The sequence below is a fragment of the Girardinichthys multiradiatus genome, chromosome 20 (genome assembly GCF_021462225.1).
Source record: "Girardinichthys multiradiatus isolate DD_20200921_A chromosome 20, DD_fGirMul_XY1, whole genome shotgun sequence".
Taxonomy (NCBI): Eukaryota; Metazoa; Chordata; class Actinopteri; order Cyprinodontiformes; family Goodeidae; genus Girardinichthys; species Girardinichthys multiradiatus.
Window position 1 is genome coordinate 41,352,644 of NC_061812.1, and position 51,154 is coordinate 41,403,797.

General features: G+C 41.6%; 5 protein-coding genes across 7 annotated transcripts; 3 read left to right on the forward strand and 2 right to left on the reverse strand.

Annotated features, from left to right (window-relative positions):
• Positions 1-369: 369 nt before the first annotated feature.
• Positions 370-2,132, reverse strand: mafbb (v-maf avian musculoaponeurotic fibrosarcoma oncogene homolog Bb). The gene has a single exon (XM_047346550.1). The coding sequence runs from the start codon at positions 1,806-1,808 to the stop codon at positions 870-872; it is 939 nt and encodes a 312-aa protein (XP_047202506.1). The 5' UTR covers positions 1,809-2,132; the 3' UTR covers positions 370-869.
• Positions 2,133-10,495: 8,363 nt separating this feature from the next.
• si:dkeyp-97e7.9 (DEP domain-containing mTOR-interacting protein) lies at positions 10,496-20,784 on the forward strand. Its single transcript, XM_047347085.1, has 8 exons — positions 10,496-10,673; positions 12,289-12,412; positions 18,482-18,660; positions 18,841-19,044; positions 19,144-19,278; positions 20,056-20,126; positions 20,304-20,408; positions 20,509-20,784. Exons 1-8 carry the CDS (start codon positions 10,496-10,498, stop codon positions 20,632-20,634), a joined length of 1,122 nt encoding a protein of 373 aa, XP_047203041.1. The 3' UTR covers positions 20,635-20,784.
• A 90-nt stretch (positions 20,785-20,874) lies between these two features.
• Positions 20,875-27,048, forward strand: adnpa (activity-dependent neuroprotector homeobox a). Of its 3 annotated transcripts, none has more exons than XM_047348042.1 (5): positions 20,875-21,255; positions 21,692-21,804; positions 22,867-22,959; positions 23,044-25,690; positions 25,778-27,048. In XM_047348042.1, exons 2-5 carry the CDS (start codon positions 21,697-21,699, stop codon positions 26,449-26,451), a joined length of 3,522 nt encoding a protein of 1,173 aa, XP_047203998.1. In that variant the 5' UTR covers positions 20,875-21,255; positions 21,692-21,696; the 3' UTR covers positions 26,452-27,048. The 3 variants fall into 3 exon arrangements, with proteins under 3 accessions (XP_047203998.1, XP_047203999.1, XP_047203997.1); XM_047348043.1 differs by having other exon boundaries at positions 23,044-25,555; XM_047348041.1 differs by having other exon boundaries at positions 20,876-21,255; positions 23,044-27,048.
• A 2,084-nt stretch (positions 27,049-29,132) lies between these two features.
• Positions 29,133-33,053, forward strand: LOC124856329 (bcl-2-like protein 1). The gene is made up of 3 exons (XM_047346668.1): positions 29,133-29,284; positions 30,517-31,158; positions 32,405-33,053. Exons 2-3 carry the CDS (start codon positions 30,640-30,642, stop codon positions 32,543-32,545), a joined length of 660 nt encoding a protein of 219 aa, XP_047202624.1. The 5' UTR covers positions 29,133-29,284; positions 30,517-30,639; the 3' UTR covers positions 32,546-33,053.
• Positions 33,054-42,524: 9,471 nt separating this feature from the next.
• Positions 42,525-46,992, reverse strand: gata1a (GATA binding protein 1a). The gene is made up of 6 exons (XM_047348032.1): positions 46,857-46,992; positions 45,377-45,612; positions 44,799-45,302; positions 43,479-43,624; positions 43,262-43,387; positions 42,525-43,177 (listed from the first exon to the last, which is right to left on the reverse strand). The coding sequence occupies exons 2-6, from the start codon at positions 45,588-45,590 to the stop codon at positions 42,890-42,892; spliced, it is 1,278 nt and encodes a 425-aa protein (XP_047203988.1). The 5' UTR covers positions 45,591-45,612; positions 46,857-46,992; the 3' UTR covers positions 42,525-42,889.
• Positions 46,993-51,154: the final 4,162 nt, after the last annotated feature.

The following is a 51,154-nucleotide window of genomic DNA, read 5'->3' on the forward strand; positions in this document are numbered from 1 at the left end:
GTTCTCATCATTTTAGGTCCATAAATGCATCGGTCAGCAGCTTTTCTGTCATATACTTTAGTTTGAGTTGAATAGAACTCAGATAAAGGTTAGGGACACCTGACTTTGATGCATAAACAAACAGTTTTGTCATTCCTTCAATTTTTCATTGGTTTCAAAACTACCTCTATCAAATAGTATTGGCAAGTCACACCTCAAATAAAAACAGGAAATTGGTATCGGCCAGAAAAAAACCCAATCAGTGCATCTCTATGACAATCTAATTTGACAAGATGACAGAAACGAAGAGGAATGTGGATGTAGAAATGTGGAAATATTACACAGTAGCAACTGTATATTGCAGAAAAATAATTTGTCTGCCGATGAGACTCAATTTTAAACTGTCAGATTAGGTTTATTGATCCAAATAAATGAAAAAAAAACAAAAAAAACCACATATTAGATGAAAAACTACATATATATTTGTATAATTATATCGTCTGAAGAAGGGCTGATACTGTCCAGCAGAATCCAGTTCACAAAGAGTATGAATTTAAAGCATAATTCATTTTTTTTTTCAAAAAGCATAAACACAAACTATGATTTGAGCCACAAAAGAAAAGCAGAGAAGAAAATCACCTCAATAAAAATTAAACAATAACTAAATGATTACATGGATGCTAATAAAAGCAAATCTGATTTCAAGTATTTCCTTTCAGACACAATAAAGATAAGCTATGGCAGTATAAAATAAAAACATCTCATACATGACCAGCATGCATCACTGCAGTCCCCCATTCTCGTTGCATCTTTTTGTTTTTTTATTGTTATTTCAGTCATTGCTTTAATGTTGGGGAAGACTTCAATGGCTCCGTGGAAAAAGCACTAACTCACATTAAATACTCTGGTGAGGAAGGGTTGTCACTGGTGGACCCAGTTTCGTGGTAGCAGTTCGCACCGGACAGTTTCTCGCATTTAAGTTTGTATGCATCCCTTTCCCGGACCAGCCTGCTCAGTTCGTGCTTCAGCGTCTCCACCTGAGTCACCAGGCTCGTCTTTTCGTGCTCCAGGATGTGCTTCTGCTGGACGCGCTTGAAGCGGCACGACTGCGCGTAGCCCCTGTTCTTCAAGGTTCGGCGCTTCTGCTTCAGACGCATCACCTCCTCTTTGCTTAGGCCCCTGAGCAGCCGGTTGAGCTCCCTGACGGACATGGAGACCAGCTGCTCGTCCGAGAAGTGCGTCTCCGCGTTCGATCGCCTGTCGTGGCGGCTGTGCTGCGGCTGCTGGAGGTGCGCACCGAGAACCTGCTGGGCCTCCGGCGACTGGGGGGATTCGCTCCCCATTTCGTCTTTAAGATAGGGGTCTTGGCAGTGGCTGCTGGGGATGCCCTGCATGTCGGGATGACCCGGAAGACCCGGGTAGTGTTGAACGGGATCGCTGAGGTGCCCGTAACCTTCGTAGTCAGGCTGGAAGGACTGCTGGTGGTGGCCGTGGGGCGCAGACGGGTGTCCCTGCGTCGTGACCCCTATTAGGGCCTCCATCGCGTCCTCGGGCGTCAGGCCGAAAGCTTGAGGATACATCTGATGAGGGTATCCCCCGTTGTTGTTTGGTATCCAGAACTGATCGCTCCCAGGGTTGTTTCTCTGCTCGTTCAGGTTGACGTTTGGCGATGAGGGGATCGAGTTGCAAGGTGTGCTGCCGGGGGTGGAGGAGACCGAGTCCGGTCTCTGCAGCTGGCCGCACGTCCCAATGAAGGAGCGATCCAAGCTCTGCATGGTCTCTTTCTTGACGCCGAACTTCATAAAGTCAAAGTCGTTGGTGAAATCCATGGGGTGTTTCTGCAGCCCCAAGTGAGAATGTGAAAGGGCAAGCTGGCCTCGTCACAGAGCTCCAAATGCCCACATATACTTCATACAGTCAGAGCAAAAGGACTCACTTGCAAAAGAAAAAGGGAAAGTACTTCCAAACTCTGAATTCAAGTAAAAAAGAATTTTAAAAAGCCACTGATTTGCAATATATATATATATATATATATATCTTCCCCAGCTTTCGAAACTCACAGTGCTGAGGGTCTTCACCGCACTGCTCACTCGGATGAAGGAACCAAAATCTTAGAGCAGTAATGACTCCTAAACACGGACGCACCTCTGTGTGCTCAGGAGGAGTGCACTTTCTTCATAAAGCTGAACTGACATGAAGTCACGCCTTCCAGACTACACCTCCACGCTGCTCTCCAATGAAAACACGCTGAACAGGCTGATTTGCATAACATTTATTCTGTGTCTCCCCCTCTAAAAGCTCCAGGGTTAAAGCTCAATAAAAACAGATACCAGTATGTAAATTGTTTTTTAATAGACTACCTATTTTTCGTTTAATTTGCTCCTGTCAGTTCTATTTTGGGGGCATCCCTAATAATTTCCATCATAATAAGCTCGTTAAATTTAATTAAATCTGATCAAATTACTGTTTGATATTAATCTATGATATTCATTTCTATTAATGTTTTGGCCATTTATTAATCATAATAGAATAATTTCATTGAGAGACAGAAAGGGGGCAGCCCGTCAGATTATTTAAAACTACAACGGTTCATGTCCTCGATTTGTGCTTTTGTGAATACTGACATCTTGTGGACAAAAGTTCACACTGCAAGAGCAAGCTTAGGCGTTTAGCTACCTTAAAAGAGGGATGTGCTGAGATTACCTTTTACAATTTTACCCCTGTCTGGTTGTTGTTTCAACAAAAAAACAGTACTATTTTTAGATTAAGTAAAATAAAAAAATCATATGGCGATCAAAATACAGAGTAAATAAATACTGATAATATTATCTACTGCACATGTGCCTTCTTTAGAAACTCTTTCATCAGATTAGTTGTAATTATTACTTTTGCTGCTTTAAATTCCTTTTATTTTTTAAAACACATTTGCTCCAAAATAAAATACCAATATTTTAGCATTTTAGCACTCTTTAGTCTGGGAGTAGAGCACACATTCAGAGCTTTGCAAAAGTGAGGCACATCTCGAATAATTGTCATGCTAAGACCACAAACTTCAACGTATTTTATGTTATATAGCAAAACAGAGTGATGCATAGTTGTGGGTTGGAAGGAAATGGAAACATGTTTTTACTTTTTTTTTTTTACATATGAACACCTGAAAATCAGCCTCTCTGAGCCAACACATTGAAGAACCGGCTGTTGCTGAAGATACAGCTGTGATTCCTTTAGGGTGTGTTTTTATTAGCTTTCCATATTTAGATACTGAAATATCTGCTCATTATTGTTTGCAAGATAATTTAAGCTTAGCCAGGTCAGATACAGAGATACCAGATACCAGCTGTTTTCAGATTTTGCCTCAAATTCCAAATTTATTTCTGGTCCAGACTTTGACTGGGCCATTAAAACACATACATATGCTTTCATCTCAATCATTACACTGTAGCTCTGGCTGCATGTTTGGACCTATTGTCCTGCTGAAGATCCTGCCACTGTGACGTTTCACAGTGGGCATGATGTGTTCAGGGTAATGTATAGCGTTAGTTTAAAGTTACACAGATTTTTGCATATAGACCAAATAGTTCCATTTTGGTCTCATCTGACCAGATCAACTTCTTCTACATGTTGGTTGTGCCTTTTGTGTAGCTTGAGGCAAACTGCAAATAGGACTTTATACAGATTTATTCATGCCATAAAGGCAAGAGTTTCTATGTGCTAGAGTAATAGCTGTCTTGTTGTCAAATAATTACATTTAAGCTGTGGATCTCTGCAGCTCCTCAAGAGTTATCAAAGAGGTCTTGGCTGCTTCTCTGATTTAAGGTCACCTTGTTTAGCCTGTCAGTTTAGGTGGAAGGTCAACTCTTGGTTGGTTGGCGGTTGAGCCATAGTCTTTTCATTTTCAGATAATGGATTGAACAAAGCTCTGTGAGATGTTGAAAACTTGGGATATTGTTTAACAAACTACCACTGCTCTTAACGTCTCCACAACCTTCTCCCTAACCTCTCTGCTATGTTCCTTGGTCTTCATGGTGCTGTTTGTTCACTAATGTTCTCTAACAAATCTCTGAGGCCTTCACAGAAAGCTTGTATTTATCCTGAGATTACATTACATGGAGGAGGGCTCTAGTTGCTAATAACACACAATATCTATTCATTAATTATGTGACTTCTAAAAGCAATTTGTTGTACCAGATTCCAAGTAATGTTTTATAGTAAAAAGGGTTTAAGACAGATAAAACACTTTTATTTGCTAAAAAAGAATAGAAAACCGTGTTCCATCCACTTCACAATTACACACAGCTTTGTGTTGGCACATAAAGGTTTGTGGTTGTTTTTGACAACATAAAAGTTAAATGAGGTAGAAATACTTTTTCAATTCAAAATATGAAGGCATTGTAAAAAAAAATCCTAACCACTTCAGTAAAGTACAATAACAAAAATCCTACACAGTCCCAAATGAAACAAAAACCTGACTAATTACACATGAGTGCCAACAGGTATTGCTACTGCACAGGATATCATAGGGTCATGCAGCGGGCCCCGAGGTGACCCTCTCAGTCACCGCTTACTACCAGACAAAATCACACTGACTAAAGACTCAAGCCAAAACCAATAGAACTTGCTGTAAACGAATGGCCAGGCATTGTTTTAGCTGATCTGATTTTCTGGGAATTGAGGAAAAAGAGGAGACAGTAAGACTAAGTGTTGATTTCTCAGGGACACATACCAGGATCTGTGCCAGCAGACCAGAGTGATTGTGTAAATTATGGGAAAGATAGGACTATACAAGACTAAAAAGAGTGCATAACTAATACATGCTGTGCATGAAAAACATAAACCCTCGGGAAATGTTTTTAAGCACATAAAGCAACCATCCATTGCAAAACATTCAACCATTTTTTACATTTTGTCACATTAGATCCACAAACCTTAGTGGACTTTATTGAGATTTTATATGAAAGGGCAGTACAATGTGATATCCCCAATAAAATCTAGTACAGTAAATAAACCTCCATGTGCACAATTTACTGTATCTTCAGTATTAATAGAGCATTTCTGTGAAGATCGCAGAGTATGGAAAAAACTGTAAACCTACCAAGACATGGCCTCAAAGAACTGGCCAGGCAAAGACAGCTTTAATCTGAGAAGCAACCAAGTGGCCCAAGGTAACTCTGGAGGGGCTGCAGAGATAAACAGCTCAGGTGAAAGAATTTGTTGGCAAGACAACTAATAGTCATGGACTCCACAAATCTGGGTTCTCATTTATAAATGTGGTGGACGCACAAAACAGGGCCTGAAACTGGCGTACTTTCCACGCAAAGTTTGTGATTTATAAAAAACAAACGGGACAAATGCGGTCCCTCACACAAACTCTGACCCATGCATACACTCGTTTTGGAGACAGGAGAAACTGGCGACGCAGATGCTGAGGTAGGGAATTGATGCCACACTGCATCATGATTCCTCTCAGAAATTTCATTTCACTTCATATAAAACTCTTATCATGGATCAACTTTATTATAAGTATTCAAAAGCACAGTGTTACATATGCTTGCGCTGGTGAGCCATATCTATGCATAAGAACATTTCAAATAAATAAAAATGGCCTATAAGCCAACTTAAATCTGAAATCAAAGTCTGCACAACGTTTTATCAAAGTTTTCTCAGCATCATATTCCTCTCCCTGATGATCACCAGGGTGATGTGTAGCACAGATTAACACAAAAATTGGGACAAGGTGTGAGGCAATAACAGTGGAATAAACATTTAAATACGATGGAGACACTCACAACCCCTTCTTTTATTTGACACGACACTACTATGGCTACCAAACATTATATTTTTTTCAATTCTTCACCTCTTCACCAATTCTGTTTCTTTGCTCATTCTTCATGGTTGCCACTGTTAACCATGAAATAACATTGGTAAGCTGGCTCATTTAAATGCACATTGACATTCATGAGGTGCTTTGCATTGACCATTTATGGTTGAGTGTGGGCGTGTTAAGGGCAGAGCATGATGCAGAACCTTGTACGCAAACACTGAGGTGCAGCTGTGATTTATAAAGGGGAAATTGCTTGCTGGTGTGCATGTGCATGGTTTTATAAGTCTGGATTTTCTGTGGCGTATGCCATTTTAAGCTTTTGGGCGTACGCACACTTCTAGTATAGATTCCACCCAATATTTTATAAACGAAACCACTGGTCTTTATGGAAACTCACTGCTGAAAGAAAGCTATAAGAAGTTCTGTTTGCCACAAGTAAAGTATGGGACATTGAAAACATGGGGAAGATGGTACTCTGGTCAGATGACACCAAAATGTAATGTTTTGGCCTACATGCAAAACGCCATGTGTAGCTGAAAACTGCCACTGCACATAACCCTGAATAAAGCATGTCCTTGAACCATGATTGTAGAAACATACTAGTGTGGGGATGTTTTTCTTCAGCATGAACAGGGAAGCTGGTCAGAGTTGAGCTAAATACTGAACAATCCTAGAAAAAAACCTGTAAGCGGGCGCAAAACACTTTAAAATACTGAAATTTGATTCCCACACAGATGTACAAAAGAAACTGGCAGCCACTGAAGAAAAAAAAATTTAATCAGAAATTTTTTTTTTTCACATTTGTGCACGTGTGAGTCAAACAAGTCAAACTTGAAATTTGACTTAGGTTCCCCCTTGCTCTTAAACATTCTGAATATGAATATGAAATTAAAAAAAGTATTAAAGTAAAGTCATATTCAATAAAGTAGAATATACAATCTAAGGTTCTTTAGTCAACCAGCCTTTAAGCAGGTACTAAATATACTTTCCATGAAATCCAAATTTCTGTATAAGTTATGTTTTTTTTCGGTCTGATATAATATTCTAATTTTAAATGTTGTTTTCATTGGCTTTAAACAGAAAATCATCATAATTAAAACAAAGGCTCAAAAACATCAGTCTGTAACTGATTTATTATTGATTATGACTGTATGTACACCTGGCAACCTGTCCAGGGTGTACCTCAGCTTTTGCCCAAGGATCACTGGAGGCCGGCATCAGCTCCCCCGTAACCCTGCAAGGACAAGCGGGTGTTCCAGCAGGACAACGATCCCAAATATAAAGCCAGGGCTACAATGGAATGATTTAAAACAAAATATATTAATGTGTTGGAATGGCCCAGTCAAAGTCCAGACCTAAACCCAATCGAGAATCTGTGGCAAGATCTGAAATTTGCTGTTCACAAATGCTCTCCATCTAATCTGACTGAGTTTGAGCTGATTTGCAAAGAAGAATGGACAAAAATTTCAGTCACTAGATGTGCAAAACTGGTAGAGACATACCCTAAAAGACTTGCAGCTGTAATTGCAGCAAAAGGTGGTTCCAAAAAGTATTGACTCAGGGGGGCTGAATACTTTTGCGCAATGCTCTTTTCAGTTTTATATTTGTAAAAAATATTTTAAATCATGTATAATTTTCTTTCCACTTCACAATTGTATACCACTATGTGTTGGTCTTTCACATAAAATTCCAATAAAATATATTTGTGGTTGCAATGTGACAACATGTTAAAAATTTCAAGGGGGATGAATACTATTACAAGCCACTGCATACAGGGTCATTACAAAAGAAAAAGACATGGATGAATTAGTGCAAACATGCATAGTGTCCATCAGGACGCTAACTGTTAAGTGTTCAGCAGAGTGACTGCCTGGGGGAAGAAACAGTCTTATTTTGCAAACAACACACAGGCATGTCCATCTTATAGTCCATGTGGATAGGTGTGTGCGCATGCGTCACAGTGGTGGGGGACCCCGGAATGTTTGATGAAGGAAAATGGGGACTCTCGGTAACAGGGGTCAGGAACTAATGGTTGAGATCAAAGCATATTCACACTAGAATGGCCTAGTCAAAGTCCAGACTTAAATTTAATTGAGATGTGTGGCAATTCTTGAACACTTCTCTTCACAAACAATTCCCATCCAATCCGACTGAGCTCTTTCTATTTTTACTCTATTAACTAAGTAGGCGGCTTTTGCTGGAATATATTTAAACTGCATTTTATTCAGGGGTAAAAAGGCCGGAATATAAATGAACGACACACAAATGTACCACTTTGTGTTGGTCTATTAAATAATTCTCAATAAAACACACTAAAGTTTGCAGATGTAATGTGACAAACGGGAAAATGTTAATGGGGTATGAACACTTTCACAAGCCTCAGTACAGGTCCTTCTCAAAATATTAGCATATTGTGATAAAGTTCATTAGTTTCCATAATGTCATGATGAAAATTTAACATTCATATATTTTAGATTCATTGCACACTAACTGAAATATTTCAGGTCTTTTATTGTCTTATTACGGATGATTTTGGCATACAGCTCATGAAAACCCAAAATTCCTATCTCACAAAATTAGCATATCATTAAAAGGGTCTCTAAACGAGCTATGAACCTAATCACCTGCAAAAGATTCCTGAGGCCTTTAAAACTCCCAGCCTGGTTCATCACTCAAAACCCCAATCAGGGGTAAGACTGCCGACCTGACTGCTGTCCAGAAGGCCACTATTGACACCCTCAAGCAAGAGGGTAAGACACAGAAATAAATTTCTGAACAAATAGGCTGTTCCCAGAGTGCTGTATCAAGGCACCTCAGTGGGAAGTCTGTGGGAAGGAAAAAGTGTGGCAGAAAACGCTGCACAACGAGAAGAGGTGACCGGACCCTGAGGAAGATTGTGGAGAAGGGCCGATTCCAGACCTTGGGGGACCTGCGGAAGCAGTGGACTGAGTCTGAAGTAGAAACATCCAGAGCCACCGTGCACAGGCGTGTGCAGGAAATGGGCTACAGGTGCTGCATTCCCCAGACCTGGGCTACAGAGAAGCAGCACTGGACTGTTGCTCAGTGGTCCAAAGTACTTTTTTCGAATGAAAGCAAATTCTACATGTCATTCGGAAATCAAGGTGCCAGAGTCTGGAGGAAGACTGGGGAGAAGGAAATGCCAAAATGCCAGAAGTCCAGTGCCAAGTACCCACAGTCAGTGATGGTCTGGGGTGCCGTGTCAGCTGCTGGTGTTGGTCCACTGTGTTTTATCAAGGGCAGGGTCAATGCAGCTAGCTATCAGGAGATTTTGGAGCAGTTCATGCTTCCATCTGCTGAAAAGCTTTATGGAGATGAAGATTTCATTTTTCAGCACGACCTGGCACCTGCTCACAGTGCCAAAACCACTGGTAAATGGTTTACTGACCATGGTATCACTGTGCTCAATTGGCCTGCCAACTCTCTTGACCTGAATCCCATAGAGAATCTGTGGGATATTGTGAAGAGAACGTTGAGAGACTCAAGACCCAACACTCTGGATGAGCTAAAGGCCGCTATCGAAGCATCCTGGGCCTCCATAAGACCTCAGCAGTGCCACAGGCTGATTGCCTCCATGCCACGCCGCATTGAAGCAGTCATTTCTGCAAAAGGATTCCCGACCAAGTATTGAGTGCATAACTGTACATGATTATTTGAAGGTTGATGTTTTTTGGTCTGATGAAATATGCTAATTTTGTGAGATAGGAATTTTGGGTTTTCATGAGCTGTATGCCAAAATCATCCGTATTAAGACAATAAAAGACCTGAAATATTTCAGTTAGTGTGCAATGAATCTAAAATATATGAATGTTAAATTTTCATCATGACATTATGGAAAATAATGAACTTTATCACAATATGCTAATATTTTGAGAAGACCTGTATATTTATGCGTCATGGCATCAAGGCGATACCAACAGGCTTTACCTTATCTGCATCTGCAGACATCTACAAGTAATAGCTCACAGCTCATTTCATGAGGTAGCTGCTTTATGGATGATGAAGCCTGAAGGACAAACTCAGGGGGGTGAACACCTTCATTTTCCAAGGACCACATTATAACCCTTTTTGGTCATCCTGTACAAGTAATTATTGCTGGCGGAAGGTTTTTCAGGTTTGTTTGGTTGCCCCACAACCATAAGACAACCTTTAAAATGTAGCTAGTTTAAATTCAGTGCATACCAGCATGTCTTTTAGCAAACAAGACCAACAATAGCCAGACATTTTCTTTTTTTTCTAAATACTTTTTCAATCATTTCTAAGTGATTCAACATGCTACATAGAAACAAGCTATAGAGAAAATATGAGAATCTCTTCTTCAATAAAGCAACAGATAGAGGATCAGTTTTCCACCTAAACAACATGTATTTGCCTTTCTGTCTAACTGTATACAAAACATCTATCCCTCAGGGCAATGCTCTGTTTCTTGAGCTATTTTGTAAACATAGTCTATAATAAAAAGGTGAGCTTAATTTACCGCTCAGTCCAGAGATAACAAACATGGAGAGAACAAGCAGCATAAGAAGAAAGGCCATGGCGAGGCAACATAAGACTGAAGTCATGATTGCAGGAGAACAGCTCAGGTAAAAGATGGTGGGTGGTTGAGGGAGGGAGGCTTGTAGGTATATGGCCCAGATAAAGTTCAAAGATCATCACCAACTTAACTTGACTTTAAGGATGAGACTTCACGATGGAAAACTAATCAAGGATCGACGGCACCACCTGCGCACATATCCAAACTGCTTTGTGGCACAGGAGCTAATCGACTGGCTGGTGAGCCACAAGGAGGCTTTGGATCGAGCTACAGCAGTTTGTCTCATGCAGCACCTCATGGACCACGACATTGTTCATCATGGTGAGAGGGGTGCACATACTTGCTGCCTTGTTAGGCACATTTGTTTAAACTGATGTTAACCCAAATCGTGGATCAGCTAATCACATGGCAGCAACTTATTGCATTTGGGCATCTAGGTTTACCGAAGACGAGCATCAGAATGGGTTAGAGAGGGTATTTACATAACTGTGAACATGGCATGGTTGTTGGTGCCAGATGGGTTAGTCTGATCTGTTTGGATTTCTACATACACTCAACTCCTGGATTTACTGGTAAGGGTGTATAAAGATGAAAACATCCAGTTAGCAGCAGATGTGTGGACAAAAATGCCTTGTTTATGACAAAGGTTAGAGGAGAATGGACAGGCTGGTTTGAGATGATAGAAAGACATCAGTATCTCAAATAAGCACTTGTTATAATCAAGGTCTACAGAATACCATGTCTGAATGCACGACACATTGAACGCTAAAGCAGATGGGATACAGAAGCAGAAGATCAGGTTGGGTGCTACCCCTAAATTTCATAGGCTCAGCAAAACTGGACAATAACAGAGTGGAAGGATGTCACCTGGTCCAACGAGTCTTGATTTCAGATGTGACATTCAGATTTAGGGTCAGAATTTGACATAAACAGCATGAAAGCATGGGTTCATCATGCCTTGTATCAATGGTTGAAGATGCTGCTGGTAATGGTATGGGGGATAGTTCCTTGGCACAATCTGAACCTCTTAGTATCCAATAAGCACTGTTCACATGCAACACTCTACCTTGGCATTGTTGTTAAATATGTCCATCCCTTTACAGTTAAGCCAAAAATTGTTCAAAGTCATGGCAGATTTAGATTTAAAATTATTTGTATTTAAAAATGAAGGTAGTTTCTGATAGAAATAAGATCAGCCTCTCTCAGAAGAGAATAAAACAATTTAAAAGGAGGATCAGTAAACAAAATCACTTTTATTTAGATTGTATTTAAAAAGTTTGGAAATCCTTTTCAATAATCTATAGAAAAATCTTTATTGGCATCCAAGCAAGAAGACCACTCTTATAATTGCTGACCAGCTTTTTGAATGTTTCCATTGGTATCATGATTATTTATCTTTGGTGGTGACCCCTTAAGGTTGGGAGGCCTCCTTGCCATCACCCTAATCTTTAGCTCCTTCCACAAATCTTCTATCAGATTCAAGTCGAGATTCTGGCTAGGCCACTACAAAACGTTAATATTTCTTCCACTCAGAAGAAAAAGCTTAGCAAAAATAAAAGATTAATTTAAACCTTAAACCTTCCAGGGGTTGTACATTTATTTAGGTTTAACTGTAGGAGCATGGTGTACCCATCTTCCAGCTATTCTTGACAGTACGTTCACTGTACTCCACGGGTCTCCACATTCACCAGATCTCAATCCAATAGAGTGCCTTTGGGATGCGATAAAGTGGGAGATTCCCATCATGAATGTGCAGCCGACAGATCTGCAGCAACTGCATAATGCTATCATGTCAGTATGGACCAAAATCTCTAAGGCTGTTCCTGACACCTTGTTAAGTCTGTATCACACTAATCTTAGACCTTGGGTGTGAATAGAGTGGGCGTTCTTGTAGCTCTCTCTGTGCATGGTAAAAAGTGTTCTGCTTTCACTTTAGTCTGTGATAAGAGCCCTGAATTCAAGGACGACAAGCTGTTGTATCGTTTTCGCAAGGATGACGGCACGTTTCCCTTCAACACAGAGGTGAAAATCTTCATGAGAGGACAGCAGCTATATGAAAAGTAAGAACTCAGTACAAAAAGACTCTTTACTGAAAATCGTTTGGTCATGTGAAAGTGAGGACTACAGTTTCCAACAACAATACAATGTTTTGCACAAATTTTAAATATCCATTATAATCTTTTTTTAAATTATATGCTTTTGAATTTGAATAATCTTGTTTTGAAAGAGGTGGCAAAGGAGCATGTTTACCACTGTGTTTCATCACCTCTTTTCCAAATATTTTCTGTTGATGTTTCTACAGTAAAAAAGACGTGCTTCTGAATGCTACTTTCAGGGGATACTCTTTCTTTTTACAGTGGGGTGCTTATTTAGCAAGACTGCAAAAGATTGCGCCACAATTCTAAACTCAAATTTAGAATTTAAACTCCATAGAAACTAAGCTCAGAAAGTAAGGACATTTGAGTTAGGTCATTTTTTCTTTGTTGTAAAGATGGCTCAGGTAGAAAAATAAAATTCCACTGTTGAAAAGTCTGTTAATTGCCTTTAAATGATGCCATATTTATAAAAAACTAAAAGCTTTTGTGGGTTGAGCAGCAGAGTTGAGTCTATAAACAGCTTACTGAATCTCCCAATGCCAAACGGCTTCTGATGGAAGCATTGTGATAGTTTGGGACGGCATTTACCTCACTGGAAACCAAGTCTTGTCAACTTCAGAGTCGACCTCAGTGCAGATAGATTTTGAGAAGAGATTCTGCAACCAATCAAAATCGCTTATCTCCACTCTTAGGGACCAAACGAACTCCTCCAAGAGGTCAATCCTCACACTGAAAGACGGGTCGATTCGAGACTACCTCTAAAATTAGGAAGGGGAGAGAAGATGTCCTGACAATCCCACTGAGCACTTGGGTGCTCTGTTCGTGCCAGAGTGACTAACACAACCATATTGGCTGACTTTTAACAATTGCTGATTGAGGAACAGGCTGCCGCCTCACAACAATGTGTGACCAAATTGGTGACAAGGATTGGGAGGGGGTGCCACACTGTTCCGGTGGTATTTGGTTCTCCCTCTCACTACCAAGGCCCCTGTTTGTTAAATAAATAAATAGTCAAAATGTCATTATGTCAGTACCAGAATTATCTGGTTGGCATTGGTGAGGATGACTATGGCAAATATTTAATGGGTGCAAACCATGTAAAACGCTTGTTGCTCAACCAACAAAGACATTTTTCTTAGAGTTGTGGCATCATTAAAGGGAAAACAAGCAGCATTTTCAAGATTTGTGTTAAAGCAACATGGCTACAACACAGAAATAGTGGACAAAATTCCATATTTTTGTGCAATGTTTACAATGAAAATCAAGGCTCTGCAGTCTATTCGCACCCTTCACATTATGGCCATCCCTTGTAAAGATCTGTAAAAAGATGTGTTCAAATTATGCATCTCTAGCTGCAGTAGCATAATTGCACACTAAACATTTTAGGAAAATACAGCATTTATTTTAAGTACAGTACAGACCAAAAGTTTGGACACACCTTCTCATTCAAAGAGTTGTCTTTATTTTCATGACTATGAATATTGTAGCTTCACACTGAAAGCATCAAAACTATAAATTAACACATGTGGAATTATATACTGAACAAAACAGTGTGAAACAACTGAAAATATGCCTTATATTCTAGGTTCTTCAAAGTAGCCACCTTTTGCTTTGATTACTGCTCCGAACTCTTGGCATTCTGTTGATGAGCTTCAAGAGGTAGTCACCTGAAATGGTTTTCACTTCACAGGTGTGCCCTGTTAGGTTTAATAAGTGAGATTTCAAGCCTTATAAATGGGGTTGGAACCATCAGTTGTGTTGTGCAGGAGGTGGATACAGTACACTGCTGAGAGTCATACTGAATAGACTGTTAGAATTTGTATTATGGCAAGAAAAAAGCAGCTAAGTAAAGAAAAACGAGTGGCCATCATTACTTTCAGAAATGAAGGTCAGTCAGTCCGAACAATTGGGAAAAGTTTGAAAGTGTCCCCAAGTGCAGTCACAAAAACCATCAAGCGCTACAAAGAAACTGGCTCACATGAGGACTGCCCCAGGAGTCACCTCTGCTGCGGACGATAAGTTCATCCGAGTCACCAGCCTCAGAAATCGCAGGTTAACAGCAGGTCAGATTAGAGAATGGGTCAATGCCACACAGAGTTCTAGCAGCAGACACATCTCTAGAACCACTGTTAAGAGGAGACTGTGTGAATCAGGCCTTCATGGTAAAATAGCTGCTAGGAAACCAATGCTGAGGACAGGCAAAAACCATAAGACACTTGTTTGGGCTAAAGAACACAAGGAATGAACATTAGACCAGTGGAAATCTGTGCTTTGGTCTGATGAGTCCAAGTTTGAGATCTTTGGTTCCAACCACCGTGTCTTTGTGCGGCGCAGAAGAGGTGAACGGATAGACTCTACGTGCCTGGTTCCCACCGTGAAGCATGGAGGAGGAGGTGCGATGGTGTGGAGGTGCTTTGCTGGTGACACTGTTGGGGATTTATTAAAAATTGAAGGCATGCTCAACCAGCATGGCTCCCGCAGCATCTTGCAGCGGCATGCTATTCCATCCAGTTTGCGTTTAGTTGGACCATCATTTATTTTTCAACAGGACAATGACCCCAAACACACCTCCAGGCTTTCTAAGGGCTATTTGACCAAGAAGGAGAGTGATGGGTTGCTGCGCCAGATGACCTGGCCTCCACAGTCACCGGACCTGAACCCAATCGAGATACTTTGGGGTGAGCTGGACCGCAGAGTGAAGGCAAAAGGGCCAACAAGTGCTAAGCATCTCTGGGAACTCCTTCAAGACTGTTGGAAAACCATTTCAGGTGACTACCTCTTGAAGCGTATCAACAGAATGCCAAGAGTGTGCTGAGCAGTAATCAAAGGAAAAGGTGGCTACTTTGAATGAGAAAGTGTGTTCAAACTTTTGGTCTGTACTGTATATTTATTGACTTGTACCCGTACTCGTCGTCTTCCGCTTTATCCAGGACCAGGTTGCGGGGGCAGCAGACTCAGCAGAGACACCCAGATGTCCCACTCCCTAGACATCTCCTCCAGCTCCTCCGGGGGAAGCCCAAGGCGTTCCCAGGCCAGCCGAGAGACATCCCTCGTCCCTCCTACCAGTGGGACGTGCCTGGAACACCTCCCGAGGAAGGCATACAGGAGGCATCCGGTATAGATGCCCGAGCCACCTCAACTGGCTCCTCTTGATGTGGAGGAGCAGTGGCTCTACTCTGAGTCCCTCCCGGATGGCTGAGCTCCTCACCCTATCTCTAAGGGAGTGCCCGGCCACCTTACAGAAGAAGCTCATTTCAGCTGCTTGTATCCGGGATCTTGTTCTTTCAGTCATGACCCAACGTTCATGGCCATAGATGAGGGTAGGAACATAGACCGACCGGTAAATCGAGAACTTCGCTTTTCGGCTCAGCTCTCTCTTCACCACAACGGACCGGCACAGCACACCCATTACTGTGGCAGCCGCACCAATCCGTCTGTCGATCTCCCGCTCCATTCTTCCCTCACTCCTGAACGAGACCCCGAGATACCTGAACTCCTCCACTTGAGGCAGGAACTCCCCTCCTACCTGAAGAGGACAAGCCACCTTTTTCCGGTCGAGATCCATGGCCTTGGATTTGGAGGAGCTGATCCTCATCTCAGCCGCTTCACACTCGGCTGCGAACCGCCCCAGTGCATGCTGCAGGTCTTGGCTAGAGGGGGCCAGCAGGACCACGTCATCTGCAAAAAGAAGAGATGAAATTCACTGGTCCCCAAACCAGACCCCCTCCGGCCCTTGGCTGCGCCTAGAAATCCTGTCCATAGAAGTTATGAACAGGACCGGTGACAAAGGGCAGCCCTGCCGGAGTCCAACGTGCACCGGGAACAGATCCGACTTAGTGCCGGCAATGCAGACCAAACTCCTCCTCCACTTGTACAGAGACTGGATGGCCTCTAATAAAGGGCCCCCGATTCCATACTCCTGAAGCACCCCCCACAGGGCACCACAAGGGACACAGTCGAATGCCTTCTTCAGGTCCACAAAACACATGTGGGCCGGTTGGGCAAACTCCCATGAACTCTCGAGTATCCTGTAGATGGTATAGAGCTGGTCAAGGTTCCACGGCCTGGACGCAAACCACACTGCTCCTCCTTAAGCCGAGGTTCGACTATTGGCCGTACTCTCCTCTCCAGTTCCCTGGCGTAGGTCTTACCAGGGAAGCTGAGGAGTGTGATCCCCCTGTAGTTGGAACACACCCTCCGGTCACCCTTCTTATGAAAGGGGACCACCACCCCAGTCTGCCAGTCCAGAGGCACTGTCCCTGACCGCCACGCAATGTTGAAGAGGCGTGTCAACCATGACAGCCCCACAACATCCAGAGATTTGAGGTACTCAGGGCGGATCTCATCCAACCCCGAAGCCCTGCCACCGCGGAGCTTTTTAACCACCTCGGTGACTTCAGCGTGGGTGATGAAAGAGTCTATCCCCGAGTACCCAGCCTCTGTTTCCACCAGGGAATGCATGATGGCAGGATTGAGGAGATCCGCAAAGTACTCCTTAAACCGCCCAATAATGTCCCCAGTCGAGGTCAGCAGCTCCCCACCCCTACTGTAAACAGTGTTGGTGAAGCACTGCTGCCTCCTCCTGAGGCACCGGACGGTTTGCCAGAATCGCTTTGAGGCCAACTGGCAGTCTTTCTCCATGGCTTCACCGAACACCTCCCAGGCCTGAGTTTTTGCCTCTGCCACAGCCCGGGCCGCGGCACACTTGGCCTCACGCTACCCGTCAGCCGTCAGAGTCCCACAAGCCAACCACGGCCGATAGGACTACTTCTTCAGCTTGACAGCGTCCCTTACTGCCGGTGTCCACCACGGGTTTCCTCGATTGCAGACACCGCAGACCTTATGGCCGCAGCTAAGGGCAGCAGCATAGACAATAGATATAGAGAACATGGTCCAGTCAGACGCCATGTCTCCAACATCCCTCGGAATCTGGTCAAAGCTCTCCCGGAGGTGGGAGTTGAATACATCCCTGGCTGAGGGCTCTGCCAGACGTTCCCAGCTGACCCTCACTGTGCGCTTGGGGCTGCCAAGTCTGTCCGGCTTTCTCCTCCTCCAGCGGATCCAACTCACCACCAGGTGGTGATCAGTGGACAGCTCAGCCCCTCTCTTCACCCAAGTGTCCACAACATGCGGCCGAAGGTCTGACAATACGACAACAAAGTCGATCATCGACCTCCTGCCTAGTGTGTCCTGGTGCCAAGTGCACTGATGAACACCCTCATGCTTGAACATGGTGTTCATTATGGACAATATGTGACTAGCACAGAAGTCCAATAATGAAACACCACTCGGGTTCAGATCGGGGAGGCCATTCCTCCCAATCACGCCTCTCCAGGTGTCACTGTCGTTTCCCACATGGGCGTTGAAGTCCCCCAGCAGAATGATGGAGTCCCCGGAAGGGGGAACTTTCCAGCAACCCCGACAGAGACGCAAAGAAGGCTGGGTACTCCATATTTATTGAGTGAAAGTTAAAAAAAATCTTGTATCTGCAAAACTCATTTGGAAGAACTAAAGTGCCATAATTAATATGATGTTCCTTTTTGTAAGATGAGCGTGGAACAGAAGCCCATTTCTAACATGCATTCCACAAAGTGGGAAAGACAAGAGAACGTGCTAGTAAAGTAAGTCCGGAAACAACCACAACCTCCTCTAAGCCTATTCTTTTCAACGGCCAGAATGATAATTAAACGTCTAAAACAACTGGAAGGCGACAAACAAGAATAGATAAGGGATCAAATTTATCTTTCCACCACAAACAGAGAGAAGGGCGGTTATGGAGGTAAAAAAAAATCTCCAAGGCTCAATATTAGAGACCTGCAGCAAATTTTTTATGTAATATTATGCTACTGTCATAAAAGTTTCATTGTACTTTATGGCTTTCAACACATCTTTAGCATGGAGGGAAGAATAATTGTTGATTATTACACAAATGATTAAGGTTGTGTTATGTATGTCCCTTTGAGTGTTTTTAAAACAATTTCTAAAACATGTTTTAAGAAATCTGCTTCATGATTTTAATTACTCGTTTTTCAGTCTCATAGCAGACAAAAACTCAATCCTGCAGTTGAGAGAGGAGCATGGGGTTTCATATCAGCGCTCGTTTCCAGGCTACCAGCTGATCGACTGGCTCCTTCAGAATGGAGAGGTAGAAAGCAGACGTCAGGGAGTGGACTTGTGTTGGGCGTTGCAGGAGCATGGCATCATTCAACATGGTGAGGCATAGCTCATGTGCATTTTGATAAACGGTAGGCAGTGGCTGCCAGCGGTGAGTGTCCATGAGGGACTTTTGCAATCAAAAGCAAATACACGCAATATCCCTCAGCAAACAATTCAATTTGTTCTTAAAACACGTTCCAATGTTATTTAATGCTGCATTTCATTTCAACCACTAGTGACAAAGAAGCATGACTTCTTCGACAGTGGGCTCCTCTATCTGTTTTGCATCAATTTCCGGCGCCGCCGGCGCCTTTCTGAACTGTTACATGAAAGGGAGCAGGACATTGATGGGACATCCACCCAAGAGGAAAACAATGTCGACAGTCCATTTTTTCTACGCAAAGACTCAATTCAGGAACATAACAGCTCTTTTCATTCTGGTAAAAATCACATTTTCAAGTTTTTTTGTTGTTGTCATTGTTGCAAAAATACACATTAATATGAATGCTGATTTCTAAATACAAATTTTTGTGCAACAGGGCCAAGTAAAGACGTGAAGAAGATTACAGGTAGTCGGCGTTCCAGCTTGAATTCGCTTCAACTTAATTGTGGTGGATATCAAACTCTTGTTCAGCTCTCTTCAAACTCGATCGTGAGATCCAATCCTAAATCAGGCAAGTAGAACAATGGCATCCAATGCCAAGATATATTAAACGGCAAATATAATAGTGCCTGAAAGCCCTAAAATCTTGAAAATATTAAAGATTTTCAAGGCAGATGAGAATTATAAATACAAATTTTAAAATTCACTTTTGATGGCACTAAGGATCCTGAAATGAAGGAAAAGTGGATGAGATTAATTAAAGTGTATGATGTTCCTCTCACCCATCAAAAATAGTCACTTTGTTCAAAACCCTGAGTGATGATCACATGACACAGTTCATGCCACAGCCAGGAAGGATAGTTCTAGCAGTGAGTCAGCAGCCAGACCATCAAAGCAGGTGTTGTCTTATGGTTTTGTTTCTACGGTACAAAAATGTTTTGTTTAACCATGGTTTTTACTTTTTATGATTCCTTTGTCAATACAACTTGACTGCTGACATCTGTAGATTACATCATGAAATTAAATCAATCGATGTTCTCCACAAATGGCCCTTTTGTATGTTCATCCATGATAATAAAATCCAGCAGGAACACAATTTTTCTCAGTGTCAATTAACATCACATTGTTTGTAGACATTTCTCCTTGACTTCCTCTTGCTCAATAGACAAATCTCCGCACAAATTTTCATTTCATGAACCCACATGCAAGCTTCAGACATGCTATCACTCCTTTCCTCTGGGGCGGCCATGTAAAAGTCGGAAATAATAATGATATATTCCATTTAAAATGTTATTTCTATAGTAGATTGCTTATACAGGCATCTAAGCATTTTTTTCTGGTTCTACAGTTTTAAAAAGACATGTCACATATGAAGAGTTACTGGCCCCTGGAGCACCTTTCATCAAGAAAGTTCTGACGGTGAGTGGTTGTATGTGAGGGACCATATACTGTTTACATATCACACACGTTTGTCACACACAAGTCAGAAAAACAATCGTGGAAATTACACATTTCTTTAAAGATTATAATTCAGTGTTAACTGTAAGTTGCAATTCCCCCAACTCTAAGATGTACTTTATTTGACCATGATCACAGGTGATTGGGGATGCACTGGGCTGGGGTATTGTTGTCAGGGGCAAAGCTCCCTGTTATGTGCAAGCTGTGGATCCTGGGAGCCCTGCAGCAGCTGCTGGAGTTAAGGTGAACCAAAAACAAAGAAAAAAAACTCATGACCCTGTAAAACAGTAAAATAAAGTGTTTGGACAGAAATGAGATCCATTAATGTGACCACTCTCTGTAGATACGGCAGTTTGTGTGCCGGGTGAATGGAAGGTGTGTTCTTCACCTGGACTACAAGACAGTGACCAGACTGGTGATGACTGGACCTCGTGTTGTTGTACTGGAAGTTATGGAGCAACTGGAATGAAAACAATGACTGAACAACAGCAATAAATATAATAATAACAATAATAATAATGCTTTTCTGATATTTCACAAAAGCAAAGTTAGTGTACTCTTTTGTGTTGCATGTAAACTATAAATCTGTTAATAAAAATCTTTGGGAACATCGCAACCGTCTTACACCTTGAAAATAAAACCATATTACACACCGTCCAGTTTCTTGACAAAACCAAAACGCAACTTCCGTCTTTTCCTGGCCGCCATTTTGGATTTAATGTTAAGCACTTAAAGTACATAACGGAGCTAACAGGCTAGACTCGGGACTGAAGCGAGTTAAAGAAATAGCGAGGGGGGGGTTTGGACCTAGATGTCGTCATTGTAGTGTGCTATATTTATATCAAAGCCGTATCATATTTTGTGAGTTTTCTAACGAGCTTGTTGATACGCAGCTGATGTGAGAGCTAACTAATTAGCTAGCGTTTAGCCAGTTAGCGGTATAGAAGCTAATAGCATTAGCATCCCGGCGTTAGAAAAGAGAGAGGACATCGCCAGTCATTTCGTCCCGGTCATATTGTTTACTTAACTTTGTTACCAATTTATGTCGGTAAGACAAACTGTATAAATAATCCAAGAGAAGCATCCTGTGGTAAGTCAAACGCTTAATTTGATATCACAATATTAAAAACAACGGCAAATGACCCTAGCTTTTAAATCTGGACCATGTTGGGAGAGCGGCCAGTAGTGGTCGGAACAAAGCTAACGCCATTTATCGGATTTTAGGGTATAGAGCACCCTAAAGTCTTATCTGATCAGACAAACGCTTACGCTGGGTGGGTGGGGCTGTCAGTTTTATTCACAACACAAGCTATCTGCAGCATTGTTATTGCATTGAAAATACATTCATTTAACATGTGTTCTGAAAGTACTTCAGTGGTCGCGCCACCCCTGGTCAAGCCAGCCTCTTTCATTCGTTACACTGATTACTGCTACTCGTTAAAAAGTTTTGAAACCCAGCTTTTTTTCTGATTTGTCTGAAATCAAAGCCTGCTTCAAGCAATCAAAGTGTTTCTCTTTTCTGCCAGGAGCCATGTACCAGCTCCCTGTGAATAATCTTACAAGGATCAGGAAAGCCAGAAAACAAGTGAAGAGAAACCTTGAGGATATAGGACTCGAGCTCTGCAAGGAGGTAGCAGAGGTGAGTGTTTTGTTTTTGTTTGGTAATCTGGCAGTTGTAGACCTTTTCTGTAAGGAGTATCAGAACACTGAGTGTACGTCAGTTCAGCTGCTCACATCAAGTGGTGGGAATGTTTATGCATTTTAATAAACACTGGAGGTGTGGTTAGCCTAGCTAACATCTAAAGCACAAGAACAATTAGTTTGGAAGCTCACCACAATATTTAATTCTACCTTTACTATACATCATCTCTTGACAATGCTCTCCATTTCATGTCTATCTCAATATATCAGAATATCATTGAAAACTTTCAGTAATTATTTTGAAAGACAAAAATTTGCATAGTATATTGCTTAATTACAGAGTGATGTATTTCAGACACAATAATTTTTATGATTGCAGCTTACGAAAACCAATATTCTTGGTCCTTTTGATTATTATTGTCAATGTTATATATTGATGATAAAGGATTTTTAATACAGAAATGTTATATCTTGTGCAATCGCATGGAAACTGCTGCCTTTTTAATAGTTTTTAATTAGACATTTAATCACATCATCAACATGAGGGTGAGCCAAAGAAGATCATTGCTAAAGAAGCTGGCTGCCAGAGTGCTGTATCCAAGTATATTAAAGGAAAGTTGAGTGGAAGGAAAAACTATGATAGGGAAGAAGTGCACGGGGACAACCTTAGCGCTGAAGATTTTGAAGACAACCACATTCAAATGTTTAAGGGAAATTCATTAACTGTGAAGTGTGGCCCTAGTTGTGCTTCATGAGTCACCACACAGATTTATTCTAGACGTGGCCTGCTATCACCAAACTTTGAGCTTAATCTACTTTGCAGCGAAATGCTTTTTGGCATTATGTTTGACTGTTCAGAGAAAACAGGGCCTCCCAGTCATAGTGCATAACTGAACAATTTGGTATCAACACTCATCATTGTCCAGTCTGTCTCTTAAACTACATATAAATGTACCTCTATGCATGCTTATTAAAACTATCAAACAGTCAGACTTCCTATAAGGTAGTGTTATGTGCTAATTTTTCCTGTAAATATTTATTGTATTTTTATCTTTCACAGGAGTTTAAAGAGTTTTGCCCAGATGAACAAACTGTAAAGGACACTCATGGCCGTGACATCTTCACATGGGATCCATCTAACTCTAAAACACAGGTAAATCCTCTTTGAGCTTGGACTCTTTTGAATAAATCATCTAATATTCTAAGACCACTGTTTCCCTCCTGGGTCTCTTTGTAGGGTTACCGATCGAAGCCATTTTGCTGTACAGAGTGCCGATTTTCTTCCAAATACTACTCTGGCTACAAAAATCACTTCCGCAGTGTGCACCGGAAAATACTGGATAGTCAACTTCTACTCAACTGTCCATACTGTTCTTTCAGTGCAAATAGAAGGACCCTGGAGACACATGTCAAAATATTCCACATACCCCATTCATTCCAGCTGAACTATGGGAATCCACATGCTTCTGTTTTGAAAAACAGCGCCGTACAGGGAAACAGAGTGGAGAAACCAATGTACTTCTGCAAGAAGTGCAAATTCCGAGACACACTCTACAATGTTGTCAGAAGACATATTTACAGAGAACATTTTCAGCATATTGTTTCACCATATCATGGCAGGGTTTCTGCATCTGTTAAAAATGGTGCTTGTTCTGTCAATGGCAACAACATTTTCTGCAAACAGTGTCCATTTTCCACTCGGAGCTATGAGGCTTTAGTGCAGCATGTTGTAGAGTACCATGAACGTATTGGTTCACAAGTTACAACCATGATTGGACATGCTAATGTTATGATGTCAAAGCCTCAGCCAACCATGAATGAGAAAGCTGCTCTGATCATTAAGAGGAGTAAGACTCCAAGACCCGAGCCAGCAACGCAGCCAGTAATTGGCTACCTGAAGCCTACTGTGAAGAGTCAGCGCAGTGTCCCAGCCAATCCGAAGCGTGTCACAGTTAATGCAAACGGTGCTGTAGCTCAAAACAATCAAACTAGTGTAAACACAGCCCAAACACAGAAATGGAAGATATGCACGGTTTGTAATGAACTCTTTCCAGAAAACCTGTACAGTGCTCATTTTGAGTGTGCCCACAAGGCAAAAAAGGTTTGGGCACTGGCCAAATACATCATGAAAATCCACAATTTCACCAGTAAGTGTTTGCTTTGCAACCGCTATCTGCCCAGCAACACATTACTTAACCACATGCTGATTCATGGCTTAACCTGTCCTCAGTGCCACTCTGCTTTCCACAGTGTTGAAAAAATCATGGAGCACACAGCCAAGACCCACCCAGATGAGTTTGTTGGACCCAGTGGTGCATCACCTCTAACTTTTGATCTCACCATTAAACAAAGCAAACCCACCAACATTCAGCTTGCTGTCCTCACGTTTAACATGAAGGAGTCACCCAATGGTCAGGATCAATCTGCACCTGCGCTACAGTATGGTAATCTGCCTGAAAAACTACAACCGGTTAGAATTATGGAAAAGCAAAGTGAACCAAGAAGTTTAGTCTCACTGATCCAGAACAGCGATGTTGGAAAAACTGTTTGCCCGCTGTGTTTCTCCATCCTCAAAGGTCCCCTCTCAGATGCTTTGGTCATGCATCTGAGACAGCGACATCAAGTGATCCAAACCATGCATCCTGTCGAAAATAAGATGACATACAAGTGTATTCATTGTTTAGGGGTGTACACTAGTAATATGGTAGCTTCCACAATCACCCTGCACCTTGTGCAATGCAGAGCAGTTGGTAGGAATCAGTCAAGTCAAGGCTTCAAATCTACCTTGACTCTCAACTCGGCAGGTGCTGGTATTCTCAAGAGGCAGTTGCCAACGCAGTCCCCATCAAATCCCAAGAAAATCAAAATGAGCAAGAAAACAGGTCCCTTCCGTGGAAGCTCTACTCCATTTCACAACCTGGTTCTGGATCCTTCGGGCTGTGAGCATAAGACGCACGAGGCCAGGAAAGACTTCCTCACGGCATACTTCAACCGACGACCATACCCAACTTCCCAAGAAGTGGAGAAGCTGGCTGCAAGTCTGTGGCTGTGGAAATCTGAAGTTGCTAGTCACTTTGCATTGAAGCGGAAGCTGTGTTTGAAGAGTTGTGAAACCAAGAAGCTTTTAGTCCGAGTTGGCCTTGACATGAACGCTGTTAGCAAACTGAAACATTACCTGATTTTTGATAAGGGGAGGTTGGTTGGCACCTCCACTGTTAGGTCTACAGGCTTAAAGTCACATGCTCCATACACAAAACCAAAACCGCGTCCTCACCAACCAAACCACACAGTGGAGCACAGTGGTTTGCGCATAGAGATCATTTCAATAGACTCAGACAATGAAGAAGAAATGGAGAACCCTGTTCAGATGGAAGAATTTGACATTAACCAAGACGAGCATGAAAAGGTTAACACAAACCATGAAGATAATGTTGAATCCAAGTGCCTGGAGAACCTGACTGAAGAGAGAGAACATGTGGAAATGGACGATCCTTTGAGAGAGAAGAGCATGAGTCAAAATGGAAAAGAAGTGGACCTGATTCAAGAAGAGACTGTCTTATCAAAAAATGAAAATGTTGACCCAGGCCAAGAAGAGGTGGTCTTATTGGAGAATGAAAATGTTGAAATAAACCAAGAAGAGGAAGTCTTGTTGGAGAATACAAGTGTTGACCTAAACCAAGAGAAGGTCTTGTTGGAGAATGAAAATGTTGACCTAAACCAAGAACAGGAGGTCTTGTTGGAGAATGAAAATGTTGACCTAAACCAAGGAGAGGAGGTCTTGTTGGAGAATGAAAATGTTGACCTAAACCAAGAAAAGAAGGTATTGTTGGAGAATGAAAATGTTGACCTAAACCAAGGAGAGGAGGTCTTGTTGGAGAATGAAAATGTTGACCTAAACCAAGAAAAGAAGGTATTGTTGGAGAATGAAAATGTTGACCTAAACCAGGATGTGGTCCTGTTGGAGAATGAAAATGTTGACCTAAACCAAGAACAGGAGGTCTTGTTGGAGAATGAAAATGTTGACCTAAACCAAGAACAGGAGGTCTTGTTGGAGAATGAAAATGTTGACCTAAACCAAGAACAGGAGGTCTTGTTGGAGAATGAAAATGTTGACCTAAACCAAGAAGAGAAGGTCTTGTTGGAGAATGAAAATGTTGACCTAAACCAAGAACAGGAGGTCTTGTTGGAGAATGAAAATGTTGACCTAAACCAAGGAGAGGAGGTCTTGTTGGAGAATGAAAATGTTGACCTAAACCAAGAACAGGAGGTCTTGTTGGAGAATGAAAATGTTGACCTAAACCAAGGAGAGGAGGTCTTGTTGGAGAATGAAAATGATTACCTAAACCAAGAAGAGGAGGTCTTGTTGGAGAATGAAAATGTTGACCTAAACCAAGGAGAGGAGGTCTTGTTGGAGAATGAAAATGATTACCTAAACCAAGAAGAGGAGGTCTTGTTGGAGAATGAAAATGTTGACCTAAACCAAGGAGAGGAGGTCTTGTTGGAGAATGAAAATGTTGACCTAAACCAAGAAGAGAAGGTCTTGTTGGAGAATGAAAATGTTGATCTAAACCGAGAAGAGGAGGTCTTGTTGGAGAATGAAAATGTTGACCCAAACCAAGGAGAGAAGGTCTTGTCGAAGAATTAGTGGTTGATGTACAACTAGAAGAAAATGTGGAATCCAAACCCCCACTGAACCTGACAGAAGGGGAAAAACATGACATTGACTAGCCTTCCATTGATACCAGCTTTATTAAATATGGAAAAGAAAATGCTGGCATGACTTCATGTTTCCTTTTTGTTCTGGTTGAAAAACATTGGGGTGTAATAAGTAAACCAGTCGTACCTCCAAAATGGTCACAACTTGAACGGCTGTTTTTTAGCACTTGGCATGGGACACAAAAAGTCATCGGTTCTCAACCTGTTACTCTGAACTGGTGGTGCAGAAAAGAAAAAACTGTTACCCTAACCCGCATTATATAATTGCCAATGCTCATATATATTTATATATATATATATACACACAGACTGTTCTTTTGCCTACATTGTGGTTCTGTTTCAAACAACTTTTTTTATTTTCCCTAGCTGCCATGACATATTAAAATGGTTTTTCCAGTTTCCCTACTTTTATTTCACTTTTGTATTAGTTGTTTCAGTGTATCCCCTTCATGGTCTTCAGATTTAGACCATTTAAGATGCATTTAAAGTTTATGTACCTGTTTGAATAAAAATCTTAATTGAAAAACTTTGGTGGGATTTTAGTCTGTGCCTTTTCACAAGAATGTGTATTTCAAAACATTTAGTCAAACTTAATAGAGGGTTAAAGATTACATATAAATCAAATAGCCCTCATTTTAAGGTTTTATTCCTGGCTTATTCTAAATAAGTTAGGTAAATGTGTCAGTTTTAGCTACTAAGGCGTTTTCCAAGCTTACATTCAAGTATGTCAATTATACATATAGAGGGTGTTAAACAAATATACAGGTCCTTCTCAAAATATTAGCATATTGTGATAAAGTTCATTATTTTCCATAATGTCATGATGAAAATTTAACATTCATATATTTTAGATTCATTGCACACTAACTGAAATATTTCAGGTCTTTTATTGTCTTAATACGGATGATTTTGGCATACAGCTCATGAAAACCCAAAATTCCTATCTCACAAAATTAACATATCATTAAAAGGGTCTCTAAACGAGCTATGAACCTAATCATCTGAATCAATGAGTTAACTCTAAACACCTGCAAAAGATTCCTGAGGCCTTTAAAACTCCCAGCCTGGTTCATCACTCAAAACCCCAATCATGGGTAAGACTGCCGACCTGACTGCTGTCCAGAAGGCCACTATTGACACCCTCAAGCAAGAGGGTAAGACACAAAAAGAAATTTCTGAACGAATAGGCTGTTCCCAGAGTGCTGTATCAAGGCACCTCAGTGGGAAGTCTGTGGGAAGGAAAAAGTGTGGCAGAAAACGCTGCACAACGAGAAGAGGTGACCGGACCCTGAGGAAGATTTTGGAGAAGGGCCGATTCCAGACCTTGGGGGACCTGCGGAAGCAGTGGACTGAGTCTGGAGTAGAAACATCCAGAGCCACCGTGCACAGGCGTGTGCAGGAAATGGGCTACAGGTGCCGCATTCCCCAGACCTGGGCTACAGAGAAGCAGCACTGGACTGTTGCTCAGTGGTCCAAAGTACTTTTTTCGGATGAAAGCAAATTCTGCATGTCATTCGGAAATCAAGGTGCCAGAGTCTGGAGGAAGACTGGGGAGAAGGAAATGCCAAAATGCCAGAAGTCCAGTGTCAAGTACCCACAGTCAGTGATGGTCTGGGGTGCCGTGTCAGCTGCTGGTGTTGGTCCACTGTGTTTTATCAAGGGCAGGGTCAATGCAGCTAGCTATCAGCAGATTTTGGAGCACTTCATGCTTCCATCTGCTGAAAAGCTTTATGGAGATGAAGATTTCGTTTTTCAGCACGACCTGGCACCTGCTCACAGTGCCAAAACCACTGGTAAATGGTTTACTGACCATGGTATCACTGTGCTCAATTGGCCTGCCAACTCTCCTGACCTGAACCCCATAGAGAATCTGTGGGATATTGTGAAGAGAACGTTGAGAGACTCAAGACCCAACACTCTGGATGAGCTAAAGGCCGCTATTGAAGCATCCTGGGCCTCCATAAGACCTCAGCAGTGCCACAGGCTGATTGCCTCCATGCCACGCCGCATTGAAGCAGTCATTTCTGCCAAAGGATTCCCGACCAAGTATTGAGTGCATAACTGTACATGATTATTTGAAGGTTGACGTTTTTTGTATTAAAAACACTTTTCTTTTATTGGTCGGATGAAATATGCTAATTTTGTGAGATAGGAATTTGGGGTTTTCATGAGCTGTATGCCAAAATCATCTGTATTAAGACAATAAAAGACCTGAAATATTTCAGTTAGTGTGCAATGAATCTAAAATATATGAATGTTAAATTTTCATCATGACATTATGGAAAATAAGGAACTTTATCACAATATGCTAATATTTTGAGAAGGACCTGTAGGTCCCTCTAGAATGGCATAATTACAATTTTAACGTAGTTAACAGTAACTACCATTTCCTGAGTCTTTCATAGGTACGTTCTCCAACTTAGACCGATTTTAAAATTTCAACAGAAGATATAAGTTCAAAAACTATTAGAAGCAGAACTGTAGCAAAGCCTGTTTATGATTATGAATATGCAAGCTGTACTAATATTTAATATGACTGATCAAATCTGTAAATTTCCGGAGTGTTTCGATTGCTGATTGGTGCAGGAGCAGGAAGAGGAGGGACATTTAACGGGATCGACGACATAATTGGCCAGCAGCCCGCGGGCGTCACTGAACGGGCCCCTGTCAGTTGCAGAAATGTTTATGTTGTGGTTGCAGTTCCATCCACTTTTACCCCCTAATCTGCGTTCTTAACTGCAATAAATAACCTTTTGGGAGCTGTAAGTATAATTTACAAGATACCATTAGCTGTTAAAAGCAAGTAGTATGTACTTTCTACTGTTTTGTTTGTTCTTTTTTAGACCGTTTCATGTAGGCAGTTTAGCAGCTAGTTAGCATGTAAGGCTAACCCAGTTATTTCCAAACTACGTGACTTGTTGATTGAGCTGTCAGATGGCTCGTTTAAACGGAGAGCGCCACTGAGATATGTTGATAATTCGTATTGATGAAGTGTTATTAGCGGTGATCGTACTGATTATGCTGTTTAGTGGCTAAATCTAGATTCCGTTAATATTATTTCAGATTATCTGTACTACTGCAATATAGATCTTCAAGAGGTTGCAGCGCCAGTGGACACGTATGATGATCAGACTGAAAATAATGCAATCTGCAAGAATTATACAAGCTATTTTAATGAACAGCCCTGTGACAAACTGCCTTGCAAAAGTACTCTTGAACTTTTCTCACATTTTTGTCATGTTCTGCAAATGTCAATTTGTTTTATAAGGATTTTATGTTACACACCAACATAAAGTAGTGCATAATTGTGAGGTGGAAGAAGACTAAAGAAATGTTTTCATTTTTTTGGCACACCCCCAAAAAAAACAAAAATCAATACATTGTGTGTATATGTACGGTATTAGTTTTTTACCACACATAGACTATTGCATGTAGGCTACGCACCTCATTTTTGGTCTCATCTGACCAGAGCACCTTTTTCCACATGCTTTCTGTGTCCACAACATAACTTGTAACCAGACTTATAACTTGCAAACCAGACTTATTATGACTTTCGTTCAACAATGTGTTTATTCATCCCAGCCTGTTGTTAAGGCTAGATTTGTGAAGTGCTTGACTAATCGTTATCCTGCTTATAGACTCTCCCACCTGCTCCGTGAATCTCTGCAGCTCCTCCAGAATTACCTTTGGGTCTCTTGGCAGGTTCTCCTATTAAAGCTGTTCTTGTCAGGCCTTTCAGTTTAGATGAATGTCCATGTGTTGGTGTACTTACAGCTGTGCCATATTCTTTCCGTTCTAAGACCAAGTAAAGGGGCAACATGTATCATTTCCTTCCACCTCACAATAACGCCGCACTACTTTATGTTTATTTGGCGCATAAAAGTTGAGTAAAATACATTTCAGTTTGTTGCTGTAACATAACAAAAAGACTCTTTATTAATATTTGCCTAAGAACGGCACGTCACTATATCATCACTGTCATCTGTGCTTCCAGGTTGTTTCTGGCTGCAGGATAAATTACAGAAGCTCCAATGTGACTCCTGGCAGACTGGGAGAAATGAAAACATCATGGCATCTAATTAGGTTGACTCTATATTGGAGGTTAAGTGTGTAAATAATGTCATACAGTAACAGAGAACTGGTGAAGTTCTACATAAGCTACAAATTGTCCCAGACAAACTGTCCAAACTCTCTGCTGAGGTCCGAGGTTGCTGGTGACAGGACCGAGGGAGAGAAGAACACCTCGGCTTCAAGCAATGGCCCACTGGTAAACAGTAGGGCCGGCCCCCTAAGGAAGCCTTGGGCCCCTCGTGGCAGCATAGAGGCTGTAAAATCAGCTCTGAAGAACTCAGCAGATGAGTTTGAACGTCTCTTCACCCAAAGTTTTAGTCACCTCTCCTTGCAGCTAGACATCACCCCTGACACAGCCTACCACAGCTTTAAGGCCGTGTTGGACGAGTTGTTCAAGGATGGGGTCAACTGGGGACGTGTGGTGGGGCTATTTGCCTTTGGCGGTGTTCTGTGTGTGGACTGTGTCCAGAGGAATATGAGCGAGCTGGTCTCCCGCATTGCAGACTGGATGACCATTTACCTAGATGAGCAGCTCGATCCCTGGATCCACAGCCAGGGAGGATGGGTAAGTCTGCTGGGGATTAGCTGAACATTATCATATGGGGAAAAAGTCATGTGGCAGCCTTCTCTTGTTATACAGCCTGCAGTGTCATGAAAAGTATTTTTCCCTTGCAGATTTCTTTAGTTTTTTTTTGCTTGCTTGTCTCACTTAAACATTTCAGATCAGTAAGAAAAACTTTAATGTCACACAAAGATGACCCGAGTTAATACAAAAAGCTGTTTTTTCAATGATGATTTCATTTATGAACTAACCAATCCAAACCAACCTGGCTTCAAAAAAGAAGTGTACTCTAAGCTGGTTATTAACTGGTTGTGACAACCCATGGCGGCACCAACTGGCGACAAGTTTTGCAATAATTGTTAATCAGTCCTTTTACATCATTGTGGAGGAATTTTGGCCTAATTTCTTTTGTGGATTGATTTTAATTCAGCCACATTGGGGGATTTTCCTCCATAAGTGTCCTCTTTAAGTTCATGCCATAGCATCTCAGTCAGATTTAAGTCCAGACTTTGACTAGACCACTTATTGTCCTTTTGCATAACTCAAGTGCGCTTGTGCTTAAAGTCATGAACAGATGGCTAGACATTCTTCAGGATTTTCTGGTAGAAAGCAGAATTCATGGGCAGCAAGGTGTTCAGATCCTGAAGCAGCAAAGCAGCCCCGGACAATCACAGAGTTTCAAGTTCCACTTTTGTCTCGTCAGTCCACAGAATATTTTTCTAAATGTCTTGGGGATCAGAAGGATGGGTTTTGCCAAATGTGAGATGGGCCTTTTGTGCTCCTTTTGGTTGGCATTGGTTGTAGCCTCGAAACTCCCCTATAGATGCCATTTTTGCCAGGTCTCCTTATTGTTGAATCATGAACCCCGTCTTTTTCCTGTAGAAAGTGAGGCTTACATTGCCTCAGATGTTCTGGGTTCTGACCTGATGCGTGGATTTTAAAGGCTATGCAGCAATCGCCACTTGTGTGTGGTTCTGAAAATTTTAACTTAGCTTTGTAAGAAATGTGCTTAATCATAGTTAATTCATGATTTAGTAAGGGAGGAATTATTTATACTTTAAAATTGGCCAAGCTTGTTTTTTTCCCTTAAGAAATAAAATCATCATTTGAAAGCTGCTTGTTTTGATATTAAAAATTGCTTGCTGATCCAAAACAATAAGTGTCGAAAAAGCAAAACCGGCACTGTATATTCGAGCAAAGTGAAAACAAAAAGTTCTTATTCTCTGTCTACTTTGTGTTTGTTTCACAGGACTGCTTTGCTAAGCTTTATGGACAAGACGCTGCTGCAGAGGGGCGGAGATTTCAGGAGACGTTGGACAAATGGCTGCTAGTTGGTGCGGCTCTGCTAACCGGAGTACTGCTCGCCGTGCTCGTTGCTAAGAAACGATGAACAATCTGCATGTCCGTCATCATGGCACATCATGTGTATTGCTATGCCAACGCAAGTAAAACAAAGTAGTTATTGTTTACATTAAGAAAATATAAAGCCCGGTCCGCTTGTGCACTGAATGTGGTTAGGCTACACAGTCGAGCAAATTGTAGGAGTATCCACAACTAATGTAGCTTGGTGAGCTGTAATACGTCTCACTCTGCTTCTCTGGTTTCTTTTAACATGCAGCAGTGCATTTTAGTTGTAAAAGGCTCTTACTGTTCAGACTTGAAGTGCTTTAAATGAACATAAGCTATAAATGAGACTGAGAAACATTCAGCTGGTTTGGTGAATTCGCTTTTTCTTGCCTTCTGTGCATTATCCAAGGACCAACTCTTATGTCTAACAAACTGAAAGCTGACAGAGAATATAAGTTCTATATTTTTTTTCACTGTGTAACATTGGAGTCCTTTTGTTGCCTGTACTGGAGTTTTAGGCATGCTTCAAAAATAAAAATATTTATGTTTTTCTTGTGGCTTTATTTTCTTTTGTTGGTTAAATTGCCTAAAGCATAATATGCTAAACACACTCGGCTATACACTAGTTCAGGGGTCTTCGATGTTTTTCTGTCTGGAACCTCCAAACTGATGGAGAGGGGGAGCAAGGACCCCCTACTAATCATACATACCAACGTACGTATATACAGTACAGACCGAAAGTTTGGACACACCTCATTCAAAGAGTTTTCTTTATTTTTATGACTATGAATATTGTAGCTTCACACTGAAGGCATCAAAACTATGAATTAACACATGTGGACTTATATACTGAACAGAAAAGTGTGGAACAACTGAAAATATGTCTTATATTCTAGGTTCTTCAAAGTAGCCACCTTTTGCTTTCATTACTGCTCCGCACACTCTTGGCATGCTGTTGATACGCTTCAAGAGGTAGTCACCTGAAATGGTTTTCCAGCAGTCTTGAAGGAGTTCCCAGAGATGCTTAGCACTTGTTGGCCCTTTTACTTTCACTCTGCGGTCCAGCTCACCCCAAACCATCTCGACTGGGTTCAGGTCCGGTGACTGTGGAGGCCAGGTCATCTGGCGCAGCACCCCATCACTCTCCTTCTTGGTCAAATAGCCCTTACACAGCCTGGAGGTGTGTTTGGGGTCATTGTCCTGTTGAAAAATAAATGATGGTCCAACTAAACGCAAACCGGATGGAATAGCATGCCGCTGCAAGATCCTGTGGTAGCCATGCTGGTTCAGTATGCCTTCAATTTTGAATAAATCCCCAACAGTGTCACCAGCAAAGCACCCCCACACCATCACACCTCCTCCTCCATGCTTCATAGTGGGAACCAGGCATGTAGAGTCCATCCATTCACCTCTTCTGCGCCGCACAAAGACACGGTGGTTGGAAACAAAGATCTCAAACTTGGACTCATCAGACCAAAGCACAGATTTCCACTGGTCTAATGTCCATCCTTGTGTTCTTTAGTCCAAACAAGTCTCTTCTGCTTGTTGCCTGTCCTCAGCAGTGGTTTCCTAGCAGCTATTTTACCATGAAGGCCTGATTCACACAGTCTCCTCTTAACAGTTGTTCTAGAGATGTGTCTGCTGCTAGAACTCTGTGTGGCATTGACCTGTTCTCTCATCTGAGCTGCTGTTAACCTGCGATTTCTGAGGCTGGTGACTCGGATGAACTTATCGTCCGCAGCAGAGGTGACTCTTGGTCTTCCTTTCCTGGGGCGGTCCTCATGTGAGCCAGTTTCTTTGTAGCGCTTGATGGTTTTTGCGACTGCACTTGGGGACACTTTCAAACTTTTCCCAATTGTTCGGACTGACTGACCTTCATTTCTTAAAGTAATGATGGCCACTCGTTTTTCTTTACTTAGCTGCTTTTTTCTTGCCATAATACAAATTCCAACAGTCTATTCAGTAGGACTATCAGCTGTGTACTGTATCCACCTCCTGCACAACACAACTGATGGTTCCAACCCCATTTATAAGGCTTGAAATTCCACTTATTAAACCTGACAGGGCACACCTGTGAAGTGAAAACCATTTCAGGTGACTACCTCTTGAAGCTCATCAACAGAATGCCAAGAGTGTGTGGAGCAGTAATCAAAGCAAAAGGTGGCTACTTTGAAGAACCTAGAATATAAGACATATTTTCAGTTGTTCCACACTTTTCTGTTCAGTATACAATTCCACGTGTTAATTCATAGTTTTGATGCCTTCAGTGTGAAGCTACAATATTCATAGTCATGAAAATAAAGACAACCCTTTGAATGAGAAGGTGTGTCCACACTTTTGGTCTGTACTCTACATATATGCATCTATTTCTCAATTTAATTCAACATGCAGGATTAATCTTAATGTGTATTTAAAGACATAACTGAAATTTAAAAAAGTATTTAAAAAGCAGTCTTGACCAAAAATCACACGACGCCCTTGCAGTACCCCCACAGTTGTAACTCTGCAGTAATTTACAGTAATTTAAATATGGAAAAAGTTATACAGTTATATGGTCGGAAACAGTATTAGGAGACACAGAAAGGTTTTTTTGTGCTCACAATATTTGTTGTTGAACCCAAGATTATGTTTGTGTTTACTTCATTTTTTATTAACACAGACCACACCAAACCAGTTCAGGTTTTATCTTAGTAATGTTTGTGTTCCTTATTTCAGTCAAACATTGTGGCACAGAGGATACCGGGCAATACAAGCAATACATCTGGTAATATTTAGTTTTTTCCGCTTAAAAAACTTGAATTGTGTGAAGCTGTACAGCATTCTTCTGTTTCAACATTCTCCCCATGTTCCTAGTTGGAAACTGATCAGGACTGTGCATTGTACCAAGAGCCATTGGTAACTGGAGAACCTGCATTGATCCAAAACTAAGGTTGGAGAATTTGTTGGTGAGACAGGTATCACATGTTCACTTCACAAATCTGGGCGTTATGGACAAGTGGCATGAAAAAAACCAGTGCTGACTGAAAGCCAGAAGAAGTTTTGTTGAATGGGACTGAAACTGAACTTCTGGTCATACGTGCAAAACATGTTGCAGACAACTAACACAGCCCATCATTCTGAACACATCACTAAAACACGGCAGTATCATGCTGTGGGATTGCTTTTCTTCTGCAGGGACCGCACAGCTGGTCAGAGATGATTGGATCATGAATATTGTTGAATACAGAGTAACCCTTTGAAGAAAACCTGTTGAGGCGGCACAGACTTCAGACATTTCAGTATAAAGACATTAAATGAACAGGCGGAGGCATAATGGAAGAGTTTTGATAAAAGCATATTCATGTTAGAATGGCCCAGTCAAAGTCCAGGCCCAAATCCATGTCATACTCAGTGGTAAGAACTCAAAATTATTACCTCCCAAATCTTGCTAAAGTTGAGCGACTTTGTTTCAGCATAAATTTCAGTGTTTAGAGGTTTGATTGCAGCAGAGGAAATGCACACTATGCTTTTCAGATTTGTATCTGTACATTTTGAAAATCATGTGTAATTTTCCTTCCACATCCTTTTTATATGCTAGTTTGTGTTGGTCTATAGCAGGGGTTCCCAAAGTGGGGTCGGGAGCCCCCCCGTGGGGCCCCTAGACACCAAGTGGGAGGTCAAGAGATAATTTTCAGATTCATCATCATGTGACTGCTGAGGGGTGTTGAGGGCTAAAAAGGACAAATTAAATAGTTTATTATGAAATAAATAAAAATTAATGAACCATTAAAAAAGAAAATATACCCTGAAATGTCCCATTACACAATTAAATAATATATGATGAAATTAAATAATTCAGTGTAATTAAAAAACAATAAATTCATTTTAAAATACATTGACATTTAAAATACATATTTCACTCTTTATTTTATAAACAAATCTAGTGTTTAAAAATTAAATGTATTTTTAGTGGGTGGCCAGTCTCTAGTAGTTATTTTGCGGTTTTTTACTTTCAATGCAAATAGGGAAAAAAAATTCAAGTGAAATAAAAGCAAAGTAGTAGTGTTGTACATGAGCCACCAGGGGGAGCCTGTGCACCACGTCTTTTGAGCGCGATATTCTCTACCTACTGTCCCACTGGTGTTTATCGCCTTCTTTCACTGTAGCCGAACCAGTTATTGTTTTTACATCCAGTTCTGTTGTTATTTATTAAAAATATTTTGTATTGACAAAAACAGCCTTAGAGTCTCTGAAAACATATTTTCATGTTTAGCCCACTTATTATTCAACACAACTTATAACTGAATACCTCATGTTGTCACAGCTAGAATAAAGGTGGCCTTGTAGGCACTCCCAGTATGCACTGGGAATGAAAGCATAGAGCACAGCAGCAGCAGGGGAAAGAAGTTTTGCCACCAACGGATGGTTCTGTGAGAGAACTGGAGCAGGCCTGTGGTTGCTAATCTATCCCTGTCATTTGCTGCCATTTCCCCAGAGCAGGGCCGACAGCTGCTGCAGATAAACAGCAGATAGAGACAGTTGAGGAAAGGATATAAATTATGGATCCCCCACCCCCTCCAGTTGTTCCTTGAGCTATTTTTTTTTTTTACATATTACTTCTATATTTCCTGTAAAGGTAAACCTTGCAGATTCTATGTCTCAGGGTAGTTTAGAGGAAACATTAAATACCCGCAATAATCACTCTAGATTCACATAAAAAGTTTTCTCTAACTTTCCTGTGTCCTCTGGGAATAAACATTATTGTGTGTGCAATAGTTGACAGAAATCTGCCTGCTCTAAATAATCCTGCAAAATGGGTAGTTTTTATAATCAGCCTGTTTGGCCAAGAGTGTGCTCTGTGTGTGTGGGTGGGTGGGTGGTTGGCGCTGCCAGATGTTCACAGATCTGTAATCAACAAGATGAAACCAAATGCATAAATGAAAGTATTATTTCTCCTTGTCATCTGCAGTGAAGCATGGATGGATCAGCTCTGACACGCCTGTTTGTGATGAGAGCGAACAATTATAGACGTGACTGAAGCGAAGCGTTCCCGGCGCCCACACAGATTATGAAACCTGACAGGATCCAGTGATACCAGATGTGATAGTTTTAAACATCGATCTCTGACAGCAGTACCCTTTTCACTGATGATTCCCATCATGTGTGTGTTTGTCTTTGTCACCTAAAGCAGCCCAGAGAGGCCCTCGCTGACTAACTGACAGGGAGGATGAGAGTGGCGGAGCCAGTAGCAGGTGGATGTTCCCGGGTCTGTGGCCTCAGTGATAACTTATCAGTCATCTTGCAGTCCTTACTGAGCAACCCCAGCCCTGCAGCTCAGCATAAAAAATACATCGCATGTGCTTGCTTCAGTGCCGTGCTTTTTACATGCTACTTTAAAGGAGTTTGGTCAATTCCATGCATTTAAAGGATGCAGGATTCCGTCTGTTTTGTGGCACAGTAAAACTATTTTCTTGTTTTTCCGCCACAGAAGTCAGTCAGAAACTTTGCCTCAATACCCTAATCTAATCTTCAGAGACATGACCACAAGTGTGATCAACACAAAACCACTTTCTCTGGTTTATTGAGCAGGATTCCTCTACAGAAACAATCACAGAAAACTAAATGTCTATTTTTGTAAATCACTGTTAAATTTATAGGTTTTTGTGATGTAAAAAAATGAGACTATGATTAATCATTTCCAAGGTTTTTCCACATATATACATTAACTTGTATTCTGTACATTCAAGTGAAAAACAAACCAATCTTTTAGGAGAACGAAAAAGATGCAACAACCCATTTGAATAACTGACAGGCTTAAACTGAAACTTTGTCAAAGCACCAAATTTTGTCTTGCTAATATTTGACTTCTCCCTGTAAACGTTCTCTAAATTTATCAGATTGTAAGCGCATCACTTGTCGACAGCTTTCTGGAAGTGACATCACCAAATATATGCAAAATTTAGCTTGCGACTTTGGCTAGGCCATTCCAAAACTTTATTTAAAATTTAATTACTTAGTAAGTTTGGACTCACAGTGAGGCTGACATTTAAAATCCGTCTTCATCATTAGCTTTCTAGCAGATAGCTGAGGGCCTCATCGGACTCGTCCGTGAAACTCCTTAAGTTTGCAGACGACACCACTGTCATTGGACTGATCCAGGACGGTGATGAGTCTGCATACAGACAGCAGGTGGATCGGCTGGTACACTGGTGCGGTCAGAACTACCTTGAACTGAACCCACTCAAGACTGTGGAAATGGTGGTGGACTTTCGGAGAACACCACCCCCATACACCCCCTCACCATCCTCAACAACACCGTGTCGGCTGTGGACCACTTCAGGTTCTTAGGAACCACCATCTCTGAGGACCTGAGATGGTCTTCACACATAGACACTGTTCGAAAGAAGGCCCAGCAGAGACTGTACTTCCTGAGGCAACTCAAGAAGTTCAACCTTCCACAGGAGCTGCTGGTCATCTTCTACACTGCCATCATTCAATCTGTCCTGTCTTCATCAATCTCAGTGTGGTTTGCCTCATCCACAAAACAGGACAGGTCCAGACTGCAACGAATAATCAGGACTGCAGAGAGAATAATCAGGGCTGACCTTCCCTCCATCCAGGACTTATACAGGTCAAGGGTCAGGAAAAGAGCTGCTAAAATCTCGGCAGACCCCACATACCCTGCACATAAACTGTTCAGAACTTTACCTTCAGGCCGCCGCTACAGAGCACTGTTCACTAAAACCAGCCGCCACAGAGACAGTTTCTTCCCCCAGTCTGTTTCTCTGTTGAACATTCAATAGAGTACAGAACAACAGCATACAGATGTTGCAAATGCACCTTTTTAGTATGTATGTGTATATTGTACATTGTAAATATGTATATTCTGTAATACAAAAACAAAACTAAAGAGCCAAGTGTACCGGAGTCAAATTCCTTGTTTGTATGTACGAACTTGGCAATAAAGCTGATTCTGATTCTGATTAAACTGTCATTCACCTTCAGAAAAATCTCAGTTTCGTCTAAAGAAAAGAAAACTCAGACCATAATGCTACCACCAACGTCTTTCACTATGGATATGTTCTTTTTGTGCTGAGTAGTAGGGTTTTTGTGCCAAATACACCTTTCATAACTTTGTAGCCAGAAAAGGTCCGGTTTGGCTTCATCACACATTTCTTTTGGAGAAAATAATTCGGTGTTGCAACCCTACGACTTAGTTCAGACATAGGGCAGACTTGAGTCAGACTTAGGGCATACAGCAGGATGATGTAAAACAGTGTTAGAAATTGTTGCAGCTCCTCCAGTGTTACTCTTGGCCTCTTGGTTGCCTACCTGACTTGTTTTTATTGTTGCTACGGTGTGTGTGTGTGTGTGTGTGTGTGTGTGTGTGTGTGTGTGTGTGTTTGTGTTTGTTTTTGTTGCACGGTGAGGTCCATTTTCTGAAAAAATACTACATTGTAAGGACCCACGTCTCCTTGTGGGGGCCAAAGGCTGGTCCCCTTGGGGGAAATGCTGTTGTTGTTAGGGGTTAGTTTTGGGACTAAGTTGTGAATCAAGTTTAGGTTAGGTTTAGGGTAAGGGTCTGGATTGTTCCAAATAATTCAAAGAAGGATGAATGAAGGTCAATGCAAAGTCCCCATAATGATAATAAACCCAAGCTGTGTGTTTCTGTTACCTATTTAGCAATATTTCTGGCATATTTACTAACCTTTTAAAGACCGATAGGCCTTATGGGGCCTAAAGTCTGGCCCTAATGTGGCGGACCCCATTTTAACATTAGGGGTTAGGTTTAGATGTATGGTATGAATTAGGTTTAAGTTAAGATCATGGTTAGGAATATACTGGCAATGCTTAGAGTTAGGGGGAGTGTTAGGGATATTACTAAAATAATTGGGAGTCAATACATAATATGGGTAGAGATACAATATTATGTGTGTGTGTTTATGTGTGTGTGTGTCCTGTGGACTTTATGCTCTCCTGGTCGATACTAGAGTTAATTCTGATTTTTTGTAATCTCTCTGCAAACTGTGACTTTAGCTGAAGGGTGCAAGTGAACAAATGTCAGGAAAGTCTTTCTAGAGGAGCTGAGTGTTATTTCTGGTTAATCAAATTCAGTGGCCAAGAAGACTGAAGTCCAACTTCACTGTCCTTTATTTAAACTTTCTTAAACAAATTCTCACATGCTACTATTTGTAGCTAATGATAAATCATAGTTTACTGATGTTTTAAAGTAAAACAATTTAGGTTCTTTTAGATGGTGTTTTTATCCATCCATCCATCCACATTAGGAGAAATAAGGTTTAACTGTGTCATTTAATTTAATTAAAAACACAGTTGCTCTGTGAAGGCCTCAGGCAACTAGCATCATGAAGACCAAGGAACACTGTAGACAGGTCAAGGTGAAGTTGTGGAGAAGTTTAAAGCAGAATTAGGTTCTAAAACAAAATCCCAAGCTTCGAACATCTCTCTAAGCTCTGTTTATCCATCATCTGAAAAGCGAAAGACTTCAAATCTGCAGAACAGCGCAATAAGAGCATTGGTCAAAGAAGTGGCCAAGAGGCCCATGGAAACTCTGGAGGAGCTGCAGAGAGCCACCACTCAGATAATCTGTTGATAGGACAGCGTTTAGTAATGCACTCGATGATCTGGTCTTTACGCAAGAGCGGCAAGAAGAAAGCCATTGTGGAAAGGATTTGCAATTTGCCACAAGGAAACAAAGCAAGTATGTGGATAAAGATGCTCTGGTCAGATCAGAACAAAGTTCAGCTTTTTGGCCTACATGTGAAATGTCATGGCAGAAGCCTAACACCCATCAACTCCATCCCCACAGAAAAACACTGTGGTGGTAGCATACTGCTGTGGGGATTCTTTTCTTCGGCAGGGACAGGGAAGCTGGCCAAAGTTGATGAGTTGTCAGAGGCTGAAAACACTTCATACTGGTTCACCTTCCAGCAGGACAACAACCCTATATTTGGATGGCCCAGTCAAAGTTCAGACCTAAATTCAGTTGAGAATTTAGATTTGTATTTTGTGAAAAGAGAAATGAAAAAACACCTATTATGCTGGTCTATGAGAAAATCCTACTTCTAATAATATAGATGCAGGTTTGTGACAGTGCCAAAATGTAAAAGGTTCAATGGGTATGAATAGTTTTTTTTAATGCACTGCAAATAACTTGAGTCAAATTGATTTAAAAAAAAAATCCCCCAAACATATTTCCAGTGTGTCAGAGCTCAGACTGCACCGACTACAGCAGAGGTTTGTAAAGCTGAGGAAGGCCTCCCCAGGGGAGAGGCTCCTAACAGTTTCACAGGAGGCTTGGTGAACAAGGATGATTTAATATTAGTTAATAAAACAATCCTAAAAAAGGTTTGCAGTGCAGTTGAAAAGTTCACATATATTAGCTGAAGACAGACATGAATCTAGACGTTAAATCTAACCTGGATTTTGCAAGCAACAATATGTGCTTAAGTCTGCTTACCTGCTAAGTGTGAGAGTTAAATAACAGAATGATGAAGAGGTATTAAACTGAAAATCCCTGGACTGCAACATGGATACAGTGTGACTCATCAAAACCCTGCTAATTTTTCCAAATACATTCATTGCTCAGCTTTTTCAGCTCTGTGACGTCACTAAGAATAATATCACTTCTGATTTCTGAAGTGTCTGATAGTTGCATTCAAGCATGCAAAAATCCCCAGGGACCAGTTACTGTAAATAAATACATCACATTCATTAGGCGCGCAGTGTGTTTGTGTTGGTGAGACAGATGCTCAGTTGTTCGTCAACTGGTGATACTGGCCGAAGCATCAAACCAGGTGTAAGTGTTGCACTTTAGTTGAGTGTTTGTCACTTCTGCGGAAAGGGGGATTTGCATAGCGGCTATGTACAATTACACTGTCAAAGTGGATCAGTGGCTGCACAAAGGCACCACTATGCCAGCTCAGAGGAGTACAATACCAGCACACAGGAGGCAACACTTTGGCCAGGCCTCAGAGCTGGAAATTCAAATGAATTAAAACAAAACCCCTCATCAGTCAAGCATCAGTCAAGCATTTTATTCTTCTCTCTCTACTTTCAGTGTAGTTAGATTGTCTATGCAAATACATAACAGAGACCCATGAACATTAAAACTAATGCGTAACTTCACATTACAGAGAGTAACAATCCCTAAGCAGATACCTGCACCAAATAAGATGCTTGTTTGTATTTACAACGGAGCGGATCTCTTATCAGCGAGTTTACATTTGCAGCAACCTGAGTGGATTTTTATCTGACATCATGCAAAAATATATCAATAAAATGTGATAGAATACAGTGAAAATAAACAAATCTTCATTGACAAGACATCCTCTATGTACAAATCCATGCAAATGACAAATGATAAAGCACACTAGCTCCTACTGAGTCACACTAGAGTGGGCACCATGCCCGAGTTGAGGTGGTGTGGGTAGGGTAAGCCGCCAGACGGGTGCAGGGGGGTCGGGGTTGGGATGAGGTGCGGTGTGTGGCTGTAGGTTAGAAGAGTCCCGGGGCCGAAGGAAAAGGACCCGACATTGTCATCCAGGGGAGGTTGCTGGGCCATTTCGGAGTACGGCTCGAGCAGGACAGCCTTTTTGCTCTTCTTGTTCTTGTTGGAGGCTTTTCTGTTGCGAGTCTGGATGCCTTCCTTCTTCATGGTGAGCGGTCGGTTGACCTAGGAAAATACGAAAGGATTTATAACACAAAGTGCCAGATTCTCCCGCTGGTGGTAACTGTTCTGTTCTCATGTGGGCCTCACATTGTGCAGTTTGAAGTAGAGTCCACAGGCGTTACACACAGGCTCTCCGTTGGCATTGCGCCTCCACAGCGTTGTTGTGCTGGTGTGACAGTTAGCACAAAGGGTACCTGCACGCTTACTCACGATCTGAAACACAGGAAAGGAAACGATCAAGGTTTCTTCACCAGTTGATATATTTAACATATCAGGAAAGGAGCCGGCTGACTGTGAGTCACACCAGTCTCTTCTTGGGTCGGATCAAGGGTCGGTTCTGGCCGTTCATCTTGTGGTACAGTCCACAGGCGTTACACAGGTAGTGGCCTGTACCGTCCCGGCGCCACAGAGGCGTCGCAGTGGCTCCGCAGTTTACACACTCCCGGGCCTCTGTTCAAATGAAAGGAAAAGGTTATGATTGGAGGTTTTTAAATATGTATAAAAATCTTCAAAGATACTGAAATTATGAACAGTACGTTAATTAACGTTGAACTTTAATTTGGTCCGCCTTATAATCTTGGTACATTCCAGCCATGACAGATTGTCTTACTGCAACTGCTTTGATGAATCATTTGAAAATGACAACAACATTCAAACCTTGAAATGCTGCTTCATTGATTCATTTAACTTTTCATTTTTTTTGTCTGCCAGTATAAACTGGTTTGTCATACTGTAAATATCACGTGTTTCTAAAAGGGTAGTAAAAACAGCTTCAAGACTAAAACCTTCCATCCTACTGTTTAAAGTCCTTTTATTGAGATGCTGAAGGTGTCAGAATGATCTGAGTTTATTCACACATCACCCTCCCACACTCCTCCACCTGTTTCTTGGACGAGTCCCTCCATGTTAATCTGTGTCTCATTCCTATCCTCTCAACCCCCAGTCGGTAACAACAGAGGGTCTCTCAGACCGAGTCTGGTCCTGCTGGAGGTTTCTTCCTGTTAAAAGGGCATTGCTCCTCTCGACACACTTGCTCAGGAAAATGAATTGCTGTAAAGCCAATGACTTGATGCAATCACCTCGGCATCATTATGGAGCTAACTTTTTTATCAAATGAAATAGTAAATTAACTATCCTAACAACAATCTAATTTGAATGTTTATAAGTGAAGTTCAACCTTTCTGTGTGACCGGATTGGATTGATTTGATTATATATTTCCCTATAACTGGATATGAATTGGATCTGTTTGTTTTTCAAGGGCCTTGAAATGACATTTGCACTATATGGGTAGACTGAATTAGAATGTTGCTGTGCATTGTCAGTCAGCTGGCTGACAGGAGGCTCCTGCACTGTTTCTATACTAACAATTTTTTTTGGCTGTTTAGAAAATATCTCCAGTTGCAAAATATCCCAGATTTTTGGATTTTTACTTAAATCTGTGTTTTAAAATCATAACATTATTATAATTGTAATAATCTATATGTTAGATGGTTTTTGTAGCAGCAATAGAAATAGTTGTTGCCTTTCTGGCATTTTGTTTTAAATGTTGATGCACATATCATAGAACTGTGGTATTTGTACACAAAGTTTTAGATTCCCATACCAACCCATGCAAAATCTCACCTGGAGTGGTTGCCCTTATCTTGTTGCGAAGCTTTGGAGAGTAGGACGGGCTCATCCATGCTCCGCTGCTGGAGTAGAGGGCTGCGGAGCTGTACTCCTGCGGTACGCTCATGTACGAGCTGTAGGGGTTCAGCATGTGTGGGTGAGAGTGTGATGATGGGGTGTACATGCTCCCGGCTGCAGGAGTCAGGTTTAGAAAGTTGCTGTTGGCCCCCGAACCACCCAGGGGACTCAGACGCTCCGCTTTGAGGGCCTCCTGAAGACAGGGGCTCTCCCTGCCCTCTCTTCCAGGGGACGAGTACCCGTCTCTGCAGGTGGTGAAGGAGGAGGTGACCCCAGGGGTGTAGAGGGAGGTTGGGGTGTGCGAGTTCAGTGTCGACTTGGTGAGGGGACTGCTGTTCCAGGTGGAAGCTGAAGAGCTGTAGGGTGAGCTCAGGGTGTGGCCTGGTCCATCCAGGAACTGGAGATTACTGAGGAGACCTGGAGAGGTGTAAACCTGTCGGACTTTAGACAAAACAAAGAACAGGAATGAGATGATGAAATCTTGATGTAGAGGATGGAGGACTTTTTGTACTCACCAGAGCTGTGTCTGTAGCCGGATGGTGCCCGGGTATGGCTTGGGTTCGGAAAAAAAGAGGACAGCCCAGCATAGTCGGTGTCTGTACCAGAGAAAAAGGCCTCTCCATCTTCTCCAGAAGTCAACAGACCCGCATCAGAGGAGAAACCAGCAAGGGGGTCAGAGCTAAGCAGAGTGGGAGACACCCAGTGGGACTGATCGGATGAATCCTCCATGCTGACAAGAGAATGTTTTAGCCTGAAGGATAGCAGAAATAAAACAGATGGATTATTTTTATTCCTCCTGCATCGCCATTCTTTCCACTATTCAGCTCTGTCCACTCAGGTACTCTGATTGTAGCAGATGATGCATTATAACCGGGCCGCTCACTAACACACCAAACAAGTACAACTTGAGGTTATCAGGGACAAGATCTCTCGACAGCAGGCTTTTTCAAACTTCCTTTTCTAGGATCCTCATTTGACTGTGGCTGAAAGTAACAACTAAAAATAACCGGCACTTTAAAAGTAGTGATGAAGCCATTGACCGAACGGTTACTAGGTGGCCTTAAACATAATAGGGGTGCCAGTTAGAGGTACGCTAAAGATATGCCCAGGGGGACGCGCTACCTGATAAAAAAAGACACAAAGAAACGGAGTTCTGTCTGCTGGCGGATTTCTTTTTTCTTTTCAATAGGACTCAAAAACAGACTGTTTAGAGAATTACAGCAAATCTCCTTCCAGTTTAAAACAAAAACATTTATATTCTAGAATAAAGAAAAAAATCTCTTCAAAAGACTAAATAATATGGTCATAGTAAAAGTCCAGTATCTTTACAGGAAAGAGAAGAAGGAAGAGAAGTGGCTGATAGTGTGTGATAAAGTCTGAGAAAATCTGATATGGCCCATTATTATAATTCTGTGTATGTCCAGCTCCAATGTTACAGCCCCCCCCCCCCCCCCAAATCTGATCTGATTATTGGAAATCTGTTGAAAAAACTGTGATGGCATCTCAGGGTGAGACAGCACATCGTGGTTGGGTGGGCAAAGAGACAAAATTGGAAACAAAAACACTGAACTAGCTGAATAAATACATTTCAATGCATCAAATATTTAATATTTGATCTTAAACTGAGCAGTTTCATATGGTGTTTAAAATGTGGTTGTTTCTTGAAAAAAATATTTAAACCTATTTTCCTAATTCAATATACAAACTAAACAAATTTTAGAACCAATATGCTGGACAAAAATATTCAACAATGGCCAAATACAGTAAAAAATTTGTCTTAGGTTAAAATAAAAATGTATGTTGAGCTGGAAAAAGAATTACTTTCATCCCTTTGAAAGGTTTTCACCTCTCAATAATATCTAACACCCCCCCCCCCCACACACCCAGTGAGAGTTTTTCTCTTTCTTTTTAAAAGCCCAGTTACACCCCAGCAGAACAATTAACAAGAAGCACCACAAGAACACAAGTCCAACATGAGATAAAGAGGTCACCTACCAGAGTGGATGTTCACAGAATTTCTATAAGCCTGTTGAAGGTGGCCTAGCTCAACTGACTGACTGATTATCTCACCGCAGGCTGATGGCTACAGGAGTAACTTCTTCAACCAGCAGCAAAGTTTAGGGCTTACGAGACAGTACGTGGGAGGGGTTGGAGACAACTTTTTTTTAAAAGACACACCTCTCTGGTCCATACAAAAAGAGCTTGCATGATGGCAGATGTTACATATTTACAGCTACAAGGAAAAAAAAAATCACATTTAACTGTCATTTATTGACGAAATACAATTACTGCAGCGGGGTTGTGGCACTGGAAGGCCGTTTTAAATCTTAGTTCCTCTGCTCTTTCTTTATGTCATTGTGTGCCGCTTGCGTAGCATTGATAACGTACATGTATCTCAGATGATTTCCACCACGGATAAAAAAAGCGCCAAACCACGGCTGTTATCAAGCCGCTCCAGGTGATGGACAGAAATACTGAATGAGATGGATTTATTTAGGTGTAGGATTCACGTGCTGGGCAGATGCAATGAGAAGGATGCTTCTCAGGAGCAGCTTCAGGCCTGGCAGGGAGAACACACCATGGGAGGCATCTTTTTTTAGTCTGTTGATGAAATGTGCATACAGCTTCAGATAAGAATGAGCCCACATGGAAAAGAGTTTGAGAGACATTTGAACAAAGCAGGGGTAAAATGCAAAGACACAATTTCTTTGTGGTCCAGCAAAGCTTGGAGTGGAGCGCAGTAATGCAAATTGGGAAAGAAGCAGCAGTCAGAGGGGAGAGATATGGTCTGGACACGGCCTTGACAGCGCACAAGCCAGACACTGTGCTGGTCATTTGGTAGTCAAAACAGCTCCCCAAATTTCCTCTCTCTTTGTTCATTTACAGTTTTCAGGGAAATCAGGGGAGAAAAACAGTTAGGAATAATCGAGGCTAATCTGTCATGTAAGACTGAGCCTTTTTCAGCCTTTTAAGAAACTACAGCAGTTATAGAGGATAGATTCCTCACACATGGCAGCAAGGTGGGGACAGATAAACTGCATCAGTTAGCCCAGATGCAAATCAAAACATAGGTCATGGCAGCAGCGGGAAAAATGTTTAATTATATCAATCATCTCTAAACTTTTCATTCCTTAGCCACAGTTGTTCAAGTAGGAAATTCTCACAATGAAGCCAAAAGAAAAAAATGAATGGAAATAGCAAAGGTCAATACTTTTGACCTCAGCAAACGTTTTATGAGATGGATGATCGGGAAGCAAGAGCAGGCCTGAAATTTCCTTTTAAGGGGACATTTTACTAATGGAGTGAAAATAATACCAACTAAAGGTAAGGCACATTCCCAAGACAGTCAAACTGTGGTACCAGTATAACTTCTGGTACCTAGGGGGCTTTTTTGGTACTATTAACAAATTTCTACCATTTACTAGGTAAATATGCAGCTAATAACTGATATATAACTACCAAGCCACAGCCTAAAAACATACAAATACATGAGTTGGTCTGGCAAACAAATTATCTTTACATCAGAAATTACTCAGGAAATCCCAACCAACATTTACGTATGTGGCTCATGTTGATAAGTGATGTGATACAAAAATGGGCCCCAGATGTGATGGACCACATGTTACATAATGACCCTGAGTTAATTGTCTATGCAGGTTTTATATGGGACAACACTAAGTCAAAAAATGGCATCCAATGTAAAACAATGTCTTATGTCTTATTTTATTATGTGCTGCAGAGGATAGTGAGGGGGGCATTGAAAACTGAAAGCTCAGGCCAACTTGGTAACTACAAATCCGAATCCATATTGCCCTCATAAATGCATGTTATCTAGGTAAGGAGTGCAAGGGAGATTATTTCAAGAACCCGAAGCCTACTTTGAAGAACCAGGAACAAATCCTGATTGGAACTTATTTTACCTCTGATGTCAGAACCTGAATCTGGCTGGGTGTAGCATCAAACCCGACTTAACTCTGCTTCAGTTGCCAGTTAAAAAAAAAGGAAAACAATGGGAAATGCTAACGGTTGCGCTCCATGATAAGCAAACTATTAGCAATAGAGGCTAACAAAACGGGCGTTGTTGCATTTCATGCATCCAGCACTTAAGGAAATACTCACCATGAAAGGTTTTATAGTACTGTGTGTGAAATACTGAACGAGATAAAAACCGTCACAAGGGCTGAACAAAAGTTTATTGCAGCAGCTTTCGCTAGCTTAAAAACAAGGCAGCCATTTTAGATTTTAAGGTGGAGGTTGGCGAGAAATCTCAGACTTTCCCATTTGGAAATCCAACTTCAAGGGACCTTCCTGTTTATTTATTCAACTTGGAACTTGAAAATGTTGACTTCTGGGTAAAAATGGAATATGTAGGTTACTATAACACAGTGCAGATGCATTAGAACATATTTTTTTCTCTTTTCTTTTGTCTATGAGGCAAAACAAAGAAACTGAAATAGTCCTCTTTGCTCCTTTTCAAACATGTTTCTGCCAGTATGGTGATACTTGAAAGATGTGAAACGTGGGAGGATGAGAACTTTCTTTATTGACTGCATGCATGCCTAGAGGCTGTTTACTATGCGTATTTTTACTTTGTGTATTTGTCAGAATCTTTTTATATATATCAGACAGAATCAGCAGGAAATACCAAAGCCCTTGTGACGGAAATACCAAGGAATGCATATCGTAATAGTTTCAAGTTTTTGCATCTTTAAAGCTTGCAGGTAGGTTTAGGTGCATTCTGTGTAGGGTTTACCCAGCAGGAAAAACATCTATAGCTATATACAATGTTCTCAATTTAAGTCTTCCTTATTCACTCATTTAATTTGAACTGTTTTGATGAGCTTCCCATCAAGGACAGCTATGTCAAAATGAAATGGGACTGAGCTGAACTGCTCTCAGAGCACATGATCTTATGTGGCTGTTATGAGGAGGAGCGACGGGGATGAGGTCTGTGTGGCAGTGTGGACAGCTGGGCAGGGACATGGTGGCCTGCGACGCCCTGATAAGCGCTTATCAAGATGAAAGGAAGAGGCCGGGAATTAGACACCCGCCGCTTGCTGTTCCACAGCAGTGGGCCCACAGCACCCTACAGCATTGGCCTGGCCATACTATGTAAGTCAGACTTACAATGAGAAGAGCACACACACAGCATGCCCCATCAGTTGTCAGTATTTCCCCTATTGCATTTTGAAGTGACACTACAGTGTGAAATACAGGACAGTTGGGGGGCTGTTTGAGCCCGTCGTAATTGGGTGACGGATGGCATTGTGTGTCACCGCTGGACTTTGATGGCAGCCTTCAAATTCCCAAGAAACAGGCTTCTGTGAAGGCAGTGGTCTTATCTCTTCAGTGCAGGGCTGCAGCAGCAGTCCTATACCCAGGAGAGCGCTCTCTCTCTGTCTCTCTCTCACTTAACACACACAGCCACAAGGCACACAAACTGTCTTCACCATCACCAAACACTTTAAGAGATGAGTTGCCTCCTTAATGCTGATCTTGGCACGTGAGGTGACGTTTCTTGCAGCAGAGGAGTGTGAGAGTATTGCTCTGCCTAATAAAGTTAGGTTTTCACCTAGCTATCGTAACATTTTCCACTGCTGAGTTTGTGTAATCTCAGGATACACAGACGTGTAACAGAGAAACAATTTCCTCTTGTTACTTTTTTCCCCTAAACCTTCATAGTATTTGTAGTTCTGGCAGTCCAGTTTCGTTTTTGTTGCTGTAAATATCTCATGAGCATTTTTCTTTGTTACACAGATGCTGGTGAAAACTCTTTTTTTTCCCCCCCTGCACTGGCTTACCCTGAAGTGCCTTGCAAATGTATTTATGCCCGTTGACAATTTGTCACATTACATCCACAAACCTGTATACTTTCTTTGGTATTTTATGTCATACATTCACATACAGTAGATTCCCACCCATAAATGCTTTGTTGAACATCTTCTTGCTGCAATTACAGCTGCAAGAACGCTTTTTGCAGAGAAGAAATCTGTGCAAAACAGCTGAAGCTCAGTAGAATGGATTCACACAATACGTTGCAGTAATCCAAGCAAGATGTAATGACTGCATGTACTGCTGTCCCAAACTGGTCAAGACGGATACAGGCCTTAATGTCACCGAGCCTTTCCAACATTGCTAATCTGCTTGTCACATTTAAGCAGTGTCAAAGATAACCCCAAGGTTCTGGGCAGATGGGTGACAGTATCAATGTAATGCAACAATGATACTGTCATAGTCATTTAGAAGGTTAGTTTTTCCAAAGAAGATTAATTAAGTTTAGCTTTTTTGAGATT

Excerpts from the sequence above, each read along its gene's own strand:
- gata1a (XM_047348032.1), bottom strand. The coding sequence starts at position 45,590 with ATGGAGGATTCATCCGATCAGTCCCACTGGGTGTCTCCCACTCTGCTT. Across the intron at positions 43,388-43,478 it reads TCCGACCCAAGAAGAGACTG|ATCGTGAGTAAGCGTGCAGG; the intron begins GTGTGACTCACA and ends CCTGTGTTTCAG. Across the intron at positions 43,178-43,261 it reads TCTACTTCAAACTGCACAAT|GTCAACCGACCGCTCACCAT; the intron begins GTGAGGCCCACA and ends GTATTTTCCTAG.
- mafbb (XM_047346550.1), bottom strand. The coding sequence starts at position 1,808 with ATGGATTTCACCAACGACTTTGACTTTATGAAGTTCGGCGTCAAGAAA.
- adnpa (XM_047348041.1), top strand. The coding sequence starts at position 21,697 with ATGTACCAGCTCCCTGTGAATAATCTTACAAGGATCAGGAAAGCCAGA. Across the intron at positions 21,805-22,866 it reads TCTGCAAGGAGGTAGCAGAG|GAGTTTAAAGAGTTTTGCCC; the intron begins GTGAGTGTTTTG and ends TATCTTTCACAG. Across the intron at positions 22,960-23,043 it reads CATCTAACTCTAAAACACAG|GGTTACCGATCGAAGCCATT; the intron begins GTAAATCCTCTT and ends GTCTCTTTGTAG.
- si:dkeyp-97e7.9 (XM_047347085.1), top strand. The coding sequence starts at position 10,496 with ATGAGACTTCACGATGGAAAACTAATCAAGGATCGACGGCACCACCTG. Across the intron at positions 19,045-19,143 it reads TAACAGCTCTTTTCATTCTG|GGCCAAGTAAAGACGTGAAG; the intron begins GTAAAAATCACA and ends TTTGTGCAACAG. Across the intron at positions 20,127-20,303 it reads TCATCAAGAAAGTTCTGACG|GTGATTGGGGATGCACTGGG; the intron begins GTGAGTGGTTGT and ends CCATGATCACAG.
- LOC124856329 (XM_047346668.1), top strand. The coding sequence starts at position 30,640 with ATGTCATACAGTAACAGAGAACTGGTGAAGTTCTACATAAGCTACAAA. Across the intron at positions 31,159-32,404 it reads TCCACAGCCAGGGAGGATGG|GACTGCTTTGCTAAGCTTTA; the intron begins GTAAGTCTGCTG and ends TTTGTTTCACAG.